The 70,204-nt window shown below is 55.5% G+C and overlaps 1 protein-coding gene across 2 annotated transcripts; it reads right to left on the bottom strand.

Annotated features, from left to right (window-relative positions):
- Positions 1-14,840: 14,840 nt before the first annotated feature.
- HTRA3 (HtrA serine peptidase 3) lies at positions 14,841-45,743 on the bottom strand. 2 transcript variants are annotated; one of them, XM_055326658.1, is made up of 9 exons: positions 45,314-45,736; positions 35,084-35,183; positions 31,959-32,181; positions 28,954-29,148; positions 28,289-28,321; positions 26,811-26,925; positions 19,196-19,244; positions 17,302-17,397; positions 14,841-15,976 (listed from the first exon to the last, which is right to left on the bottom strand). In XM_055326658.1, the coding sequence occupies exons 1-9, from the start codon at positions 45,696-45,698 to the stop codon at positions 15,811-15,813; spliced, it is 1,362 nt and encodes a 453-aa protein (XP_055182633.1). In that variant the 5' UTR covers positions 45,699-45,736; the 3' UTR covers positions 14,841-15,810. The 2 variants fall into 2 exon arrangements, with proteins under 2 accessions (XP_055182633.1, XP_055182634.1); XM_055326659.1 differs by lacking the exons at positions 14,841-15,976; positions 17,302-17,397; positions 19,196-19,244 and adding an exon at positions 24,768-26,008 and having other exon boundaries at positions 45,314-45,743.
- Between the last annotated feature and the right edge of the window lie 24,461 nt (positions 45,744-70,204).

Consider the following 70,204-nt stretch of genomic DNA (forward strand, 5'->3'; position numbering starts at 1 on the left):
GCTCAGTCTCTTGGAAGAGACAGGCAGGTAGAGTGACAGTAGGGAAGGAGCAAGGAGGCTCCCCCCAACCAGGTCTGGATGGCTTCCCAGAAGAGGCAACATTTGGAGACAGGGAAGCATGCTCAGACAGCAGGCCCATGGAGGCCAGAAGGCAGGGTAGTATATGCTCTCCCCACACTCTCAGCCAAGGCTCCATCCTGAGCCCCAAACCTGCTGCTGGCCGTGCAGAGTATTGGCCTCAGCAGCCACCTTTCCAAAACCTATTTTTAGATCCAATTCTGCTCTAAATGCAAACACATTGTCAAGATAGTGGCCAACTTGGGTCCCATCCATGAACAGGCCCTCTCCGAGACACCAAAATAGAAAAAGGCTCTATTTGTGGATGACATGGACTGTTGGCAGAGGTGTTGACTCCCAGCGGATGGAGGCCAGATTATGGCCCAGCCCTTGGATGACCCGACACGTCAATGCTTCCTACCCAAATACAGTATAAAAATGCATGCAGAAGCACGTTAATCTTGTAAGAAGGCAACTTTATACTGGGGCAGACGAGGGTGCCAGCAGACCTCAGGGAGAGAGAGTACAAATCCTACTTGCTCGAAGTGAGTGTGCTTGAGAGAGTCTTTTGTTGTTATCATTACTTCTCTAAGTTAGCCATTGGGTGGGAGCTGGGAGGACCTCTTGGACCACCTTAGTGATACAGAGACTGTATCAGCCCCAGCTTGCTTACTGCAGGCTCACCGTGGACAGGGGCTAGGCTAGATACGTCCCTGTGTCTCATCTTAATCTATATAACCAACCCATGATGCATGCACAGTTATCCCATTCCATAGATGAGAAAATTGAGGCTTGGAGAGGATAAGTTATTCGCTTTACCAGCTAGTAGGTAGGACTTTGGATTTGATTTTAGGTCTGTTGAACCACAAAGATCTTGGATTTAATTTCTCCAAGACATTGTTTCTCTGTCTTGCAGAACTTCTTCCTCCTGTTCATCTCTAAAGCCTAGCTCAAATGTCACCTCCTTGGAAGCATGCCTTGCCCGCCAGGCCAGGTTGGGTGCTTTCTCAGCAGGAATCCTACTGAGTCAACATTCCTGTTGGACTGGGAGTCCCTGGGGACAAGGACTCTGTGATCCTCCCTGCTATCTCTTGAACTCAGCCCCGACAGCTCTCACTCATGGGAGGTCTGAGAATGCAACGAATGAAGCTTTTCTTTTCCAAGCTTTTCTTGGCTGAGAAACTGAGGCCCAGTGAGCAGGATGGTGTTGGTCAGAGGGACCTGGATTTAATTTATATGCTACCACTTTTTAGACATTTGATGTGAAGCCTTGGTCTCTTGCGTGTGTTTGGGGCTGATGGCGATGCTCTCATCAGGGGCTGGTGTGTGCATCAAACTAAGGGGAGGAATCTCACGCCTGGCGTACAGCTGGTGCATGGTCAGCCTCCATGGATGATTGTGTTCATTGATGTGAAAAACCAGGCTCCAATTCCACACGCGCCAGGGGAATTCGGACTGTCTTATTTTATCTACATAAAATACCAATGTGCCAGGGTGAAGAGGAGATTCTTTTTTCATTTTTAAAAATTGGGATAAAATATATACATAAAGTTTAACATTCTAACCATTAAAATATCTTATTGTGGTAAAATACACATAACATAAAATTGCCCATCTAAACTATATTTTTAAGTGTCTGGGTCATTCACAGTGTTGTGCAGCCACCCCATCCTCCATTCCCAGAGCCCTTTCCATCTTCCCCAGCTGGAACTCTGTCCCCATGAAGCTCTAACTCCCCATTCCTCCCCCTGCCACTCCCTGGTGCCCCCATCTACTTTCTACCTCTGTGGACTTGACTCTTTTTTTTTAATAAATTAATTTTTTATTGGTGTTCAATTTACCAACATACAGAATAACACCCAATGCTCATCCCGTCAAGTGCCCCCCTCAGTGCCCGTCACCCATTCACCCCCACCCCCCGCCCTCCTCCCCTTCCACCACCCCTAGTTCATTTCCCAGAGTTAGGAGTCTTTATGTTCTGTCTCCCTTTCTGATATTTCCCACACATTTCTTCTCCCTTCCCTTCTATTCCCTTTCACTATTATTCATATTCCCCAAATGAATGAGAACATACACTGTTTGTCCTTCTCCGATTGACTTACTTCACTCAGCATAATACCCTCTAGTTCCATCCACGTTGAAGCAAATAGTGGGTATTTGTCGTTTCTAATGGCTGAGTAATATTCCATTGTATACATAGACCACATCTTCTTTATCCATTCATCTTTCGATGGACACCGAGGCTCCTTCCACAGTTTGGCTATTGTGGACATTGCTGCTAGAAACCTCGGGATGCAGGTGTCCTGGCGTTTCATTGCATCTGTATCTTTGGGGTAAATGCCCAGCAGTGCAATTGCTGGGTCTTAGGGCAGTTCTATTTTTAACTCTTTGAGGAACCTCCACACAGTTTTCCAGAGTGGCTGCACCAGTTCACATTCCCACCAATAGTGTAAGAGGGTTCCCTTTTCTCCGCATCCTCTCCAACATTTGTGGTTTCCTGCCTTGTTAATTTTCCCCATTCTCACTGGTGTGAGGTGGTATCTCATTGTGGTTTTGATTTGTATTTCCCTGATGGCAAGTGATGCAGAGCATTTTCTCATGTGCACGTTGGCCATGTCTATGTCTTCCTCTGTGAGATTTCTGGTCATGTCTTTTGCCCATTTCATGATTGGATTGTTTGTTTCTTTGGTGTTGAGTTTAAGAAGTTCTTTATAGATCTTGGAAACTAGCCCTTTATCTGATATGTCATTTGCAAACATCTTCTCCCATTCTGTAGGTTGTCTTTGAGTTTTGTTGACTGTATCTTTGCTGTGCAAAAGCTTCTTATCTTGATGAAGTCCCAATAGTTCATTTTTGCTTTTGTCTCTTTTGCCTTCGTGGATGTATCTTGCAAGAAGTTACTGTGGCTGAGTTCAGAAAGGGTGTTGCCTGTGTTCTCCTCTAGGATTTTGATGGAATCTTGTCTCACATTTAGATCTTTCATCATTTGATTCTGCTGGGGCCCTCCTATAAGTAGAATGACACAACATTTGTCCTTCTGTGACTGAGTCATTTCCCTTAGCATAATGTCCTCCAGGTTCATCTATGTGGTAGCAGGTGTCAGAATGTCACAGAGGTCCTGCCCTGTGAGCTCCTGCCCCGTGAGCACCTGCCCTGTGAGCATGTGCACTCTTGAGTTGCATGCCCTGAGCATGTGGAGACCCATTGCAGGCAATTCTGTGCACACAGATTCACACACATGCACACCCATATCTATGCAGTAGGTATGGGTGTCTATGTGAAGGGATGCACAGACCTGGACAGAGGGTGGATGAGCCAAAAGCTGCTGGGGGCACCAGACACAAGAGATGTTCAAGCACCAGTGGATATGAAGCAACAGCAAGATAATTGCATTTGCTAGAGTTTTTCTTCCAACTGTGTGTGGAAGCAGCGTGCTGTCGTGGTGTCTGCAGAGCCTGGAGGTGAGGTTCTACATACCCTCCACAGAGGGCCAGCCAGCAAGCGTTCCACACTCTGCCCACCATTTATAGCTTCCACCAGTGCTTCCTCCTCCCAATACCAAAGACAAAGAGAGGATCATAAAGCCTCTAGAGAGAAAAGACCACTTACCACGGAGGAGTGGCACCAATACTGAGCCCACACATCTGTCACAGCAGCAAAGTGATGACCAGTGTGCTGCTAGAAATCAAGACAGTGGCTGCCTGTGGTGCATGGGGAGAGTTTCATGTATTCAAAGGAGAATGATGCTACAGTGTATCAGGGCTGGGAGAAACGTTCACAGTTTAGTTATATTTTCTATTCTGTACTGTGCACTTGAATTAATTTCATTATTAATTTTTTTCGTATTCAAAATATCAACAAAGCAAAAAGATTTTATGGGATACCCGGGTTGCTCAGTGGTTGAGCTTCTGCCTTCAGCTAAGGGTGTGATCTCGGGGTCCTGGGATTGAGTCTCACATCAGGCTCCCTGCATGGAGCCTGCTTCCCCCTCTGCCTGTGTCTCTGCCTCTCTCTCTCTGTGTCTTTCATGAATAAATAAATAAAATCTTTTTAAAAAAAGCAAAAAGATTTTAAAACATGTTTTAAGGGGTGCCAAATTCTAACCTCCTACAGCATCTCATGCATCTGCCTGTCCTGGGGATGTGTCCCTATGCCGCCAGTTCTCTGGGTACCCATTCGCATGGCCTCCTCATGATCATCCCGGAGTGCGTGGATAGTGTCTCACTGCAGGTGCTGCCTGCTGTTCTGCTCAAGCGCTGCCCTCTGTGCTCACCCAGCACATGCCGCCAGAGCCACCCTTAGCCAGTAACAGTGGGGGCTGGATGATAGTCACCCAGCTCCCAGTCCCCTCAGGTGGACAGTGCTGCATGGCTCACACTGTCTCCCAAAGGTGTCATGTCAGTGACAGGCTCACCATCCTTTGGCTTCCTCTCTTTCCCTATCTGAACTCTCCACTAAGTACAGGGCTTCTAGGGTCACCTCTCAAATAGAGCACTCACCCCTATGTCCTTACCTCTGGGGACCCAGCCTCAGCCCTGCATGTGTAAATGCTTGCATTTGGGTGTCCCCTCAACCCTCACCTCCTGCCAGCTCTTCTTGTCACCATTCCACCATATGTATTATTTCTTTTTTTTAAAAAAAGATTTTATTTATTTATTCATAGACAGAGAGAGAGAGAGAGAGAGAGAGAGAGACAGGCAGAGGGAGAAGCAGACTCCATGCAGGGAGCCCGATGTGGGACTCGATCCCAGGTCTCCAGGATCAGACCCTGGGCTGAAGGTGGCGCTAAACCGCCGAGCCACCTGGGCTGCCCCATATGTATTATTTCTGCACACCTATTCCTCAAGGACAATAATTTCAATTCTGTTATCTGACAAGTTTGTCATTGCTATTAAGAACAAGCAGAAAAAGGAGACAGAACTCAGAGGTACAGCCGATGGCAGGGTGGAGGTAGAGAGGGCTTGCAGGGAAGCTGTGGGAGAGCTTGAGGAGGCTGAGAAGCTGCAGGTGATCTGGGTTCTGGGGCTGCAGGGTCTTCCAGGTAAGCTGAGAGAACCTGACAGTTACCGCGGTGCCCTCGGTGGGCACAGGCCCAGGGAGGGATGCCCCACTGTGGGATGAATTTGCCCACAGAGCCCCAAGCACTGGAGTTGTGCATTGCCTCAGGGACCCAGGTGGGCCTGAAGCAGGGCTGAGGAGGGCTGTATCAGAGGGTCACAGAGGAGCAAGCGCAGAGGAAGCCCTGGTCTCTGTGTTACCAGCCGCAGAGCAGGTGAGCTGGGAGTAAGGCAGACATAAAGGACTGGGTTTGTAAAGACTCTGTTTCTCAGTGACACTGTGATTTAGGTCACGGACATTCTATTTATCTAGAAGGTGGTCTTTACTGTTTCATTTCAGTGAATGCAAAATACACAAAGGGCCTGTGTGTCCCCCTTGACTGGAAAGGCCTCTAGTTTGCTAAGCTCCTATTTTGTCAGGAGGTTTTCATGGAGCTCAGCCCTTGCAGGTGGGGAGGAAGCTGTGTGTGGGCCATTCTCCAAATGTGCAAGTATGCTGGTCAGTGGTGGGGAAGCTGCCATGCTTAAGCTCTACCACCGAGATTCAGGCATCCCTTTGCTGCCTGAAGGAATGCTGTCCCCATGGCTACATGAAGGCCAAGAGGTCAGCTGAAGGAGGAGAGGGGGGAAGAGCTTAGTCCATTTGGAAAGTTTTGTTTCAGAGCCAGAAGTGGGACTGGTGGTCTACAGTGTGCTCTGTGAGCTGGACCCTGGGACCTCTCAATGTGTTTCATCACCCTCTGGTTAACCCACCTCTAGATAGTGCCCCTCAAATACAAGGTCAGAGTAGACTTGTCTACCTATGGCTGTATTTGCTGGGAAGCAGTGGTAAAACTTCTAGAGGATCAGAAGGCTTTTCCTAATTCCACCAGGACACACTCAGGCTGGAGGGAACGGTCAAGTGGATGTTGTGACAACTCTGGGACACGCATTACAGCCTCCATCTGCTGAGGCTCAGAGAGTTTACCACACTTGACAGAACCAAGATTTGCAACCATAGGTGAGCTTCCCTCAGTAAAGGAGGGGGGGAACCTCAGTAAAGAAATCTAGAAATTGGGATCCCTGGGTGGTGCAGCGGTCTGGCGCCTGCCTTTGTCCCAGGGCGCGATCCTGGAGACCCGGGATCGAATCCCATGTCGGGCTCCCGGTGCATGGAGCCTGCTCCTCCCTCTGCCTGTGTCTCTGCCTCTCTCTCTCTCTCTCTCTGTGTGACTATCATAAATAAATAAAAATTTATAAAAAAAATAAATCTAGAAATACAACTAAAGACATTTTTATCCAAGGTATTGGACCCAGGTGTGCCTCTGCTCCCCTCCTGTCTCTTAGTCCCAGTGAAATGACAGTAGGGAGGTACAGAGTGAAGCAGTTTAAAAAGCTGTTTGGGCCTGAGCAGTGACCACAAACAGGTGGAAGATTCTAACAAGTTTCTGGGAGACAAATCTCTCCTGGGAGCAGAGGGGTCACAGCTGAGAGAACTGGCCAAAGGAGACCCAGGGTGCCAGGAGAGCCACCTGGGTTTGCAGAGAAGAGGGAAAGGAAGTGAAGGGATGGAGGCTTGCTTGCTGGTGAGCTGACCTGGTGGCAGAGGAAACTGCCCATCTCTGCAAATGCAAGATCGGGTCTCCAAGGGCAGGGTGGCATTCCAGAGGAAGGCCTCTTTACTTTGTCAGTGAAATGAGGATCCCAGATGCCCCATCCTGCATACCCTCAGTGATGCCTGCCAGGAGATACAGCATCTAGGACCCACAGATCATGGCCCACTTCTCTCTCAGCAGAGAAACCTGCACAGCTACCATGCACTTCCACTAATTAACCAAGTCCCTAAGTCACTTGTTCTGGCAGACAAACAAGGAGCAGCTGATATTAGAGGAGAAGCAGCAGCAGCCAGAGGACGGAATGAGGTGGAGAAGCAGAGCTGACTTCAAAGAAAATGGAGCTCATTCTGTTTTCAGACAGATTGACTTAAAAATATAGGAATTACTATCCTGGAGAGATTTGGCATCCATAGAACAAGAATTGGTTACTAAAAAATAAAAGAAAAATAAAAGAGGCAATCTGAGAACAAGAAAGAATTTATGGAAAAGTTACAGAGAATAAATTGAAGGGAAAAGTCAAGGAAATCTTCCTGAGTTTAGAAATGGAGAACAGGGGTAATAAGAGAGGTAACAACTAATAATTTATTTTGAGTGCCAGGCACTGTGTAAAGTGTTTTAATTATTTAATCCCCAGGTGGGAATTATGATTATCTCCCTTTTACAATGAGAAAACTGAGGAATGAGAAGTCACCTGGCCATGGCAGCCCAGCTAGAAAGTTGTAAAGTGAAAATTCAGATGCAGGTTGTCTGGTTCCAGGGTCTGCACTCCACAGTGTGCAGTATCACTTAAAAGGAGTTCCAGGAAAAACAACTTGGGTGATCCCGCGAAAGCTGTGTCGCAAGGAAGTTATACCTTCCAGTGTGTATATTGAAAAAAGGAGGAAGGTCGATTAAACCCAACAAGGAAAGTGGAAGAAATAATAAGGGTAAGAGCAGAAATGAATGAAATAGGAAACAAAACAAGTACACAACGGAAAGGATCAACAAAACCAAATGGTGTTTTTTTTTTTTTTTTGAGTAATAAAATTTACAACCTCCTGGCAAGACTAAGTAAGAAAGAAAGAAAGAAGACACAACCAGTGATGTCAAGAGTAAAAATGGAGTGGGGCACCTGGGTGGCACAGTGGGTTAAGCATCTGTCTTTGGCTCAGGTCATGATCTCATCATGGCCCTGGGATCAAGTCCTGCATTAGGCTTCCTGCTCAGCAGGGAGTCTGGTTCTCTCTCTCTCTCTCTCTCTCTCTCTCTCTCTCTCTCCCTCTGCCCTCTCCATTGCTCCTTCTCTCTCTCTCTCTCTCAAATAAATAAATAAAATCTTTTTAAAAGTGGGGACATAAGTGTAGAAACTGAAGACATTCAAGAAATAAAAAGAGGAAGGGCGCCTGGCTGGATCAGTTGGTGAAGTGTGCAACTCTTGATCTCAGGGTTGTGAGTTTGAGCCCCATGTTTGGGAGATTACTAAAATAAATAAATAAATAAATAAATAAATAAATAAATAAATAAATAAATAAATAAAACTTAAAAAATAAATAAAAAGAGGTAATTATGAATACTTTTAGGCTAATATTCTGAAAATTTGGATGAAATGAAAACATTCCCAGGGAAATACAACTCATCTAAGCTGATGCATGAAGAAATAGAAAATCAAACTAGTCTTGTAGCTATTAAAGAAATTGAACCCATTTTTTAAGCCTTCCCACAAACAAAACTCCAAGAATAGATGCCTATTCTTAAATTCTATCACCATTTAGGAGAGAAATGCCAATCTTACACCAGTTTTCCCAGAGAGGAGAAAAGGAGTAGAAATTGCCCAAGTCATATTATTATGAGGCTGTTTTAGGAGCAAAATCCTATGTGAACCCTTGGAAAAAGGGAGATTGCAAACCTGGTGCACTTATGAACACAAAAGTCTCAAGCAAAATATTAGCAAGAATATAAAAAAGGATAAGACATCATAATAAAATTAGATTTTGTCCGGTAATTCAAAATTGGTAAAATATTTAAAAATCAATGCATTTCCCTATATTAACAGAATAGGGGAGGAATAATTTAATCATGTTAGTAGAAGCAGAAAAGACTTTGTTAACATCAGTATTCATGCATAATAAAAGCCCTTAGCAAACTAGGAATAAAAGGGAACTTTCTTAAGCTGACAAAGGGCAACTACAACAAAACTACAGCAAACATTATCCTGAGGGTGAAATGTTGAAAGATTTCCCTTTGAGATCAGGAACAAGATTAAGATGCCCATTCTCATTATTTCTGCATGACATTGAATAAGAGGTTTAGCCAGTGCAGTAGAGCAAGAAGAAGTAAAAGGTATTAGGATTGAAAGGAAAGAAATAAAATTCATTATTTATATGTGATGTGATTGAATATACAGGAAATCCAAAGTAATCAATTGTGAGAATTAACAAGTGATTTTTGCAAGATTGTTGTCTACAGGCCAGTATAAAACATGATGAAAAATAAGAAAAAATCTTAAAAACCGGTTGATATATCAGCAAAGGTTCAGAAATTAAAACAAAAATCAAAGGATACCATTTAAAATATCAAATGTAAACTATTTACACAGAACAGAAAACTATACATCATTTGGAGAAATTAATGAAAATGCAAATAAGTGGGCGAACACCCAAGTTCATGTATTCAAAGCCTGAATATCATAAATGTCACTTCTCTCAGAGCTGACCTATAGATTCATCACCTTTCTAACCAAATTCACAAGGGGTGGAACTTGGTAAATTTATTCTAAAACATATGCAGAAAAACAAAGAATCAAGGATACTTAAGCACTTTTGGGACAAGTATAGGAGGGTGGCTTTACTGCACTGGATAACAAACTATGTCATAAAGCTGAAATAACTAGGATAGGCTGGTGTTGGGGCAAGGGCACAGAAAGAGCAATAGGGCAAAAGGGGTCCAGAGACAGACCTACATGCATATGGGAGCTTGGTTTATGGCAAAGGAGGAAAAGGATGTATCTTTCCAATAAATGGCTTACGGGACAATTAGCTATCCATCTATCCACATGCAGCAAATGAAACGTGACCTCTCCGGTGCTCCACATACAGAAGTCATCTGGTGTAAAACGTAAGATAATCAAGTGTCGGGAACCTAACAGGAAGATAGGGACCTACGGGGCGGCAAGACACTTTCTAGGTCAGACATGAAGACACGAGCTATAAAGGAGAAGATTGGTAAATTGGGCTATTAAAACCAACCTTTCTGTTCATCAAGGGACACCATTTGGAGAGTGAAATGTAAGCCACAGAGAGGAAGAAGGTATTTCCAGCGCATATAAAACAGAAGAGAGCTCATGTCTGTGGTATGCAAGAGAACTACCCAGCGACGAGGAGAAGGCGGATCAGGAGATTAACTGGCCAGACTTGAAAGCTACACACAAGGAAGGATGCCCAGACAGCCGATGAGCGTTTGAAAAGTCGCCCGACCTCCGAGGGGTCATGGATTTGCAAACTGAAATCAAGAGCCACTGCTCTGGGCCCACAGAACGCCTCCAATTCAAGGCTGGCCACACACCTTGCGACAAATTAGTAAAACCACTTTGGAAAGCTTGTGTTTCTACCAAAACGGAATATGCAGACACCCAGTGACCTGGGAGCTTCCCTCGCAGGAACACACCCAACGGAGACGCTCACACAAGTCACTGGAGATGCGCTCAGAGATGTGCACGCCCGCACGGCGGCCACAGCCCCACACCAGAGCCCCTCGAGTGTCTGTAACGGGAGACGGGATGGACACGGGCGGGAGGCTACACGGGGTGAAGATCAACTCACCACCGCTGCGCGCAGCAGCATGGGTGACTCTCACAAGCATACTGTCAGCCCAGAAGCCGGACCCAAGTGAGCGCGGCTATGAGAGTCCATTTACAGCAGTTAGAGAGGCAGGCAAAGCCCAGCTTGTGCGGAGCGATGCACGCCCAGGTGGTAGAGCCACGGAGGAGCGGGAGGGGTGCTTACCACCAGGGGGTTCTCGGGAGCCTCTGGGGGGGCGAGGCAGCGCGGGGGTCGTCAGCGCTCTGGCTCTCGACTTGGCAGGTGGTGATGTGTTCGCTTTCTGAGAGTACAGATGACCCTTGAACGACATGGATTTGAACTACGAGGGTCCGCTTAGACGCGGATTTTCTTCCATAGATACTGTAAACGTGCTTTCTCTTCCTTTTGATTTTCTCAGTAACATTTTTTTCTCTAGCTTATTTTATTATCCAGTACATGATACATGCAATATACAAAATACATGATAATCAGTATTTTTTGTTATTGGTAAGGCTTCTGGTCAACAGTGGACTATTAGTAGTTATGTTTCAGGGAGTCAAAAGTTAAATGTGGATTTTGGCTGTGTGGGGGGTCAGTGCCTCTAATGCCTGTGATGTCCAAGGGCCAACTGTACATTCAAGTGTTAGGTCTGGGCACTTTTCTGTATGTGTGTCACACTTCATGATAAAAATGATTTAGGAAAAATGAAAACGTTTCAAGCATGTCAGCTCTTCACTCACCACCCACCCCTGTACTTCTTTGTGAAAACATTTACTGGAGAAAACATTTTAACCAAAAGGAAAAACAAATTTATAAAAGAGGAAGAAATTGAATCCAGGAAAAGTAGGTGTAACCCTAATGTGCTGAGTGAAATGTCCACAAGGGTGCATCACGCCAAAAATTGGTGCAATCGAGAGCGGAACAGTTTCACGGATGTGTTTGTGTACACACTCACATTTGTGCAGTGCACATTCATGTGTACCATGTGTACATGTATGCCTGTTCCATGTACACACTTGTGTATGACATGAGTGCACACATATCCATGCCATGTGCATGCTCACCTGTGCCGTGTGTACATGCGTGCCCATCACGTCCTTATTACATTGACCTGGCCAGGGTTGGGAGGGGCTGGGATGTGGGTCTGGGAGGATTGATGGAGGTGGGCTGGGGCACCCTACAGCTAGCTGGCCACCCCTGACCTAGTCTCCTCTGGAGCTGAGAAGCTAGAGGGCAGCCATCTGGGGCAGGGAGGTGCCTGAGGTGTGTGACCACTGTGTGAGGACACCAGAGCCAGTGTCAATGCACTAACGTCAAAGTGTGGGCAGGTCTGGTTTCTCCTGGAGGCTCCAGGGGACAGCTGTTCCTTCCAGCTTCTAGAACCTTCCTGTGGCACAGCCCCTTCCTCACATCCCCGCAGCCTCTGCTTCTGTCCCTACATCTTCCACTCTGACCCTCCTGCCTCCTTCTGGTCAGGACCTTGTGACCCCAGGGGCTGCCCAGATCATCCAGGATAACCTTCTGTGTCAGGAGCCTTCACTTGACCATGGCCATGAGGTCTCTTTGGCCATGTGTGTGATGTCCTGATTCCGGGGTTGTGATGCAGATGATTGGAGGGAGCAAGGCAGGCACAAGGGAGCCTGGGCAGCGTTCAGGTGGATGGAGCAGCTTGCACAAGGCAAAGGCTGGAAGAAGCAAGTGGAGCAGAGGGAGAGAGTACAGAGATGGACCAAAAAACCTGAAGAATGTGGACCAAGAGCAGGGCAGCGGGGATCAGGTGTGTCCACATCGACCCAGGGCTGGGGCAGGTGTCGGCAGGAAGGCCCCCAGCCCTGGTGTCCCCAGGCACCACTCAAGCCTCAACAGGTGCCCCGCTGTTTTTCCTGGCAGCTGACCCTTTCCAGAGCTTACATCTTTGGTGATCTGTATTCTGGATCCGCTAATCCTCTTGGGTGTGGGGAGGGGCCCTGGAAGGAGGAAGACGCTGTGCCCCCCGGGATCTGCCCCTCCTGGAGAACCTGGCCCAGCCCCACGCGCTCAGGCGGTGGATGTTTGTTCTGCTGCAGCTGTAGCCGCAGCTGTCTGCTCCAACCCAGCCCTGGTCCCCCGGAGGCCAGCCGTGAGCTCACGTGTGACCCCAAATCCTACTCTCAAGGCCGAAGTTCCCACCTCTGCCCAATGGGGCGCTTGGAGCCAGGGACCTGCAATGCTCCTCCCGGTCCTGTCCTTCCCGGACCCCAGGTGTTTACAAGGGCCCCCAGGCTGGAACAGGGTGCTTCTCTCCTAGGGTGCTGCCCTTGTCAGCGCCCCGTTTATAGCTCCCAGGTCAGATAGTGGAGGGGTGGGCTGCAAACCCAGCCACTGGGGGTTGCCTCAGGGGCCTGGAGGTTGCATAATAGCTCTCAGCAGCTGGCAGGCTCTGGAAAAGTTGTTTTTCACAGGGTGCAGCTGGAGGAGCATTGGGGAAGTCAGCTCCTCACAGCTGAGGGCGGGGGTGGGGTGGGGGTGCAGGCTGGGTGGCTGGCGGACAGAGGGCTTGAACGCCACAGAGCCCACTCCCACCACTGCAGCCCCCTGGGGTCAGGCGAGGGCTCCTTCCTCCCCAGGGAGTGGCAAGCACAGGCCAAGCGTAGAGCTGAAGTCCCCAACACGGCCCAGCCAGAAAGGGGCAAAGCCAAGACCGCAGCTCAGGCCGGGCTGACTCCCAAGCTCGGAGACCCCCACTTCCCAGCAGGATGACCTGAGGTGGGGGCGGATGGCCCTGGTCATCCCGGGGGCCGGTGGCAGAGAGTGAGAGGATGCCAAGTGACATTCTGGAGCACTGTTGGGGCCAGACCCTGAGTCAGGAGCCTCTACATGACATTTAACTCCATGTTGGCTGCAGCAAAGCAGGTGCCTTCTGGCCGAGCCCCGGGTCTCTCTTGGCAGTGGCCACCCCCTTGCTGTGCCCTGCCTCTGTCCCCTTCCTTTCACCCTCTCCAGACTCAAGGGTTTTGGGGTGCAGTGGTGGGGAAGGGGTGATGCTGTCTGGCTGCCATGGGTGCTCCTGGGAGGCCGTGTTCAGGGAGTTTGGTCTATCCAAGGCCCAGACCTTGGGACAAAGTCCCTGAAATGTTCAAGATCCCCCACCACCTTTGAGGTGTCCTGCAGCTGCAAGGGACAGTCCTGGGCTGGCCGTTGGCGGTCGCTTGAGTGTCCGTGGCTGTCTGCCCTTGGCCTGAGGGTTTTCTCCAGCTCAGCCTCATGCAGGGCAGCCTGGGCACCAGGACTTGTTTCCCGCAGAGCAGACCCAGGGCCCCCGTGTGGCCTGGGTGTGGGGAGCGGTGCTCAGTACACGTGGTAATCAGAGCCCAAGGATTGCAAAACCGGGGTGTTGAAGCAGATCACGGCGTCCTCACTCACAGCTGCTTGTGATAGTTTCTGGTCCTTTCCCAGGGTGGGTGCCAGGTGCTCTTTGGTCTGATTCTCTCCATCTAGCTGGCTGGCCACAGTGCACAGCCAGCTGCATCCAGCATCACCAATGCCTGGTGTGCCTGTCTCATGAGTCCCTTTAGGTACCAGCCAGAATTCCCACGGCGGCTACGGCCACAGCCACCTGGGGCCATCTTCTAAAAGGGCCCCATGGTGGGCTTATTTAAATCTGGACCTGTCGAGCCTCAGGATCTCAGAGCCTGGAAGGGCTTGAAGTCCTGCAGTTGTTCACTCCTCCCTAGGGAGAAGGTGTCCAGCAGTTACACAGCCGCCCAGAGGCCAGCTGGGCAAGCCCTGCCGCCCTGCAAGGCTGGGACCAGGGGGGTCCAGAACCCAGGCCTGGGCCCTTCCCTCTCAGATCAGCTGGGCACCCAGCTTGCTCACCTCACCCTGGGGCCCCCCGCTTATTACTCGGGGGGCCTGCCCTGGGCAACTCATGGCTCTATACCCTGCTCAGAGCCCCCCAGCCCCTGCCCCTGCTGCATCCCTGGGCAATCTGCTTTGTCTCTTCCTGCCTTGTTTCCCCATCACTGGCGGGTCTGAAGCAAGGTGATGTGGAGCAGATACAGAGAAGCTTTAGGACTGGCACACACTAGCCTGGCTCAGCTGGGCTCACAGTAAGCCAGGTACCCTTCCAAGTGCTCCACCCCCTGGCCTCGGGGACAGTTGTATCGGTGTTCCTCTCGCACCTGGGTTGAGGACAAGGCAGGGGCAGGGAGACGTCTTGCCTGAGACCACAGACTAGGAGCAAGTGGGGAGCCGGCCCTATGCCCCAGGGCCTGGGGTGGGTCCCAGGCCTTCGGCTGACTGGAAAATCAGCTCCAGATCCAAGAGAAGCTGTGGCTGGCGGGGGTGGGCTACCCTGAGTACCCGCAGGCTGAGGACCATGTGCTTGTAAACTTTAATTTCCATACAGTAGAGAAACATACAGTACAAGCATACGGGGGAATCCACTGTACAGCGAAGCTCACAAATACACCTCGACACATAACGCGCGCTCCCCAGCCGCTCTGGTGGGTGATTCCAGGAGTCGACCGCCCCTTGCAGAACAGCACAGGGGAGGCGAAGCTGGCTCAGTCCTCGTCACCCTTCCCCCTGTCAGGGGGCTTCCTCTGCCTCCTGCCCCATGGGCACCTTCAGGAGGACAGGTGGCCTTCCAGAGGGTGTCAGGCACTCTGCTCCTGGCCAGGCTCTCTCCCGCCTGGGAAGCCACAGGGCTTGGATGAGAAGCCAGGGTACCCTCGGGACCAATCTGGGCCAGGTCCCCACACTTGACTCCCAAAGGGAGTCAGACACGGCCACCCTCCAGGGCCTCCAGGCTGGCGGAGCAACAGCCCAGGTCATTCAATGTGGTGGACACTGTGGTGTCTGGTGCAGGGGATGAGAGGCCTTTCTCGGGGAGGACAGGCTCGGGAACTGACCTGAGCAGGTGAGTGGGAGGGGAGATGGGGTAGGAGCAGCCTGGGCATTCAGACAGAGTTGGACAGGTGTAAAGGCAGGGGCGTAGAAGGGAGGGTGGGAGCTGTGCGGGAACTCCAGAGGAGTGTTCCAGATATCCTGGGCACTTGGAAGGTGGCCTTCAGGAGCATCTGTACAAGGGAGGCATCCAGCTGTCCCCATGGCACGATCACATAGAAGTCAACCTTCCTGAGGCTGAGGTGGGTCCCTGGCCAAGCCCTGCCTGCGGCTCTGGTCCTGGACGGCCAGGAGGAGGCCACTGGCTCTGCTGAGGACCATCTGTGGTCCTTCGTCCTGACCCCGTGGGAGGCCGTGGCTCTGGGTGCCACCTCTCAGCTGGCACCCGTCCCAGGCTGCAGGCTCTGGCACTCGGCAATGTGGGGAGGGGCCCCACCCTCACAGAACCACCTCCGGAGAGATGCTGAACAGGATGTCATCATTCCCCCGCCGCACCTCCAGCAGCAGAGGGGACTCTGTCAGGACAGCCTCCTGCAGCTCACTTGAGTCCGCCAGAGGGCGCCCGTTGACCTTGACGATGATGTCGCCATCTTGGATGCCCCCTCTGCCAATGGAGAGACACCCAGTTACTGCACGTTCCCCCCACCCCCGGGGCCCAGACCCTGCTTGGTGGACAATCAGGTGAACAGAAGCAGTTTAAGAAAAATCATTTCAACCAGTAAGAACAGTGTCCTGACTCCAAGGTTCCTACACCAGGTGGAAACCAATGTCCTACAATGGCTTGTGTTTTGTGAGCTGGGTTCTTCTCTATATCACGAGGGCCTGGGTTCAAGTTCTGGGTGCAATTCTTTTAGCTGGGCTGCCACAGGTCAGACACTTGGCCCCTTTGAGCCTCAGTTTCCACATCTGCAGTCCTACGTGGGAACACACCTGCAGATTTCGAGGTCCAGGCTGCAGTGAGGGCTAACAGATTAGGTAGCCTCGGTCAGCAGCAGCCACCCTTGCTACTGATCCCATCACTCTGGCTCTTGAGGCGGCCTGCCTGTGGCCACTCCTGGTAACTGCTGAAACCCTCAGTTTGGTGGTAATTCTTTGGTTTCATGGATCTATGTTCCAACAACTTCTATTGCAGGCCAGCTGTGGACTGAGCCCATGCGCTACAGGGTCCACAACTTCCTGCACAGCCGCTGAAGCAGCACAGCACAGAAAACAGGAAGAGAGGTCCTGTTTGGCTGAAGGGGCCCTGTGGGGCTGGAGGCCTGCCTGTCTGGCTCCCCTCCATTCCACACCCTGCCCTTGTCCCTCACAGACCCCATGTGCATGACCTCCAGCTCCAGGGATTACCATTTAGACCACTGACTGGATGCAGCCCACCCACCATACTGACTGGTGATCTGTGGCAAAGGAGGGAAGGGGCTTGCTCAGATCCCTTCTGGGCCCTCCATGGGCCATACAAGCATGTGGTACCTGCACTACACTAGTTGCCTTGGCTCCTGGTGTTGCAGATAGTCAATATTTTTCTGGTACTTAGAGTAGGCCCAATTGTGTCCATTTTGTAGATGAGGCAGTAGGCCTAGGAAGACCCAGGTGGGCCCAGCAGGCTGGTGGGAGGTAGGCTGGATTGGGGTTTGAGCTCTGAGGGGTCTCCACTACTCTGTCTCTCCTGACCCAAAGGAAAGGACATGCCCAGCCATGGAAGGGCAGTGCCAATGCTCTACGGGGTACCTCATCTCTCCAGCCTGCCCCTGGCTTAGATGATAGGCTAGAATGCCACCTGCCACTTCCATGCCATGCCATGTGCCAGGAGCTCAAGGTTATGCAAGGTCGCTGAAGTGGGCCCACCCTAGGCCTCGTGCCCACCCAACTCCACCCTCCAGGATGTCTGCTTCCCTCCAGTCTGGCTTCCCTGCTTCCCGTAGTACAGCCTACCTCTGAGAAGGTGAGTTTGGAACAACCTCTTGCACATAAATTCCACTGCTGACTGATGGGAAGTCTGGATTGCTGGCCTTTAGTTCTTCCACCAAACTGAAAAGGTAGTTCCACCATTAATGCATTTCTTCTGAGCCTCTAAACTGACTCCTTGGCAGAAAGCTGCCCCCACCGTTCCCCACCACCTGGGCCAGAAGAGGCATCTCCTTTAAATCTCGGCACTGCTCTGTCCCACCACTGACCACTCCGGGTTGTCACTGGTTCTTCTCAGTGTCCCCCACTCGACATGGGCTCCTCAAGAGAAAGTTTACTGAAGATGGATGGTTAGAAGTGTAGACAGGGGAAGGTGATGGATAGTTGGGAGGGTGGGCAGGACGAGGTATGAGAGGAAGGAAGGAAAGGTAGAAGGATGGATGAGAAAATGGATGGATGGAAGGAATGATGAATAAACAGATAGATGAAAGATGACCAATGAGTGAGTCATGGACTGGATAGACAGAAGACTGGACAGGTGGTGTGATAGATGGAAAGAAGGATGGTATGATGGAGGGATGTGTGATGGATAGATGGAGGGATGGTGTGATGGATGGATGGACGGTGTGAAAGATTGATGGAATGATGATGGATGGATGAATTGTGGATGGATAGATGGATGGATGGATGGATGGATGAATGGATGGATGGATGTGTGATGGATGAATAGATAGATGGGTAGTGTGACAGACTGATCAAAGGATGATGTGATGGATGGGCAAATGGTGTGATGGATGGGTGGATGAAAGAGAGAAAGAAAGAACACATTTAGATAAATTGGTATATTGGTCTTGAATACAAATGGCTTCCAGATTTAATCCCTAGATTAACAGTTGATGAACTGGGAAGAATGATCATTTTAGAGGCTGCATAGGTTTGAGGGTATAGTCAGTTGAGCATGCTTTAGTTCTCCCCAGAGCCCTCAATGCAGTGACCTCCTTCTTCAAATTCTTGGACTTGACTTTGTATATTTTTCTCTCTCTGCTTCCCTTCTTTCCCTCCCTCTCTCCTTTTCCTTACCCACTGCACCCTTTATTTCACTATCAGTGTTTTGGCCACCTACTCTGCTGCATATGTGGTGATTGGAACACAGTTCTCACTCCCAAGGAGCTCAGGTTCAAAGTTGAGGGGACAGGGCACAAACAGGCAATTCTAGCCCATGAGACCAGTGTAATGCTTGGAAGGGAAGCACAGGTTTGCAGGGAGTAGAGGTGGTACTCCTCCCACTTGAGTGGCATGTGGAATAGAACAGTGCCTCCCAAAAATTCATGCCCACTCAGAACCTTAGAATGTGACTTTGTTTAGAAATAGGGTCTCTAAAGATCTCATTGGTTAAGGATCTCTAGATAGGGTCACCTTGACTTAGGATGGGACCTAAATCCAAGGACTGGTGCTTTTATAAGAGAAAGGGGGATATTTGGACACAGATACACAGAGGAGGCCACTTGAGGATAGAGGTAGAGATTGGGGTGATGTGGCTGCAACCTAAGAAATACCTGGAGCCCTGAGAAGCAGGGGAGGACTCTCTCCACAGAACCTTCAGTGGGAGCACAGACTTGCTGACATCCTGATTTTGGACTACTGGCATTCAGAATTGCCAAAGAATGGATTCCTATTGTCTTAAGGCACCAAGTTTGTGGTAATTTGTGAGTCCTCAGGGGGCTGAAGGAACCCATTAGACAAAGGAGGAAAAGGCATTGCAGGCAGAGGGTTGGCCTAAGCAGAGACTTGCGAGTCTGACTCTGTCTGGCCCGGTGGAACACTTGCAGGTGGCTGAGCACACCTGGGCAAGGTCTGGGAGGAGAGCTGAGGTGAGGGATGAAGATGGAGGGACAGCAGGGCTGCATCCTCAGACACTCACCTAGGTGTGATGGTCCGCATCCGTATGCCAATGAAACGCTTCTTCCAGTCTGAGAACAAAACATTATAGGACTCTGTTAGAGCTGTTATGAAAGACTCTGCCCTCCCTGAGGCACCGGGTGGGAGCCAAATTCCTCCCAGGAGCAGAAAGCAACAGGATCCATCCCATGTGCTCACAGGCCTAGAGTTGCCTCTCTCCTCCAGGCTGCCATTGAGGTGTTGGGAGATGTCCTGTCTAGTCTAGTGACTTCATGCCCATCCTTGCCCTCAGGTCCCATGCAACCACATCAGCCCCCACAACTTCTCTGCTGCTGATCCCCACACCCAAACCCCAGTGGCCAATGGGGCTCTCCTCTCCAGCCTCCATCTTGCAGGTTCCCTAAACTTTCCTGTTCAGATCTGAACTTGTTACCTTCTCTTGTTTTCCCCATAAAGCATAACATTAGCCAGTAATGCCTAGTGAGCACTAGCCATGTGCCAGGACCTCCAGTTGAAGACTTAAACACACACAACTTGCTAAGGCAGCAGCTCTATCTATCCCCTTGGCTGCACCAACCTGTGACTTAGAAGGTATCTTAGCCCTAGAAGTAACATTTACTTATTTTGAATCACAAAACAAGTCTCAGTACAATCAAAATGTTATATCATAAAAACATGCTCTCTGACAACAATGAAATTAAGGTAGAAATCGCTAATAGGAGATTATCTAGAAGATTTCCAATAATTTTTTTAAAGATTTTATTTATTAATTCATGAGAGACACACAGAGAGAGGCAGACATAGGCAGAGGCAGAAGCAGGCTCCTCGCAGGGAGCCCAATGCAGGACTCCACCCCGGACCCCAGAATCATGCCCTGAGCTGAAGGCAGACACTCAACCACTGAGTCACCCGGGCATCCCGATTTCCAATAATTTAAAAACTAAACAACACACTTCTGAATAAACCATCTTTAAAGTAGAAATCAAAAGGAAATTAGAAACTATTTAAAACTACATAAAAAAGGGGAAATGACCTATTGACATTTGTGAGGTACAGGTGAAGTAGTACATGGAGGAAATTAATAATACCAGAGTGCGAATATCACAGAATAAGAAAGGTCTCACATCACTGATCTCAGCTTTTACCTTAAGAACCAGAAAGAGAAGAGCAAATGAAACCCAATGTAAGCAGAAGAAAGGGAATAATAAAGACTAGAAATTAGTGCGATAGAAAACCCAAATTTAATAGAGAATACATGAGCAACAGCTTATTCTTGGAGATCAACAAAATTGATAAGCTTTCAGCTAGACTGATCAGCCAAAAGAAGAAAAAAGAAAAAGACAAGACAATTATCCATATCCGGATCAGGCATGGGAGAGGTGACATCACCACAGATCCTACAGTATTGGAAAGGTAGTAAGATGTAATTAATGAATAACTGGATGTCAACCCATCGGACAACTCAGATACAATGCACACATTTCTTAAAGTTTCTAAACTACTTGATCCCACTCAAGAAGAAGCAGATAATCACAGTAGCCCCACCTCTATTTTGAACTTAAAAATCTTCCCACAAAGAAAACTTCAGGCCCAGATGGTCCCACAGGAGAATTCTACTAATGTTTAGGAAATAAATAGTATCCTCTCTGTACAAACTCTCTAGAACATTGAAAATGAGTGAATACTTCTGTGATGTTGTGATTTTATAATAAGAAATACATTTCCATTTCCGTTTATGGTTCCCAGAACATGGCCCCTAAAACTTCTGTAATTCCCAGTGACAAGGGCTCTTTTGCTGTCAGCCCCTGAAGCCTCACAGTGATAAATGTGAGATTGGTATCTTCTGTTACTCACACCATAAACCCCTTTCAGCCACTCCTGAGTGTATGTTTTGGAGGTGATTTTGAGAAGCCCCTAATGATGGGGCTGGTTGCTAGGAAATCTATGATGTAATCAGGTGGTCAAACTTTCAACCCCAACCTCCACTCCACCTCTGGGGAGAGGTGAAGAGCTGGAAGTGGAAATAATTGGCAGTGGCTGAACCAATCATGGTTCATGGCTTTACTACATAGTAAAGGCTCCATACAACCCCAAGAGGGCAGGTCAGAGAGCTTTTAGGTTGGTGAATGTGTAGGTGCTCTGCATCCTTTCCCAGACCTGTCTCGTGTATCTCTCCTATTGTTGTTCTTGAATTAATCTTCTTTATTTACACACAAACTGGTCATCTAGTAAGTAAACTGTTTTCCTGAGCTCTGTGAGTTCCTCCAGCAAATGATTAAACCCAACGAGGGAGCCAGCCAGTGGGTCAGAAGCACAGGTGACATCCTGGACTTGTGATTGGCATCTGAAATCGGGGACAGTCTTGTGCGACCTTAACCATGGCTTCTGACACTATCTTCAGGTAGCCAGTGTCAGACTTGGGTGAAATGGTAGGACAGCCAACTGGTACAGGGAAGCCCCTAACATTTGGTCAACAGGTGTCAAAAGTAAAGCAGTCTTGGGATCCCTGGGTGGCTCAGCGGTTTGGCGCCTGCCTTTGGCCCAGGGCTTGATCCTGGAGTCCTGGGATCGAGTCCCACGTTGGGCTCCCGGCATGGAGCGTGCTTCTCCCTCTGCCTGTGTCTCTGCCTCTCTCTCTCTCTCTCTATGTATATCATGAATAAATAAATAAATAAATAAATAAATCTCAAAAAAAGCAAAGCAGTCTTGTAGCAGAGAACTAAAGACAAAAAAGTGTTCTTCCTAAACAACTTCCCAACTATCATCCTGATACCAAAATCGGGAGGGAGAAAACTAGACCAACATCCCTCATGAAGACAGCTGCAAAAAACCTTTAGACATTTCCAAGAAATGAAATCCAACAATATATACAAAGAATAATACATCACGATTGAAGGAGCTTTATGCCAGGAATGTAAGGATGGTATGACATTCAAAAATCAACCAATGCAATTTACCACATTAACAGACTAAGGGAAACCATCATCTCAAAAGGTGCAGAAAAAGTGTTTGATAAAATCTTCTAACATCTGTTCCTAATAGAAACTACAAATAGAAGGGAACTTTTTCCATCCAATGAAGGACACCTACAAGCACATCCTACTTGTTGGTGAGAGACTAGAGACTTCTCCCCAAGGGCAGAAACAACGAATGCCAGGACATCCATTCTCAACACTTATATTCGATATCGTATGGAGACTCCAGCTAGGCAAGAACAAAAGAAAAAGTATCCAGGCTGGAAAGAAAGAAGCAAAACCATCTCTGTGCACAGACTACAGAATCATCTGTGATGGAGCCCACAAAAATTCCTACCAGCACAAGCTGTCAAGGTCACGGGATCTCTTACGATGAAACAACATACGAAAATCAACTTTATTTGTATATTGTAGTAACAAGCAATTGGAAATTGAAATTTAAAACAATTGCAATAATTGACATTGGAATCGGGGGTTGGCAAGCTGATTCTAAAATCCATATGGAAATGCAAAGGATATGGAAAAACCAGGATGGCTTTGGAGATGGGACACAGTGGGACGGCTGGTGTCACCTGACCTGAAGACACTGCAGAGCTGCAATAATCGGGACAGAGTGAAGCTGGCATAGATGGACAGACAGACAGATAAGCCAGAGAGGATGGGCTCATTTTATTTTCAACAAAGGAGCAAATGTAGTTCAGTGGGGAAAAAGACAGTGCTAGAAAAACTGACTATCCAAAGCAGAAAGAAAAAAAAGAACTTTGATTCATACTCGGCACTCTTTAAACAAATTAACTCAAAATGCATCATTGTCCTAACTTGAAGGCCTCAGAAAGTAAACTGCTGGGAGATGTAGAAGTAAATTTTCCTGACTTTGGTGAGCCCAGATTTCTTGGATACAACTTCACATGCATGATCCATTAAAAAAAAAACTGGTAAATGAGACTTCATAAAAATTTATAAAACATCCACTCTTTGAAGGTGAAGTCAGGAAAATGAAAAGTTAAGCAGCAGGAAGAGACATTGGCATCTCGTTTCCCCAACAAAGACTCCCATCCAGGATGCATCCAGACCCCTCTCAAAACCTAGTAAGAACATAAAATAACCCAACTTTTTAAAGTGGGCAAAATACCTAAACTGACATTTCTGCACAGAGGATGGATGGTTGGGAATGGGTGGCTCTGAGTGATGTGAGGCCAGGATGGTGAGGAGAGGCTCACAGCTCTGCTGGGCCCATGGCTTTGGTCTTTACCTCCAGCAGGTGCAGCCTGGGGACGCTTTCCAACAGAGGGGCCCATGGTCTGCCCTGTGTTTTGAAAGGACCTCTGGGTGTGGAAGGGTCTGTGGGGACAAGGGCAGCTGAGCATCCCAGTATGGCGCTCTGAGATGGGGCCAAGCTGGCTATGGGAATCTGGGAATCACTCCCTAGATGGCATTACAATCCATAGACGGGGCCAGGTCCTCAGAGGACAGGAGGGAAGCCCTAGCAGAAGCCTCGGCCCTGCGTCCTGCTCCTGCACGGAGCCGGCTCTCCGTCAGCTTCTCAGAACCCCAAGGTCATGCTTCAAAACAGGAAGGGGACTGAGCTTCCCGTGCTTGTGCGTGAACAGTGCCCTGGCCGGGCAGATGTGCAGCCCTGCCACCCATAAGGCAGGGGCCTGCTCGTTAGAGTCCTTGGTTGGAAGCCCACTGCCCACCGCCCCAGAGCCAGCAGGCCCAGCCCAATGTGGGGCTGGTGCAGGGGGGACGTACTGAGTCTCTAGGTCAGCAGACACCCTTGTGTCTCCTCCTTCACCGGGAGGTCACCCAGATGCGGAGGGTCCCATGCGCTGGGAACAAGGAGGTCGGCTGGAGGTCCTGCCGGAGTGCTCCTTCAAAGCCGGGCAGCTTCCCCTAAACTGCATGCACACTAACACCACTGGACCGGGTTCGCTGTGTGGAACAGGAATTTCACAAGAAAACCAGGCAGAAAGCAGCTCACACTGGCAGTTTCTTGGGCATCAGGGCTGATCCCTGATCTGCCCCTGAACCCCATCCCAGGAAATGCCCCTCCGCCTTGCTCATACTTTGTACCCCGCCTTCCAAGCCCCGTTGGCTCCAAGTTCAAAACTGACCAAGACCCAACCACTCCTCATCCTGCAGCTGCCGTCCCCCCGCCCCCCCAGGCTGCCAGGAGCATTTCCTGTGGTGGACTCCCTACTGGTCCCTCCAGCCGCCCACCCGCCCCAGGCCCCCTCTGCATCCCCTCTCCTGCCCCCCATGGGTCTCCCTACTCTGCCCTCGTAGGACATACTGGAGCTCCTGTGGCCCAGTGTCCCCGCTGGAATGAAAGCTCAGGGCTGCACGCGTGTTTGGCTCCCGACCCACGGGACCCCAGGCTCCGCGCAGGAATGATGTTCACTGTGGTTCCCTCTGCTCCCAGACCTGCTCTGCAGCCCTGACGCCGCTGAGTCCTGGTCCTAGCCACTGCGCTGGCAGAGAGCCGAGCTCAGGCTTTGGGGACACTACAGCCTCGGGCATCTTGAAGGAGGGACAGTGGGCTCCCCAGCACGGGTCCTGCCCACCTCTCCCCTGCCTCCCGCTGCCCCCTCCTGCTCTACTGGGGAAGCACTCCGGCACGCAGGTGTCCCCGGTCTGCCTGGGACCTCGTGGCCAGGGAATGTGCACTCTAGGGTCTTCTTGCCAGAACCTCTGGCGCCTCCCTGCAGCACGGGGCCACAGAGACATCCCCCACCCCCGGGGGCAGGAGACGAGTACCAAGTCCACTCCCCAGGCTGGATGTGACCACTGGCTCCCATAGTTCACAGAGGGGCAGATATCCATAACCACCTGGCCCCACTGACCCAAACACTCCTGGGGTACACTCTAGTGCTAAGGCTAGCTGAACCCCCAAACTCCTGGGGCCTGACACTGAGGCTCCCTTGGACCAGCATGGTGGCTCCTCTTCCCCTAAGAGACCCCAGAGGCCTCTGCGCCCCACACCCTAGACAGGAACAAGAAACGCACCTTCACATCTCCTTGGTTTAAGGATGGTCTGTTTTAAAGAACTTTGGATTAACTGGTTAAGTATTTTGATAATTTTATTAAGAAAGAAAAAAGCAGGAGTGAACACCAATCAATTTCAGAAGGGCTTTAAATTATAGATTCGGTCATCCAGCTAGGATTGATTGGGCTCTTTGATTCATCCACGTGTCCTGAGGGAGGTGACAGCTCTGGGGACAGGGAATGAGTGTTTCCCAGGGGGTCCGGGGTGAGGTGAGCACTGACAGGGACAGTCTCTGTACAATAAAGGAATGAACCCTGGTGGCCCCTGTTGGTTCTCATCTGAGAGAGGAGAGGAAGAGAGAAGCCAGAAGCAAGAGGACGCTATCATCCGCTTCCCAACAGTCACCTAACAGCTCAACCTGTGCAAAATGCAGATCCATCAACTTCCAGGAAGGTAGCCAAAGTCCAAGGCACCCTTGGAGCAGGAGGGAGGGTAATTATACTAGAAAAGCTCAGTTATTAGAGAAAGCATCAAGACTATGACAGGTATGAAGGCGCAACCCTGGCTTGAGTTCTGAGCTTCCTGGCAGGCAAGGAGAAAAGATGTGGTGTTAAATGGTCCCCAACCCATCCAACAGAAGAAGCCTTCAGCTTCTTTAGGGAAGACTGGCTCTGCCCTGGCTCCTGGCCATCTTCACATGAGGGACACCGATGAACCCAATGGAGTCCTTCCTCAACAGTGGTTCTTCACGTGACCAGTCCTCATGGCACTGGTCTTGGCCACACGGGGCTCCATGTGCTTGGCTGATGGGATCGTGGAGGACAGGGCCAGCATGAAGAAGCCCCATGCTCTCAATGAACTGCTGGTGAGGGGGCTGGGAGGAGACATGGAAACAATTTAAAGGTGTGAGTGGTGGGGCTGAGGCAGATCTGGGCGTCGGCCAGGTGGGCACAGGAGACAAAATGGCAGGAGGGAGACATTCACTGGTTCACTGGGCTAAATGAAAGGCAGGAAGGTGGAGGCCACCAGGAAGCTCCCAAGATCAGGAGCCATATGATCCTCCCTCGGAAAGCAGCTGTGACCAACTTTAAGAGAGTGATGGGCCCTCACTGGGGAGAGTCACCCGTGCCTGGCCAAGGCCTCCACCAGGTGGATGCTCATGGCCATCCAGCAGTGGGAGAAGGCCTGGGTACCCCTGCGTGGGGTGCTGAGAGGAAGATGCCTTCCAGGGATCAGGGGCTTGGGCTCTGCTCCCCAGGGTACAGGCTCCCCTCTGGGACAGTCTGCATGACCTCAGGCTAGACGCAGGAGTGCTCAGGGATGAGCACATGGGAGGTAGGGAGGATGGGGGAGAAAGGGTGGATAGGTAGGCAGAGGGGTAGATAAAAGGGCAGATGGGTAGATGGCGGGTGGGTGGATGAGTGGATGGAAGGGTGGGTGGGTGGATGGAAAGGAGGAGGGAAGGGAAGAGGAAGGATGGGGGCGGGGGAGGAAGGGAGGGAAGGACACACTACCAGTTCTGTCTGCAGCCACCCAGAGAAGTGGAGCCTGGGGGGCGGAAACTGCTGGAGGTTGGAGGTGAGTGGGGGACCCCCAGCCAGAAGGGGAGCGCGTGTAGGAAAGCAGGGGGCCCCCTGCCCGTCCCCTCCCTCAGCAGTCCTGGGGCAGCGCCGCACCTTTGACGTGCTTGTCCTGGAACTCTGTGAGGAAGCGCGTGATGCGATCCGAGGGGATGGCGAAGGAGATGCCGGCTGCCACCTTAAGCGTGTTGATGCCGATGACCTCGCCATCCTGGGCAGGGCAGTCAGAGGGGCATCACTGGGGAGGGGGGCCTCAGCACCCTGTCTGCACCTGCCCCGAACGGGGCTTCCAGGGCCCACCTGGCTGGTACTGCCTCTTGCTGGGAGGCTCCTGGGGCATCTGGAAGCCATCCTGGGAGGCCCTTCGGGGTTCGCCTCCCACTCCTCCCTCCACACCTGGTCCCCTCTCTCCCTCTGCTCCTTAGGCGGTGCCCACTGAGGAGGAGCACACCTCCACCTCCACAGCATCCCAAGAGGCTAGAGCCCAGACAGGGGGCGATGATGCCTATGGGCCTGGGGCCTCTCTCCCTTCCTCCTAGAAGTAGGGCTAGGGGTGTGAGGCCAGGGCAGCTTCCCAGTGCCCCCCCTCCATCCCCTGGGACTTGGCCTCCCGCCCTGCCCCTGCCCTGCACCCCTTCAAGGCTACAGCATGGATCAGCAGACACCTTGTTCTTGACACCCTCGGGAAGGTGCTCCTCCCTGCAGCCCAGCACGCACCCCTGCTTTTCTGGCCTCCAGCATAAAGCCCACCTGCACAGCTTTCATGAACACCCATGCTGTGGCCTCCCGTCCTGCTGAACAGCTGCAGGGCTGCTCAGGGGGTGGGGGGGCAGGGTGAAGCTCCCTCTGACCCCTCCTGCTCATGTGGCGCCTTCTCCTTGGACTTTCTCCTGCGTGTCTCCTAAGCCTCAAACCCTTAGTCTCCACAGCCCAGATTAGACACTCCCACCTCCAGGCAGCCCTCCCTGCCTGTATTTCTCCAGCGTCCCCTCACTGTTCCTCACATCACACTTGGGCGTGCTTGGGTCTGACACACTGTGGCATGGATGGGAGCTCCCCGGGGTGGGGATGGCAGCCGGCAATTCAGGGCCCAGGAGCTGAACTGATTTCTGAACTGAACTCCTGGTTTATTCTATAAATTTCTCCTGGTATGAGAAGGAGTCCCACTCTGGGGCCCAGGACAGATGTGGGGGAGTGGTGACTGAGAGAACTGGGACAGAACGAGGATGTCCCCTCTCCTCCCATGTAAATGCAAGGATGGGGGCCCAGAGCAGTGACCAGCCCTGACCTGTGTCTCCCCTGCCCCCCTCCCCCGTCCTTGCTGGGCATGTGGTCCTTGTCTGGCTGCTGTTCTGGGTCATCCTTATTCCTCTGACAATGCAGTATCTCTAGGGGGGGACGGAGGCCCAGGGCAGCTGGTGCCTGGGGCCATGTCCTCCTTCCGGGCCTTTAGCCCAGCTATTGCGTGTGAAGCTTCAAGGTCCATCTTTGGGGTTGTATCCCGCCTCCAGGCTGTATGGCCACGGGAGCAGAGCCCCAGAGCACTAGAGGGCCCTACACTTGGGGACACTTACCAGGTTCACCAGGGGTCCCCCGGAGTTCCCGTACTGCAAGCAGAGGACATGCAACGTTAGGGGAGCCCTGAGCCCTGCCAGAGGGCTCCTGAAGCTCTGTCTTCCCACCCTCGTTCCAACCAGCACAGAAACGGATAATCAAATCTCACTCCCAACAGCATCTCGAAAGGCCTCACTGCACCCATTCCACAGGTGAGAGAGCTGAGGCCCCAGAGGCCAAGCGCACGGCTGTTTGGTGACCAATGCTCCCCGCACAGACCTCATAGGCTCCCCCCAATGCGACCCATGGCTCGGTTCTATCCCACCCGCCTCCAGGGCTCTCTACAAAGGCTAACACTTCCAGAAGAGTCCAGGTCATGGCAAACCCAGAGAGGTGGGCATGCTGGGCTGGGGCAGAGTGCTCTGTAAGCAGGAAAGGTGCCATGTGCTACAGTGATGAAACCAACAGTGCCCAGAAGAGGGGGTGACTCGGGCAGAGGTTCTCTGCGTCTCTGAAGAGCTTTCCCAGGTCAGGGCAGCAGCTTCTAACCCCCAGGGAGGTCCTGGCACCCAGGTGCAGAAGTCACAGGGATCCAGAGCTCTATTTAGCATAAAGAAGGAAACTTCTAGCAAGTGGATGTGTTGAGTGATGGGGTGAGCCCGCCTGAGGCCCCACGAGCACTCACGTTGATGATGGCATCCGTCTGGATGTAGTCCATGTCCGAGTCCCGGAGGCCCAGCTCCTTGCCGTCCCGCTGGGCCGTACTGACGATGCCCGTGGTCACCGTGTTCTGCAGGGCGAAGGGGCTGCCGATGGCCACCACAAACTCGCCGGGCCGCAGGTCTGCCGAGTGTCCCAGCAGCAGCGCCGGCAGCTTTTTCTGGAGGGGGGACAAGGAAAGGGAGGCTCAGCTGTCTGCCTTTGGTGGGACGGGAGCCAGATGGAGGCCAGCCCCCAGCAGGGTGGTCCCAGCAAGGCAGGAGCAGCTGGATAGAGCCGTCAGGGGTCAAGGCCAAGGCAAGTCGCCAACTCAGACAGAGGCCAGACCGGCCTCCAGCTGACCCACAGTAGGAGAGACCCAGGCTGGAGTCCTCAGAACAGAGGCTCAGCTGCCCTGTGACTGACCACAGGGTTCCCCAGGCGGCTGCAGGGGCTGCATACAGGGAGGATGCCTGGAGGATCCAGCCGAGCATGGCCTCTGAGGTCATGAGCCCAGTGGTTCCATGGTCACAGGTCCCTCTGAAATCTGCTGGAGCTCTGAATACCTTCCAAAATGCATCACACACAAGGTGATGCATGTGACCTAGAGACCTGCTAGAAGCCTGGAGCCCAGGTGGAGACCCTGGAACTCTTGATCCAGCTCAACCTCACCTCTCAGTAGAGACACAGGGAAACTGAGAGCAACAGAGTGACTTAGCCAAGCTCTGCCATCACTCCTCATGCACTGAGACACCTGCCCACGCTATTTCCATGTGACGCTAGACTTCATGTCGACTTGGCAGCTAGACTGGGAGCTCTGGGAGCTGGCTGTGTTGGGTCTGCCTCCATGTTCCGGAAGCTGCAGGGAGCATGCTCAGAGCAGGTGTTCCTGAGCGCTGGCTAGGGTGCTGAGTGCATGTGCCAGCATCCACAAAATTGAGGGGAGCCGAGCCTCTCTCACCAGCACCCCCATGAATTTGGGGATTTGGTGTCATATGACTTGTGTCAGATGCCACCTGTGGGGTGGCCAGATGAGGGGCACTTCCTCTGCAGGCTCCTGGGGGTCCACCATGACCCACAGACACAAAGCTCTAGAAGAAGGTGCTGGTGACCGTCGTGCTCCGATGACACAAACTTCCCTCTAGCTCTGACAAGGACCCCACACCTTCCACCCTGACTGCTGATGCCATCTGGTGGGACGGCAGGGGGGTCTGGCACAGAGGGTCCCAGGTGGAGGAGCCAGGCCCACGCACCTGGACGTGAGGACCCACAGGAATGACGCTTACATCTCTGGCTGGTCACAGAGGGAGGGATAGCACCACCTGGCCTCGGGGACGCTCTTCCTCACCATGCCCCAGCCACTCGGGGCAGCAGCCTCTCCCCAAAGCTGGGGGAGCTGCCACACGCAGGACTCAGGGGCTCAGAGGCAGCGCCTGCGTCAAGGAGAAGCAGTGGGTGCTGATCCGGCCAGCAGGCACTAGGGCCTTACCAGGGCACCAGGGCCTTACTAACTCCACCAGCATCTGTGGCCATCAATGGCTGCCAGGGTGTGCCCCATCCTAGGGTTTTGCCACAGGTCCTGGAACAGGAGAGACCCAGTGGCAGCCGGGCCTGGGGTCCAGTCTGGGTCCACATTGCCATGTGGGTGTCATCGGCGGGGGCTGCACACTGGTCCTAGGGCTACATCCACCTGCTGCCTGTTCTATAAATAAAGTTTTATTGCAACACAGCCATGCGTTCTTATCCCCTGTGGCTGCTGCAGAGCTGAGAGGTGTCCACAGTGCTCAACAGGCCCCACAAGCCTGGAAGCATTTACTTCCTGGAGCCTCACCACCAAAGCTGCCAACCCCTGCCCTTGAGCACACCCCCGGTGCTCCCAGCCTGAGCAGCCTCATCTTTGGGATGGAGGTGACACCCCGGGCTCGGTAACTACCATCAAGGGGTCAAATGTGGGGAGGGAGGCAGACCGGGTGGCTGAGCGGTTTAGCGCTGACTTCGGCCCAGGGTGTGATCCTGGGGGCCTGAGATCAAGTCCTGAGTCGGGCTCCCTGCATGGAGCCTGCTTCTCCCTTTGCCTGTGTCCCTGCCTCTCTCTGTGTCTCTCATGAATAAATAAATAAAATCTTAACAAAAAAAAAAAACCAAAAACGTGGGAGGGGTCCACACTAGGGTAACTCTCTTCTCCCTTGATCGTGTAGGAAGGAGCCTCCTCACACAGACTCATGATCACCAAAACTATTCAACTTATATTGAGAAAGAGCAGAACCAGATTCAGAATCACCAGGTCAAGCCAGACTCACCAGCACAGACAGCCCCAGGGTCACCGACCTCATGGCAGGGGTGGCCAGCAGTGGCCCTCACCGAGCCTTGTAACCATGACAGTGGACAAGCCCTGCCCCGGGTCTGCAGGATACTGGGCAGCGGCCTCACCTCTCTTAGCCTGTTTCCCCTTGGATGCTGACACCCTGTCTGCCAAGGTCTGTGGGGCACAGACGGTACCAGCCTGTGGCAGGGCCCCTGGACACGGCCACTAGCAGTGATGGGGGATGACACAGCCCTGCTGTGGGCTCCAAGGCCAGCTTGGCATATGCAACCAGGGACACTCCATGTTCCGGAAGCTGCAGGGAGCATGCTCAGAGCAGGTGTTCCTGAGCGCTGGAGGGACGAGGGGATATGTCCCAATGCTCCCACAGCCCTGTCAGCTCCACAGGGATGGTTGCATGTCCTGGAGTGGGCCTGGGAGGGACCCTGGGAGTGTCCCTGGGCCGTGAAGGACCTCCATGCAGGCCCGGCTGGTGGATGGCTGCCCAGCTCTGCTTGCAGCTGGCAGCTCAGGGAAGCACAGGGCAGGGGTCTGGAGAACCCAGTTCTAGTCCGACCTGACCTGTGACCGCCTGGGAGCAAACTGCCGGGCGCCCCAGGCCTTAGTTCCTCCAAATGCCCCACAGGGAGGTTGGGCTGATGCTGTTCTGGGCCCCCCCGGCCACTCACTTTGGGGTGGATCTTGATGGTGGCAATGTCCGACTTCTTGTCGATGTCCTTGATGGTGGCCTCATAGGTGTCACCATTCTGCAGCTGCACCTTGAGCTGCTGCCGGCCTGAGACGGCATTGGTGCTGGACACCACGTGAGCGTTGGTGACGATCAGGCCGGCCTCTGACATGATGAAGCCCGAGCCACTGGACAGGGGCACGTTACGGCCAAACAGCGGGTGTCTGCGGGGAGGGGAGCACAGGAGGGCGGTCAGGATGGGCAGGGGCCTGGATGTGGGGGCCTGGACACGGGGCTTGGATGCAGAGTCGGCCACAGCCATGCACCAGCTGGCGAGAAGCAGAGCCCAGTGTGGGGTTTGGAGTCCCCTGGGCCCGGGGCCAACCCCAGCTCTGCCACCTTCAGCTGTGGCCTTGGCCAGGTCACTTACGCCTGGACCCGTTTCACAGCCAGATCGAGGGGACGACCATCTGTGACCTGCAACCTTCCGGGAAGAGACGGGAGGCCCTAGCACGTCAGGCCTGCCAGGACCGGCAGACACTCGCTGCCAGACAGCTCAGCGCTGGAGCCAGACAGGCCGGGACTCTAATCTCAGGCCTGTCCTACTTATTATCTGCCTGGCTGTGGGCGGGCCTCAGTCTCCCCAGCTAGGAAATGGGATCCCTGCCCTGCTGAGTGTGATGCCTGGTATCTAACGCGCCTGGAGGCAGGAAGTCACTCAATAAACCTGGCTGCTGTCGGCATGAGGGACAACGCATTAATGTGCATGTAGCGTCCGCTGGGGCTGACCCACAGCTGGCCCTCAGGGGGGCTGGCTTCCCTAAGGGGGGCGTATCTGACTACTCAGGGAGATCATAGCCCGGGGGCAGGGGTGTGCTCCCCTCTCCCCCATCAGGTCCCTCCCCTCTGGCAGCTGCCCAGAGCCCCGGATGGTGTGACAGGCAGGGCCGGTGGCAGGCTCTGTTCCACAAATTCTGCACCAGGTGCCGTCCTTCCGAGGACTCAGGGCTGGGAGCACTGGACAGTGCCGGGCGGCATGCACCATGTCAGACACGGGCAGACCCTGGGCCTCAGCGTCCATCTCCGTAAATGGGATCAAACGGCCAGAGGTCAGAATTCACTGATGTAAGAAGAAGCCCAAGCCTCAGCAGAGCCCACAGGGCCCACGGCCCATGGCCAGAACGCCGGGGAGGCAGGACACAGCTCAGGACCCTCCCTGGGATCCCAAGGGGTGTGGACGGTGTGAGTACTCAGTGCCTGGGCCGCCCCCAGAGATGAGGGAGAAAGGGTACCGGAAGGGGCCTGGAACCATGCAGGAGGGAAGAGAACAGGAGGGTGGGCACGTCTCAGGGAAGCGAGGGAGTGCAGAAGGCTGCCTCGCGGGCAGGACCAGGACGAGGGCTAACGAACGTCACGAGTGCTCTGAGCCAGACACGAGGTGATGTGATGCCCACAACCACTGCACACAGTAGTAGTAGCAGTAGTTTACAGGCGTAGACAGTGGTCCAGGATGTGAACTGCTCGTCTGGGTCAGGCAGCCTGGCCACTCGGCCCCAAGGGTGACCGCAGCTTCCGCTTCCACCCCTGCCAGCACCCATGGTGGGATCTGGTGCGTGTCTGCAGGAGGGGCCCGAGGCAGCCGGCGGCCTCCTCCCTCAGGTCAGGGGTCACAGTGGAGGCTCTCAGGCTTGATGAGCATCTCATCTGTGTCTGAGATCTCGCCCGCCTGGCCTCGCCCACCCGCCCACTAGGACATCGGTCTCCAAGGGGACTGCAGCCTGCCCAGCCTGGGCTGCAGTCAACAATTAGCTGGCCCAGAGCCTGATGCCTGGAGCCCTCTAGAAAGACATTGGCCAGTCTGAGCCACCGGCAAGGCCAGAGACCTGCCACTTAGCGTGTCCAGTTGTAATTTCCTCAATGACATGTCTCAGGGTCTGGAGCCTACAGAAAGGGCAGTAAGGGGTCAGCTTTGGGGCCTGAGGACCTGGGGTCAAAGCCCGATTCAGTGGCTCTGTGAGCTTGGAGAAGCTCCCTGGCCTCTGCTCCAACCCTGGAAATGGGAATATCAGAGCCTAGCATGTGGGGTTCGGCCCTGAGTGTGGGCAGAAAGGGCCTCGGGAGCAGCGTGCCAGCCAGTGCTGAGGGATGGACCACCCGGTCCTGACTCAGGGTGAGTCCTTTGGCAGCCAGCCCCCAACTCCACGAGGTGGGCACTCACCAGGGCTGTTTAGAGGAATGCAGGCAAAGCAGCCAACATGGCTCAGAGTGCACAGTGGGTCCAAGGGCCCTGCTCATCTGATGGGGAGCTTGAGCCAGTGGTTGCTGGTCCCATGGAGCACTGTCAGGGGTGAACACTGTCCCTGCCCTCCAGAGATGGGCATGACCATGACCCATGGGCATGTCATGACCCCATGACAAGGGCTCCCACTGGGCAAGCTCCACGCCTGTGAACAGGGAGCGCAATGCTGGGGCTGGGAATTGGTGTGAGCAATTCCGCCATGGGCCACCTGGTACCCTGGGGCTCGGGGTTGGCACACTTGTGCTGGCCGGCCTCCACGCCCCTGGGGAACACACTGTGAGGACGGGCAAGCCCCGGCGCCCTGGCCCCAGGCCTTGCGCTGAGCATCCACTCCATCGCCCGTGGGCCGGGCTCCCTCTGTTCTCCAGCAGCGTGGAGTGGGGGTTCAGACCCTGCGTGCCTCATCTGGGCAGCTTGGTGCCCCCCTCCACACACAGTGGCCGAGAGGTTAAGTCAGATTTTTAACTTAAGACATCACGCTGCCAACGTCTTCTCTTTGGGGTGTATGGGTCAACCTGGGAGGAGACCCCAGGGTTCTGCTGACAATCAGCCTTCAGGCAGCGGTGCTTCCCAGAACCAGCTCCTGCAGCCCCCATGATACCAGAGTTGCCCCCGCCCTCACCCCGGCACACCTGCTTAGCAAACCTGCAGCCCAGCTGGTGCAACTGGGTGCCCACTCCCCTCAGCGAGGAGACGCCCCCCCACCCAAGGGCACACGTGGTGGAGGTGTCTGGGGGGGTCTATCTGACCCCACGTGCGCTTACTTGGCTTCTCCTGCCCCACCCTGCTACTAGAATGGGGGGAAAGCCTGGCAGGGGCTCACGCACCTCAAGAAGAGCTCTATGTGGACCACGGCTGGCGCGATCTTCTCCACCACGTCAGCGATGAAGTTGAACTTGTACCGCGGGCTGGTCAGCTGGTGGAGACCTACACTGGCAGGAAGAACCAGGTGCATCAGGAGGAGCCAGACATGGCCCGTGGCGCCCCAATCTCCCACCCAGGAGGAAGCCCCACCAGGGAGGGACCCCACCGGGCCCTGAGCCCTGCAGGGATGCTCCACACTCAGCAGTAGGGTGACACCCGGACATCTGTGAGGGGGCTTCTTCACCCCAAGAACGGCTAAGGCGGAGCTTCCTCACGTTACTTCATTGGACGCCACCAGGCAGGCCAGGAGGTCAGAGGAGGTTAGGACACCTGCCCTCAGCTGCAAGCAGCAACCTGACATTTAAGAGAGATCTGGGCCAGTCCCCCAGACCTTGCTTTTTCTCATATATACATCTGTGCCCTGGCATGAGGTGACAGCCCCTGCCCCTGCCCGCTCTGGCCTGTCCCTCCAGCCCCTGGGCTAGAGCAGCGACTAGGCAAGAGACCAGCAAAGCTCCTGGCTGGCCTGCCCAAGCTGCCCCATTTGGCCATAGTGTGACCCCCTCCTGGGCCTCACGGGACTCCGGATGTCTGAGTCGCCAGGGCCCCCCATCCTACTTGGCCAAGCCCCAGTCTGACTTGCCAGGCGGTTCACGAACTCCCCTGGAACCTTCGCCGGCTCGGATTTCTGCTGCTGTCAGCAGTGGGGGCTGCTGCCTGCCAGGACCGCAGGCCTGAGGGATGTGGGTGGCACGGGGCCCACACCCCTTTGGTCTCCCTGCTCGGGCATGTGCCGAGGTCGCCCAGGTCCCCGCCAGAGACTGGGGCTACCTGGAACTGATGCTGCCCCCATGCTGCTTGTAAGCCATCCCCGAATGAGCGTAGGGTTGGGAGTGACGCATGCTGCCTAGCAGGGCACTTCCAGCTGTGTGGCTTTAGGCAAATCACTCGCCCTCACTGGGTCTCGACTCCTAGTCTGAAAATGAGACTGAAGATGTCCCCTGACCTGTTGGAACTGGGCGTGGATGTGACTTGCAGATGCGAAGCTCCCTGCCCAGGGGAGCCCACCATGCACCCCAGCACCTGCTGTTGGTGAGCAAATAGGGCTCGGCCTGCAAAGTCTAGTTTTGCAGCTGAGATTCCTCTGGATCTGAGAGGTGACGGAGCATCAGGATCTAGTGAAAATCTGGTTTTCCATTTAGTCCAGAGGGACAGGAGGCATCATGGTGAGTGCAGCCACCATGGGTGCCCAAAAACATCTGTGGGCAAATCAGGCCCCACTCATATTCCCAACTAATCTCCCCACATTCAGGAGGCCACCAGGGTGGGGGTCATGGCCTCCCTCTCAAAGGCAGGGAGAGTGTGTGGCTCAGAGATGAATCCTCCTGCCCGAAGGTGCTTATCTAGTTGGAGAAGGCTCGAGCTGGGGGCTCTCATCCTTAGGGGCTGCTCACCTAACTCCAGTGGCTCCCTAATGCCCCGACTGTCCGACTGTCCAATACACCTGAGCTGGGACGCAGGGTCGGGGGAGAGGCTCCAAGGTCAGGTGTGGAGAGGAGACTCCACCCATCAATTCTGCGATTGGTGGCTGCCTCCCAGCCAGGCAGCCGGTGCTGGACCCGGGGGGCTCAGGCCACTGTGGTCAGCTCGAATCAAAGGCGGCCTGTCTGGAGTGGCCAGAGCCTGGCTGGAGACGTGGCCTATTGCTGGGCACCGCAAGGCCTCTCGCCCATCAAACTGCAGGTGGCCAGGGGCTACCCTGCCTGGGAGCCCTCATCCCGGTGGCAACACCCTTGGCAGGGTGGGGCCTGAGGTTTAGAGCTCACAAAACAAGGGCCCCGGGGCCGGGCCCACTCGGCCTCCACGCATCTACTTCCATGCAGGATTGCTAACCGTCCCCAAACTCTGCAGGTGAAACTGCCAGTCAGCTGTGGAGGCTAAGCCCAGCTCTGTCCTCCCCAGCCCAAGGCCCCTGGGAACCCACATCCCCGGGCATAACTCAAATCCCACCTCTTCTAGGCAGACACCGCCACCCCCCGCAGGCTTCTTCCAGCCGGAATGCTTCTCTCCCTCCTGGGGATTCCCAGCATAACGTCTTGCCCATGGTACTCGCTCTCATGCGGGCTGTATTCAATCCATGCATGCTGAGTGCCTCTGCGTGCACCCTTTGCCATGTACAGGCAAGTGACCAGCCAGGCACAGCACAGGGTGACAGGGGATAGGGCAGAGGGAAGTCCAGGGAGGCCTCCACCCAGGTCCCAAGTACGTCAGAGCCTGAGTCCTTCTGGACCCAGGGCCTGGGGCACCCTCTGGGCCCTGCCAGGCCCTGTCCCTTTAAGCAGACCATCCGTGGTGGGTGGTGGGGAGGGGGTGGTGGGGCGGGGCAGGGCCTGTTTCCTGGTCCTCCTCCCTACACACCGATGAATCACCCCATGAATCAGTGGGAAGGGAGGACTCGGTTCCCACCGCTTCTTTCCACATGAAAACCTCGGGCCCCACGGCTGGAAAGCAGATTCTGTTTATTTGGGGTTTTGACAACCCCCGCCCCCACCCGGTCCTCCAGCCAAAGTTCTGAAGTCAACAGTCAATCCCGACCAGATTCAGCTGTTAGCGTTTTGTTGTGTTTTGTTTTCAAAAATAAACTGTAACCCACAGGCCTTGGAAGTCTGAGTCGGGAGGAATGTGACACAGAGCCAAGCAATCAAGGCCAGGTGTCCCACGGCGCCTCGCAGGAGACGAAGGGGTACGGCCAGGATGGGAGCAACCGGGACCAGCGTCCCTCCGTCCGTCCCCAGGGCCAGAGCCTGGGCTTCCGGGCTCCGCCCCAACATCCTCGAGTGGCAGAGCTTCCAGGAGGGCTCAGGGACGGTGGCAGAGCCTGAGAGAGGACTCATGATGGGCCACCTTGGGTGGTCGTAACACCATGGAACAGATGGGGAGACCAAGGCCCAGAGTGGGGAAGCGACCACCCCAGACTGCTGCTACACAGGTTGTAGACTGCACAAGTCCATTATCAACAAAGATCACACTGTGACTGGCCTCCCTTGGAGTTGTGCAGTACGCAGCCTGTCCAACCGTGTGTATTACCCCTCCAGCACATAATGGGCAGTCAGGACTGAGACCCAGTTCTATTCCTCTGAGGTCATTGCCTTTATTTTTTCCAAAGAAGCCCCCATCTGTCACCCAGTGGTTAGCTATGAGCCGGGATGAAAGGGCCATCAGCAGATGACCACAAAGCCCCAGGCTGTGCCCATCTGTCCATAACGCTAAACACAGCCTGCAGAGCATCTGAGGATGGGGTGTCCGGGTTCCACCCACACCTTCAGGTTCACTGACTGCCCCTCTTCCCCCAGTACCCCCAGCTCCCGTACCCTCTGGCACGAATGCCCCTTCCCTCATCCTTAAAGCCCAGGCCAGCACACCTCCTCTGGGGAGCCTGCGCTGACTCAGCAGGCTCAGTGACCACTCTCACCCCTGTGGGTCCCCTCATGGCCCCTCATAACCCCTCCCAAGGCACATCCCCCTGATGGCCACCATGGCCTGGGCTCTCCCAGTCCACAGCACGGAGCAGAGAGAGAATGGTTGGATGAGCAAGGGGGTGTGTGAATGCTCTGCAGGGACAAATGCACCGTCTGGGGGCCCCTGCATGGCCCCCAGGCCCCACTCACTCTTCAGGGGCAGGTTTTGAAGCCCCAGGAGCCGCCCCCCAGGTCTAATTAGATCCTAGAACAGTTCCCTGTGTTTCTCTTGCTCTTGAAAACTTGCCTGTCCCTAAGCGACTGTCTCACCCTGAGCCAGGAACAGGGGCTTCCCAGGGGCATGACAGCGCTGCTGTCTGTAGCCCTCAGGCTCCAGGCTCCTGTCAGGGGAGTGTAGGGCCCATCCCCCATGGGTCCTGCCCAGAAGCCACCATATGTTGGGCTCCGGGTATTTATGAGCCTTATGACCTCTCAAAGCCGTCCTATGAAGCTGGATCTGTGTCCATTTCACAGGCCAGGAGAACACCCACCCAGGGCCCAGAACCAGGGATGCTGACCCCAGGCACTTCCTCAGCTCCGGGCTGGTCCTCAGCCCGTGACTGGCTGTCCTGCCCGGGGGCGCCCAGCTTGGCCAGTCTTTGGCCTGGGGTCACTGTGGCTCCTCTACTGAGCCAGCCTCAGGAGGAGGAGGCTCTGACACAGCTTGTCCGTTCTTTGTCAGAGGGGCACCGCAGGCAGGCAGGACTCTGGGTGGCCACGGAAGCCAAGGTATGGTCAGCGGAACTCCCTTGGGCACATGGCAGCCTGTCCACAAACACGGCCTTCCAGCACCTTCCCTTCCTCCACTATCTCTCCTCTCTCCAAATTCCATCTATTCCAGAAACACCCACTGGGTGGTACTTAGGTCTGTTTACACTGAAGCCCGTTAGCCTTTACACCGTGCAAAGCACATTAAATTCCTCACCTCACTGCCTGTCCAGTGGCCCAGCGAGAAGGGTACCATTTTGCAGATGAAGCTGCAGTGCAGAGCTTAGGAGGCTTGCAGGTGGAGTGGCTGCGACTCACCCCTGAGCGGCTGGACGTGGAGAACAGAACTCAGTTTCAGTTCTGTTTCTGCCCATCATGTGCCACAGGGGCTAAAGCATACAGTTGGGCAGGTTGTGCGCTGCAGATTTCCAAGGGTTCACAGCCACCCCCGCCCCGCACTAGACCTGGTGTTCGGTTTAGGGCACCCATACATATGTCCTGGTCACATCTTCGCTGCGCTGAGGACAAGGGATCTGTGACTTTATTCTCTTTCTTACCTGCTTATGTAACATACTTATCAAAATCAAGCAGGAAAGCCACTTCCTCAAGGCACTGGAGGTGTGCCCAGCGTGCAGAGCAGCAGATGCAAAATCAGGAGACCTGGGCTTGGGCAGAGCTGTCCCTCCTCACCTGGGGTAGGTCCCTGCCTCTGCTAGCTTTTTCTCATAAAGGGCCTAATGTGTGTGTAAGGCTGTGGCAGCCTGAAGCACAAGCCTGATGTCTCACCTTGACCCTGGTAAGTCTGGTGGCTTTTCTCCCTCAAAGTGAGGCCCAGGAGGCAATCAGACCCTTGGGCAGGACAAGCCGCTCACTTAGCCAGGTGCCCGCCGTGGACACGCAGTTGCCGTAGCTCATCAGCCAGTCTCTTGCCACAGAACTCACACCCTCGACGCCAAGGCGCCCCCCATACCTAACCTGAACTCACCACCTTGCTTCTCCAAACCTGCTTCTCCAGGCGCCCTGCCTCCAGGAAAGGCCCTGCCATCCCTCCGCCCTGACAGCCGCCTGACACCCTGCCCCCTGTCAGAGATCCTCAGGCCCTCAGCTGTCACCCTAGCTCAGGCCTCATCAGCTCTCCCCACCCAGGACACTGGCCTCCCACTAGCTGGGCCCCTGCAGCCGTTCTGTACACCTGCTACCCATAAACTTTTGGTGGTTCTCCACCTCCTGACGATGGGTCACCTCCCGGCTCCTCCGTCTGACACCAGCCTATGCTCAGTGATTCCCATCAGACTTCTCTGCACTGGGGCTCTGTGTCCACCTCTAAATGGCTGTCTATATGCCACCTCCTCCAGGAAGCCCTTCTTAATCTACCCCTTTCCCCATTCTGGTGGTGGCGTCTCCCTCACCTGGGTGCCACACATAGTCCTCTGTCCCTCACAATATGGGATCGGGGATTTCACAGGGGCCTGCTAACGGCGGCGAAGCCAGGCAGGAAGAGGAGGCCAGGTCACACCAACCCTGCAGGCGGCATTAGAAGTCCGTGCTTGCTTGGTCTTGAAGGCAGTGGGAGCCATGGCTGGGCTTTCAGCAGGGAGATCCAAGTCTTACAACACCCCCTCGGGCCGCCCTGTGGGGGTTCACGGCAAGGGGAGGAGTCTGAGTAGGCGGCCCCCAGGGGTTGCTGTGGGACCCCCGCCACACCTCCAGGCTGAGGTCAGGAGCAGAGGGTGGGGGCGCCCCTGAGGCCCCGGCCTGGTCCGGAAGGACAGCTGCACAGCGCCCTGGTCTCTGCTCCCCTCTCGAGACTGGCCAGAGGCCGTAGCTGGCCTCTGCTGTCCAGCGTGTGGGCAGGGGGTGGACGGGAAACGTCATCCCGCCCGGGCCCCGGGGCTGAGTTCCAAGACATGCGCAGGAAGCCGCTGAGGGGATTAAAACTCAAACACCGACCAAAGCCCTTAAATAAATAAAACAGGAAGAGACACTGTCGGAACCTGCACCCCGCTTGCGCAATCAACGCGGATTATTAAATGCCACGTTGTAACCTGCCCTTGGGCTCTAAGTTTTATATTAATTGTGTGTGCGCAGGCCTATTTGTCTGCAGTTGTGGGCAGAGAAGTTTGGGGGGGGGGTCGCAGGGCTCTGGTTGGTTGAAAACAGAAGCCTCCTCTCCCTACAGACACGATGACTACCTTCATCGCCGTGTCTACTATCCCACGGACGGGCACTTATCTGCACCAGGCAGTGGGCAGATGGGCAGATGCAAAGCTCCTGGAAAGGTAGTAAGCTCCCTTCACTAGGGGTGTGCAAGCAGGGTCGGGGTGCTTATGGGGGATTCACAGATGATCTGTCCATTCCACAATATCTACTACATGGTGGGTGATGGAGCAGGCCTGGCAGGGAATCGGGGCCAGACCCCTGCCCTGTGAGGCTCAGAGCCAGTAAGATGGAGAAACGGCAGATAAGGCTGATCACACAGGTGAAGGGAGGGGGTCTGGAGGGCCCTTGGGGTGTGCTCATGAGTCTGAGCAAGGGGTGGCCTAGGTGTCGTGGTCAGGGAAGGCAGCTCGGGGAGGGGGGTGGCACATCCAGGCCCAGACAGATGAGGACATGGTTACATGAAGGTGAAGGAATGGGCACCTGGGGCAGCCGGCACAGCATGTGCAAAGGCCCTGAGGTGGGGGGAAGAGAAGGCTGGGCTGCAGCACAGAGGATGAGGTGGTGCTGCGGGGTGGGAGGGGACCAGGTGGGCCCAGTGGGTCAAAGTGCTTGGGGGCTGCTGAGGGAGGCCCCACCAGTGACGGGCACCATGGATTTATCAAGGTTACTGTGGCCGCTGCATGGAGAAGTGAGCTGAGGGAGGATGAGGGAGGTGGAGGCCAGTGGTGCTGGGACAAGTAGGAACAATGGTGGCTGAGGGGCAGGTTCTAGGTGGAGCTGAAGACCCACCTGTGGGTGGGAGGACAAGGTGATACGAGGACCACAGCCAGCAGAAACACAGAGCTCCAGCCCAGGGAAGAGCCAGGCACTGAAGACTGGACCTGGTCGCCAGCGCCTGGCACCTGAAGGCCGGTTAAGGTGAGGGCAGAGCTGGCAAGAATTGTGTGCAGGAAAGCTTGGGATGGGCAGCACCTCGCCTGCTGCTATGTGTGGACATCACGCAGCCCAGTGGAGCCGGGGACCCTGGTCTGACCCAGATGCCAGACCTCGAGGACCCTGCTGTCCCTGCCTGCAGAAGAAGCCTGGGGCCCTGACATCGCAGCTTTCAAAGCCAGCCAGGGCGGGGTGGGTGAGGGGACAGGGGGCGGGGGCTGGCCTGGTTCGGTCACTTCCTGGCCAAGTGACCTCAGACCAATGCCTTGACCGCTCCCTGCCTCACCGAGCGCATCTGTGGTGTAAGAGGGAGCAGAGGCAGATGAGAGCGCTAGCCAGAGACCCTGGCTCAGCAAGTATTCTGTAGGGACTGGATTTTGCAGGTGGAACTGGCCGGACCCTGGATGTTTGAGGTCCCTGTGCATGGGGTGATGGTGATGGCACAGGGCCCAGGAGCAAGGGCGGGGCCACACAGATTAATGTGCACAGCGTGCTGGACCCCAGCCCCGTGCACCCTCCCCGCGGCATGGAGGCCGCGCCCGCAGCCCCCTTTACGGTCCCTGCTCCCTCCCAAGGCCCCTGCCCCTTGGGCTCTGGGATCCTGTGCCTGCAAGGCTGCTCCTCCAGCCTCTGCTTTGCCCCCGTCCCTCCTGACCCCCCCATCCTTTGCCGGGAGAGCTCCGGCTCACCTTCCACAGCTCAGCACCGAGGCTGACCTGGCCAGATAAAACAGAAGTGGTCCAGTGGTCCTCACGGGGACAGCAACCCGTGAACTAATACATGGTCTACCGACGGCTCAGGGGGCCACGTGCCCGCACGCCCTGGCCCATCAATCCCTGCCACGGTTCTCCCGGCAGCTCTACTGTCAGCCCCACGCTCGTTACAGAGAGGAAACCGGGTCAGCAGCTCGTCGAAGCCCTAGCCCAGGACCCCCACACTGCAGCCCCCGCCTGCCTGCTGAGTGCCCTCTGCACCTGTCAGGGCTCCTCCCCTCTTCCCCCCCCCCCACTTGTCTCCCTGACCAACTGTGGAGTTTCTCCAGGGCACAGGCAGGGTGTGGCCCATCACAGTGCCCTTGTCACAGGTCCAGGGCCAGCTGGACACACAGGGAAGGTACCGAACGTGGACTCCCTCAGTCAAGAAATGAGGGTTTCAAAATGCTTGGACTGCCCCGGACCCTGGAGCCTTAGTCTAATAGTGCCCCCCGCATGGCGGAATCAGGATTGGGGGGCCCCCATGGACATAGCCAAAATATAATGGGTGGGTGCCAGTGTCACCCCAGCCCGCTGTCTCTGGGGGCCATTGGCATGGCTTGCGGAGGGCCTGTCAATGCCAATGTCCATGTCCAAGACTCCGTGTGGCACTATGCTCTCATCCCTTGCTCTTCTGGGCACAACCTAAACACAAGCCTGACTGAATCACCCTCCCCTCCCTTAAAGCCCTTCACTGGCTCCCCTAAATAATCATATCGAATCCTACATGGTCTTCCCAGACTGGGCTCCCCAGAACCCCGAGGTGCCAGGAGGAGGTCATACATGTTTTGCCAGGAAAGAAGAGGTCTTTGCTGAAATTCTCTTGGAAAATCCTGGGATTTATGATTTTTGTGTGTGGGTTTTTTTTTTCTCTCTCTCTGCAGGTTGCTCAGAATGTCTGATAGACTCAAAGGTAGTGTGAATCACCACTGCATGGACACTGTTTATTTTCCTAAGCTTTTTGGGCCATGAGATACTTATTTTCAGAATACCAGATGCAACCTGGGAAGTCTGGCCTGCAGGATGAAGTCTAAGCCATTGGCGAGACACTTATGGCCACTTGTGACCCATGCCTGACAGCCCACCCAGTCCTGGGTGTCACACACACACACATACACCCACATCCCACTACACGCCAGCTCCTCCGGGCTACGTGTTCTCGCTGGTGCAGCTCATCCTATGCAGTTCGGCCTCCATGTGGTGGCTCCTGCCATCTGCTCTTCCCAGAGAACCATTCCTGACCACTACCTAGAAGACTTGTCCTCCCTCCTCTGTCGAGACTCCTCATCCCCAAAGGCTTCCCAGCAGCCCAGGCAGTTATGCTCCTCACGGTGCTCCCAGGGCCTGCCAAGCCCGCCTGGTGGTCAGCGTCTCCCCCCAGCGGCTGTAAACTGAGGGCACACGCAGGGCTCCACTCATCTCCGTGAAATTGGGGCTCAGTGCCCAGCACATGGTGACCGCAAGCACCTACTGAACCGACGCCCGAGGCTGCCTTCCTAAGAAGCGCCCTAAACAGATGAAGGGATGGCAGGGTTTCCTAGCATTTTCTTCCATGCACAGGGTCAAGTTGTGTGGCAAGAAGCAGTCCTGGGCCAGCTCTGGTTGCGGGAGGCTGTCCTAGGGTTTGGAGGGACAAAGGAATTCCCTGTCTCAGCAGCCTGTCCCAGGAGGCCCCATGCCCGCAGAGACCCCACATGCTTGCTCACCATTCCCAAACAGCCCTCTGGAGACATGCACTCTAAGTGCAGCTAAGAAGAAGGAAAACTGGGTATCACTCAAGAGAACCTCCGTTCTGGGTGAGTTTTATGGCCAGGAAAGATTGCGCCCGGGCAGAGCCGGAATACAGGAGCAGCAGAAACGACACACGAGGCAGGTACGTACGCTCTGGTGAGGCCAGAGAGAAAGAGAAGCGAAGAGCCAGTGGGCTCGTTTCACTTTGAACTACTTCCGTGGCTTTGCGCCTCAGTTTCCCCACCCAGAAGACCAGGGCTCCGGTTGGATGATTTCTAAGAGGCCTGCCGGCCTGCCCACCTGCCCGGCCGGCGTGGCCTTGCAAGCCCCTCTGCGGCCCTGCGCCCCCACGTCGCGGGAGGTGCCTTCCCTCCCCAGGCCGAGCGCTTACCCGATGGGCAGGCGCCCTTCTGCAGCGGGCGCACCGGCGTCCCCGAGAGCTCCAGCGCGCGCCGGCTGGCCGCCTGCAGCGCGCACACGTTGGCGTAGGTGTGCCCGTCGGTGCCGCACACGGCGTGCGCCCAGCGGCAGCGGCACGCGCCCCGCGCGCACTCCAGGCTCTCCCCGCACGGCGAGTCCAGCGGCCGGCCGCACGGCTCGCCCTCGCCGGCCGCGCACACCAGGCAGCAGTTGCACAGGTCGGGCACGTAGCCGCCGGGGCAGCGTGGGCTCGGGCACCGGGACACGTCGCAGCGCGCGGGGCACGGCGCGGCCGGGGGCTCTCGGGCCAGCGCCAGGGCGGCCAGCGCGGCCAGCAGCAGCGCGCGCGCCGGCATAGCGGCGGGGAGGGCGGCGGGCGGCGGCGCGGGGGGCCGGCCGGGGAGCCGCGGGGACGCCGAGGCCGGGAGGGGCCGGGCGGGGGCCGGGCGGCGGCCGCCTGCGCAGGGGACGGGGCTGGGCGCGCGGCCACACGCGCCGGTGGCTCAGGCGGGCGGGCCGCGGGGCCGCGGGGGCATGCCGCGCTCGGGCTCGGAGCGGAGAGGCGCCGCTCCTCCTGGGCCGACGCTCCGCGCGCCCGGGCCCCGCCGCGCTTAAAGGCGCGCGCGGCCCGCCCTCCCTGGAAGGGGCGGCCCGGCCCCGCAGCCAGCCCCGCCCCCGCTGCCGCCTGCCCGCCCGGCCTTCCGGCGGGACCCAGCCCGACCAGCGCCGCCGACCGGCCGGCCGGCCTGCCTGCCTGCCTGCCTGCCTGCCTGCCTGCCTGCCTGGGCTGGGAGACGGCGCCGGGATCCCGGACGGGGATCCTGCTCCTCCTCCCCTGCGCATCCCCCTGCTCTTCCTCCCTGGGCGCATCCCCCTGCTCCTCCTCCCCAGCACACCCTGCCGCTCCTCCTCCCTGGCGCATCCCCCTGCTCCTCCTCCCCAGTGCATCCCCCTGCTCCTCCCCTGCTCCTCCTCCCAGCACCCCTACGCTCCTCCTCCCCAGCGCATCCCCCTGCTCCTCCTCCCCGGCACACCCTGCCGCTCCTCCTCCCCGGCGCATCCCCCTGCTCTTCCTCCCTGGGCGCATCCCCCTGCTCCTCCTCCCCAGCGCATCCCCCCTCCTCCTCCCCAGCACACCCTGCCGCTCCTCCTCCCCGGCGCATCCCCCTGCTCCTCCTTCCCAGCGCATCCCCCTGCTCCTCCTCCCCGGCGCATCCCCCTGCTCCTCCTCCCCAGCACACCCTCCCGCTCCTCCTCCCCAGCACACCCTGCCGCTCCTCCTCCCCAGCGCATCCCCCTGCTCCTCCTCCCCGGCGCATCCCCCTGCTCCTCCTTCCCAGCGCATCCCCCCTCCTCCTCCCCAGCACACCCTGCCGCTCCTCCTCCCCGGCGCACCCTGCCGCTCCTCCTCCCCGGCGCATCCCCCTGCTCCTCCTCCCCGGCGCATCCCCCTGCTCCTCCTTCCCAGCGCATCCCCCCTCCTCCCCAGCACACCCTGCCGCTCCTCCTCCCCAGCGCACCCTGCCGCTCCTCCTCCCCGGCGCATCCCCCTGCTCCTCCTCCCCGGCGCATCCCCCTGCTCCTCCTTCCCAGCGCATCCCCCCTCCTCCCCAGCACACCCTGCCGCTCCTCCTCCCCGGCGCATCCCCCTGCTCCTCCTTCCCAGCGCATCCCCCTGCTCCTCCTCCCCAGCACACCCTCCCGCTCCTCCTCCCCAGCACATCCCCCATGCTTCTCCCATCACATACCCCTGCTCCTCCTCCCCAGCGCATCCCCCCTCCTCCTACCCATCGCATCCCCTCCTCCTCCCAGCACATACCCCTGCTCCTTCTCCCCATCACATACCCCTGCTCTTCCTCCCCAGCACATCCCCCCTGCTCCTCCTCCCCATCACATACCCCTCCTCCTCCTCCCTATCACATACCCCTGCTCTGCTCCTCCCCAGCACATCTCCCTGCTCCTCCTCCCCATCACACCCTCCCACTCCTTCCCATCACATACCCCTACTCCTTCTCCCCAGTGAGCTGCCCTCCCCCAGCCCAGGATTCAAAGGGGACTCACACCTGGATCCCCACCTCTACTGGAGAGAGACCTTCAGGAAGCACCTGCCTATGAGCGGAATTCCCTCCTCTGTCTTTATAGCTTGGAGGTGTGATGGTCTGTCTGAGGTGTCTGACACAGTTCTGTCCCCCTGGGGGTCCCAGTCCCTAGGGACCCTGGGAGTCGTCTACAACTGTGACTCAGTTTCCCCTGCACAGAAGGGCAATGAAGAGCCACTTTGCTCCCTCACAGGATTGCTGGGAGGACCCCACAGAGGAGATGGGCTATGCAGCAAAGGGCCTGGGGCCTGGGAGAGGACACACCAGGAGCTGGTCACCACCTGGTCAGAGGCTCTGGAAGCAAAAGTAAATCAGAGTGGTGACTCATTGGGCAGGAGAAAACACACGTGTGCAAACCTTGGGACTGGAGATCCTTGTCCTGTTTGTGTGGTGAGCCCCTCTGGCCACCTGGTGAAGTCAGGGAAGGCTGGCTTGCAGAACGATGCTTTTTAAAAATGCATGAAACAAACTGCACAGCGTATACGGTGCTACTGGAATACAGGTATTAAGTCTATAGAAAAACAAATCCGTGTCTGTGATCTATACACAGGCTTCTTTGTGAGTGTGTGAAATAACATCATCTGGCCAGTGGCAGGGTCATCAGCCAGGATTTCCAAGCGGCTGAGCAGAAGGGTACTTGGGGTGCCTGCAGCAGCCAGCAGGGCGTGAAATGCCCGTGACTTCTCTTGAGCCCACTTCCCCACTGAAGGAAACACTGCCCTTCGGGGGAGGCGTTGGTGAAAATAAGGATGCTTGTTCCTGTGCAGGTTATGGACACCCAGTTTAGGAACTTCCACCCGCAGCTGGGAGAGGCAGCAGGGAGAAGAGGGTGGGTCCCATCCCTGAGGCCCTGGGGTCCTGGGAGGACTGGGCACTACTGATGGATCAGAAGGGGGGTGGCCATGCCAGACAGGTGTGTTGGAGAAAGTGGCTCCAACTGAGAAGGACGCAGGGCCAAGATTCTGGGGGACCCTGGGCATGAGCATCCACGGAATCTGGGAGAGACAGTGGCCATGAACATGGATGTGAAGGACTACAAGGCAGTGGGCTGTGAAGGGAGGTTGGGCTTTCCCTTCTAAAAGAACAATACGACATATATTTCTACCTCAGAAAAACTGGGAATGTGTTTTGTCTTGAAGATGTGGAGCATTCCAGGGGTTGGGGACCCCAGGACTAGACTGGGCTGGGCTGTCCCCATCCCTGGTCGGGTCTCCTGGTTTGCATGTCCTGCAGGGTGGACTCACACCTCAGGGGTAGAAGGCTGACCCTCGTGATGGGGGCATCACGACCCAGAGTGCACCCTCTGGGGGCCCACGTCCCACCGCAGCCACCCATGTCTCGGGGCAGTATGTTCGTGTGCCTGCATTCCGCAGGGTCCAGGGAGCAGAGACCTCAGGGAGGGAGGGCCAAGAGCTCATTTCTTTTCACCCTTTTGTCTACAGGTGGGGAAACGGAGTCTCAGAGAGGTTCCCCATCTGCACCCTGGAGGCGGGGTGGCTGCCGCTGCAGAGGAGAGCTGTACAGCAACCCTCTGTAGCTTTCGACTGACAGCAACTGTGGCTCCTGGGGCCCCGCGATGCTGCCCCACATACAGCATTTGGCTCAGTGTTCAGGGCGCCTAGGAGGCCGGGATTATGTTCCTTAGGGGAGGCTCCAGAGGGTCAGGTCACAGCGTGTGGCAGGCTGGGACACCGCTGGCTTGGGCCCTTCCGCCAGTCAGGTCCAGGCTCTTCCCCGGAGGCCACACTGCCCCCAAAGGCCACCTGTGACCTTTACAGCCGCCTCCACAGGGGATCTCTATCTATGCCTTGTGCAGAGGGGGAAACAGGCCCAGAGCAAAAGGACGCATACAAGCTTCTCTGCCTCACTTGGACGCCGGGGTGTGGTCCCTGGGGTCGTCTTGTTCCCCCCTGCCGTGGGCGGGCTGGGCTCCTGAGGCTGCGGAGAGCGCGGGCTGGCCGGAGCCCAGAGTGCTGGGCAGGCCAACAGGGAGTGCATTTCCAAGATGTCAGGGGCAGCCTGGGGGTGGGGTGGAGTGGGGGGACACGGCGGGAGCAGCACCCCCTGCTGCCCTACTGCTGCTGCTCCTTCCTGCCTCCGTGGCTCCACAGACCAGCACATCCCCAGCAGCGTCCCCGCGCCTCTTTGCCCAGGATCTGAGTCTCTCCCAGAGCCCTGCCCTTCTGTAGGTGCATGTGCCTTGGAAGAGGGGGCACGTTGAGGAGCGGTGGGAAGGGGGTCCTGCTGCCATCAGGACCTACGGGGGTCGGGGGACGGGAGGCTCGTCACCCTCAGCCGGAGCTTCTGGCCTAGGCTCTGCGGGCATGCCCGGGCACCCTGCCAGGCCTCCCTGCTACACTCTCGCCGGCCACTAGGACTTGTCCCGCAAGTGCTGGGGGGCGATTTTGTCTGGGTAAATGTATCATTCATTCATGTATATTTACTCCCCGTAGCTGCCCCGTGTTTAAGACTCTTTACAAACAGAAAAGATAAAAAGGAGAAGAGAGAAACAGAGCAAAGCAAAAAAAAAAAAAGGGGGGGGGTGTAGAAAAATAATGGAAAGCCAGAGGTGAGGTTGATAGATGAATTCCTACCATGAGATGATTTTTTTTAGTGCGTGTCTGTAAATGTGGCTCTGGGCTTCCCAGTAGTCAGGGCAAATAGGGGAAACATTGAAGTCCATGTGATGAGACAAGCCCATTGCTCCACAGCAGCCTGGCTTTTCTCACCACTGAGAGGAGGGGAGGCTTCCCCAGGGGGCCTCAGAAAGAAGATGCAGCCGGTGTCCTGACAGCACCCTCCACAGCGCGTCCTAGATGGCTCCCCATAAAATATTCCTTGGTGGGGACCAGAGGCAAGAGGACCCAGGCTTCCACAAGAAGCTCCAGTGGTCAGCGGGTGTGACTTGGACTTTCTGGGGGGGCAGGGGGCAGGGAAGCAGCTGCTTCGGTGGTAGTGCTCGAGCTTGGCAGAAAGTCCCAGAAGCTCATCGGGAGCAGGGGCTCAGATGCTGAAGTTGGTGAGAGTCTCCCCACCCACTCACTCATGAGCACGCCCGCTGCACACCTGGCCTCCCTGGTGACCCACGACCACAGGCGAAGAACTCCATGAACCTTTGTTCAACAAATGGGCTGGGGTCAGCCCACGTGACATGGGGCACACAGCACAGCAGGGCAAGAAGGTTCTAGAAGAAGGGAGAGGATCTGTGGGGAACCATATGCCGAAGGCCCCAGATGCCACCATGGGACCTTCTAACAGATGGAGCCCAAAGACTGAGGTGGGTCAGCACCTGCCGGGGAACATGGGCATCACACTGGCCAGCCCAGAGCAGCTGGTGGCAGGTGCCCCTGGCCCGCCCTCTGCCTTATGTGTGCGCTCATGGCAAGTGCCTTCTGGGGGACACCCCAACATCCTCTGGCAGAGGAGATGCTCTCCAAGTGACTCTGGGCCTTGCGCCCATTGGGGGGCGGCTCTGGCTGTGAACAGTGACCTTGCTCCGGGTTATGATATGACCACCATCTAGGTCATGCCTGACCTGGCTCCAGATGGCAGCCCCGGGCCCAGAGGGGACAGTGTCTCATTTCCCCAGGGCTGATGCACACTGGGCGTTGGACAGTGTTATCTACACGGATCGGAATGGAATTGAGTGCATCCAGGCTGGACCTGGGCTAGGTGGGGGTCGGCCTCCCCCTGGGGCACCCGCGTCTCTCACCTCTACCTCTGCATAGAGGTGGATGGCGGCGCTGGGCCCTGGTCCTCGGGCCGAACCATCCAAACTCCGGACAGGCTTTACCTTGTCACCTGACCCTTGTCCAGGCCCAGGCTTCACATCGGATGAGGTCATAGTTATGTCACTTGGGGACCTCGAGGACCATCCCTGGCCACACCTTGGCCTGCGATAAGACTCAGCAGCTCACATCAGTGGGTGACTCAGAGGGTGGGGTGGTGAGGGGGCAGTGACGTGGTCACATCTGTCTGCAGCCCCCTCCCCTTGGCACTCACTGTACTGGCAAGCAGTGGGTCCCTCTGGGAGGGACACTTCCCTCCTGACCCCTGCCTGGCTTCCTTCTTCCAGCTGTCCCACGTGGGGCCCCGGCCTCAACGGGGAGAGGGAGCGAGAGCCACAGCAGCCAGCACCTGGTACTGCTCTCGGGAACCCTGAAACATCAGTGCCATCATGGTCCTGTTTGGTGGGTGCGGCAGCCAAGGCACAGAGAGGTAGAGTAACATGTTCAAGGTCACACAGCCGGCCTGAGCAGGGCAAAGATCCGGACCCAGGCTGTCTGGCTCCAGAGCACATGCCCTCAGCCATGGGCTGTGCTGTCAGGGCAGCTGCGCCCTGATACGTGGATGATGCTGGGACAGAAGGATGCTTGGGGGCTTGGCAGGGCTGTTCCAGCACCCGGGGGGACGGGAGACCTTCTGTGAGTGCCATTCGACAGGTGCTCTGACAGCTAGTTTGTGATCAGGCATCAGGGCTGGCCTGATCTAGGGGCTCCTGATGTCCTGAGGCCCATGTGGACTGTGCTCCCGTGGTGCTGGTTGGTGCAGGACCAGGCGCCCTCCTCTGGGGTGGGGGTGGGGGGCTTTCCCCAGCAGCCAGGTGAAAGGCTCAGTGTATCTTCTTGGCTCCAGTCGGTGGTTGTCACATCCACCTCCGACCCCGTCATGGAGGCAGCGGAGTCGGGAGCTGCGTCCAGTCCAGCTCTGATCGCCTCTTGGGCTCCTTTTCCAGCAGGACGATGGTCCCCACTGGCAGGAAGGTAGGTCTCAGAGACTGACTGGAAGAAGCCGCACGGTGACTGGCACCAGCTCGTGGGCATCCTGACAGGGCCAGCCAGCCTCCGTTCACACACCTCTGATGACAGGGAGCTCACTACCCATCAAAGCAGTGCCTTCAGTTGCTAGAACGTTCTTCCTTTGAGATAAATTCTGCTCCTGTAATTCTCACCTTTGGACTCTGCTTAGACCCAGAAGGCTGTAGAGGATATATCAGTCCCCTCATCTACAAAAGCAGGCTGTACGCATCTGGGGCTTGTCCCCGGTTGTTTCTTCTCTAGGCATTTGCTGTGTGACCTGGGGCTCCAGTTTGCTATCTACCGGAGGTGAGAAGCCTTCCTCCTGGGGCTCCCAAGGGCCAAAGGAGGAGGTGGGCGGGTGCTAGGATGTTCCCCCCAAATTCTTACCCCACCCCCCGGTATGCACATTCTGTATAATTCCCTTCCTCTTGAGTGTGGGTGGGCCTGACCTAATCAGGAGAACCCTTAATAGGGACTGAGCCCTTCCTGACGTCAGAGGCTTGAAGTGTGGAGAGAGGTTGGATGTGTGGGGGGCCCCGAGGGGGCCATGGGGCCAGGACCTGGGGCGATGTCTTGGAGCTGAGCATCCCGCAGCTGACAGCCAGCCAGGAAATGGGAACCTCAGTCCTATACCCACAAGGAAGTGAGTTCTGCCAATGCCCCGAAGGACCTGAAGACACCCCCTGGCTGAGCCTCCTGTCAGGGGAGCCATTGGCCGACACTCTGTGAGACCCTGCATGAGGACCGGCCAGAATGTGCCACCTCGGCCCACGGAGACATGAGATGCTCAGTGGGTGTTGTTTTAAGCCAGTGGGTTTATGATAATTTGTGACACAGCACAGAAAACAAATATAAATAATAGTGAAAGGGAATAAAGGGGAAATGAGAAAAAATAAGTGGGAAATATCAGAAAGGGAGACAGAACATGAAGACTCCTAACTCTGGAAAACGAACTAGGGGTGGTGGAAGGGGAGGAGGGCAGGGGGTGGGGGTGAATGGGTGACGGGCACTGAGGGGGCACTTGACGGGATGAGCACTGGGTGTTATTCTGTATGTTGGCAAATTGAACACCAATAAAAAATAAATTTATTATTAAAAAAAAGAAACATGGGGCACGGGGTGCGGGTGAGTGGGTGTCTGGTAACCCCGAGGGCATGGGGGGCAATGCCTTGGCAAGGGTGGGGCGAGGCCTGAAGAGGGGGAGGGACCCCACTGCTGTCGGGCTGGTCGGCTGCCCCCAGCTCTGCTCTCTCTCAGGCGTTTCCTTAAATTCTGGGAACAGTGCCACAGGGGGTGCCAGTTATACCTGTTTCTTAGGTGCAGAAAACAGCTCAGAGAGTTCAAGTGGCTTTCCCAAGGCCACTAAGCCCCTGGATGATGGACTTGGGTCAAGAAACCAGTTGGGTCTGACCCCAAAATCCATGCGCTTCTCAGCACTTCACTTCTGCTAATACCCATTTTACAGAAGGAGAACCGAGGCCCAGGAAGGGCAGGTGGTTTGCTAAGACAGCCGGGCTCATGGACAGGGCCCCTTGACTGAGTTCCACGTAGCAGCCTCACCCAAACCCTCACCCAAATCTCCAACGGAGCTGCTACTACTGATATGCTCATTTCACCCTGTAAGAGAGCTGGGCACAGAGAGGTTCCGTGACTTGCCCAAGGTCACACAGCAACGAGCCACAGAATCAGGATTAGAACCCAGGCAGTGGGGCTTGGGCCTCTTGTGCAAAAGCTGGTTTGGGACTAGCTGACGCAGAGGCTCAGTCAGGAGAGCTGAGCAAGACGGGCAGGGGAGGGGTCTGGCCCACTGAAATGATGGTGAGCTCAGCCTGCCCGGACAGCAGGGCTTGGTCTCCTCCTAAGACAACAGGCCTCAGCTTTGACTGCCTGCAGCCTGGGCTCTTCTTGGAAACTGCCCCGCCCCGGCCCCGCCCGACGGAGGAGCTGGACGTGACCCCTCCTCTGGGAGGGTGCGTCCTGTCTGCTCCGTCTCAGGACGGCCAGCCCCACCCACTCAGCTGGCGGCCCGTGCAGCTGTCCTGGAGGCTGCTGGCCTCCGCCGCCCTCAGAGGAGCTGCCAGCCCTCCAGCCCCTGAGGCCCTTCCCGTCCTCGTAGGAGTTGGGGAGGCTGGGTCCTGCTATGAAACGGTCACTCTGGCTCCCTAAGGCCTGGGCCACCTTGTCAGGAAGGATGGACAGGGGTCTGGAGTCCCCTTCCCTTTGTCCCTGGGCCAAGCTGCTCTTCCTGTACCCTGGGCTTTGTCCTCAGGGTCCCAGGGCCTGCTGTGCCTCAGATCCGAGGGCAAGGAGGGTGCTGACGCCCATGTGGGGCACCTGTCAAAACTTTCACCCTGGGGCGGGACATAGGCACCCTCCAGGACACCTCCACCCCAGTGGTCCTAGGACCAACCATTTCTGGGCACCTACCATGTTCCCATATGTCCCTGTGGAGGGTCTCCTACCATTCCCATGTCACAGAGAAGAGGTTTAGAAAGGTTAAGTGACTCGCCCAAGGTCACACAGCGGGCCCTGCTTTGGGGGGTGGCGTGGGCTGGACTATGGAAGGTGTCCAGTTGGGGGCTGGGGTCATGTGGTCTCAGAGAGCCAGCACTGGAGGCCGACCAAGTGTCGTCCCAGTGGGCTTGCTCACCTCCAGGGATGGGACCCCTCTCACACACCTGCCAGGGCAGCCCTGCCTGCATTGTTGCGCCAACCTCTCCTCTGTTCAGAGCACCCCACACCCCATGGTGCCCTTGCCTGGCTGGGCTCCGCACAGCAACCTGGCTTCTCAGCCTTGACCGTGGGCAGACCCCCCAGTGCCCACCCTGCCCTGGTGTCAGGCTCTGGATGCAGATCTGGTGTCTTTCTACAACTCCCCATTTTTCTGATGGACAGGCACCAAGTTTCTGAGTTTCCTGAAACTCAGTCCCATTTGAGGGTAAGCCCCGATTGGCCCAACCCATTGGCATGTCCCACCCCCTTCCACAGTGATTGATTCAGGGGTGGGCCCTCTAACCATTGAGAGTCAATTCCCCTCAAGGAGCTGGTTGATGGAGCTGTGGGGAGGAGCCTACTTTCCTTGATTCTGGTCTTTTTCTTTCCTTGGTTGGGAGAATCAGACCAGCAGCATCTGATGACCTCGAGGGGAATGTCTGCCTTGGAATGAAACCTCATGAGAAGGGGAACTGAGAGAAGGAGAGAAGACAAGCAGGTTGGGAGCCTGGATCATGCCATGCCTGAAGCTGCACTCTGTTCTCAGTCAACTGAGCCAGTAAAGTCCTATGACATTGAAATCAGCAGAGTTGGGTTTCCTGTGGTTACCTGCAACTGAGATTGTCGTGCAGAAGCTGTGCCCACTCAGAGTATGTTTACCCAACAGTAAACATAGATGGGGACCACTCAGCCGAGTGCCTACACAAGGTCTCCACTTTACAGGGAGGACCTGAGGCTCAGAGCAGGGAGCAGCTCCCCCAAGGCCCAGGGCTAGGGCTGAAACTCTGGTTTGTCCCACCTGGAGGCTGTGTGGTTCCCCCTCCCCGGGTGGCCCCTCCCCAGCACTGTGTGTGCCTGGAGCCCAGAGCCTGGCCTCGCCGGCCACCTGGAACTGGGAGCGTCGGGCTGCAGGCGAGAGGCCGGTGGAGGCCTGGGCATGGCTGACGCCTGGTTGTCGGGCGGGGTGGGTGTTTTCCTCTAGGAGCTTGATGACTTCAGTGCCTCCCTTGGGATCTGCGGGCCCCTTCTGGGGATTTCTGTGTGTGGCGTGAGGGAGGGATCTGGCTGTACTCAACTGCTCTGGGATGTCCCGTTGTCCCAGCACCACCTGCCAAAGGGCCTGTCCTCTTCCCCTTGAATGAATGGTCTCGGCGACCTACCCTCTCCCCAGGCGGATTTGTGCTCCAACCCTCCACCAGCCTGCTCACGCATCCCTCTGCCCCAGTCCTGATACTGACTCGACTTTCTGGGTGGCAGTCCTCACCCACTCTGCCCACCCTTCTGCAGGCAGTTCAGATCCTAGCGATCAAGAAGTCTTTGCAATTAAGCTCCTCTTCTCCCATTTCTTTATCTGTCTGTCTGTCTGTCTGTCTCTGTCACGGTCATTTGGTAAACCCAACCCCTTGCTGTCTCACCCCATGGCTGTGGGCTGAGGACTACCCCGGGGATGGTCGCCCTGTTGCATCACCCCAGTGTGCTCATCCCCTGGACTCTGCTCTCTCAGGAGATGACCCTGCCGCCCTCTCATTCACGACACAGGGACTCACGCCAAAGGTGACCTCATTATACCTCCAGCTTTCCTTGCTGTGCTAGAACTTTCCTTTCATTTTTTAAAAATATTTTATTTATTTATTCATGAAAGACACAGAGAGAGAGGCAGAGACACAGGCAGAGGGAGAAGCAGGCTCCCTACAGGGAGCCCAATGCAGGACTTGATCCCAGGACTCTGAGACCATGCCCTGAGCTAAAGGCAGATGCTCAACCACTGAGCCACCCAGGCATCCGTAGAATTTTCCTTTTAGACACCAATCCTGCCTGACACCCCCCTGAAGTGTAGCTGCAAACATTCTCTACATCTGACTTCCCACCAGCTTTGCACAGCTTGGCACTGTCCTTGGATCGCTTCACACCCTGGCCCTGCTGTGCACCTGCACTGCCGCTTCCCCCCACCCCAACCACAAAGCAAGGGTCCCCAGCTCCGAGCCAAGGCCGTCCTCCCACTGCATTTCTCCCCAGCGATGCCACCTTCTTCCATGTTTACGGGATTCTTATTTTGAGATTATTATAGACTTCAAGAAAAGTTGCAAGAATAACTCAAAGAATACCATACACCTGCTCCTGATTCCCCAAATGCTTCTGCCTCTCTCCATCACACACATTTTCTTCTGGACTGTTCAAGGGTGAGTTGCAGACACGTTGTCCCTTTACATCTAAATTCCTCTCTGGGCAGGTCCCAAGAACACCCTGCCTACAGATCCATGGCACAATGACCAGAGTCAGACTCGGTCTGCTTGAGGGGAACCAGACCAAGACGGGGTGAGGCACGCTGAGCCCCTTCTGAGAGCCTGAGGTCAGACTGGAAGCCAGCCCAGGAAGGACGTAGGGATCCAGGAAGAGTCCAGCCTTTCTGCGACTGTGGCCACCACGGAGGAGGCCGACTCATTATCGGCTCTGCATTCAAGGCTTACGGAGGCAGACGGAGGTGCAGCCCCGGACAGGATACAGGTCCAGAGTGGGATTCCCTTCCCAGGCCCAGGCAGAGACTGCCCCACCCACCAGCACTTGGTGTAGTTCCAGTGTCCCACCCCTGCAAGGGGCAGATGGATGGGCCAGGAGGGAACAGCCAGAGGTGACTCTGTGGCTGGAGTGTCGACAGGGGGGCTCGGATCAAGGATGCCAGGCTCTGGTGGGACCTCTGATTTGATTCTAAGTGCAATGGGGCCACTGTGGGGTTGGCGAGCAAGCTGTGCGTCCATGAGGTTGGCACTGGCTGCAGGTAGGGGACGGCAAGGCCAGAGCCAGGATAGGATTATGTCCACAGTGGACACAGCGCCTCTGCGGCCCTTGGGGTGGCCGGTACGAGGCCCCTTTAGCCTTCACTGCTCCCGTGTGGCTGTGTTCCACGGAAACCCCTCCAGACAAATCACACATGCAGCACAGGAACCAAGGGGCCCGTGGCATGCTCCCCCCCACCCCCCACCCCTGCATGCGGCCGGGACCCTGTAATTATCCTGCGCCGCGGGCAGGAAGGTTCAGCCACTAGCCGCCGCAGTTCCCTGCCCGAGGGAGGCCTGGCAGTGTCACCCCCGGCCCAGCCCTGGCTTTGGGCAGACGCAGGGTTCCCGCCCCTGCCCTGGGCCACAGCCAGCTCAGTGACCTCACCCTGGAGGCATGTCCCCTTCTGCACTCCTGCCAGTGGGCCTGTGCAAGGCTACCCCCCACCCCGTCTCTGCCCCCAGAAGATGGAAGGGACATGTCCATCTTCTGCGTTTTTCCACTGCAGCCGGGACCGTGAACTGGCCCCACTGTGAACCTGAAGCCTTATTTTGCTGACGCTTACTGGAAGGAAGTGTCTGGAGGCCTGAGAGCTGATGCCCTGTCTCCCTGTCTCCCCTGAGGCCGCAGGACAAAGTGAGACCGAAGCCCAGGGTGGGGGGTCTGTGTGGTCTCCTCACTCCTGGAGGAATGGGTGGCTGTCGCAGAGATGAGGGTGAGCAGAAGGAGTGAGGGGAGTCCGCCTCCCTCGTGACACAATCACTGCTCCTTTCGTGTGTGTGTGTGTGTGTGTGTGTGTGTGTGTGTGTGGCGAGGACACTCAGATCCGCTCTCTGCCATGTGCAAGTGTAGGACCGTGTGGTCATCTCAGCCACCGTGCTGTGCGTTGGGGCCCCAGGGTGCATCCAGCTCCGCACCAAGGTTCCCGCTCTTGGACCGGCATCTCCCCGCACACCCCCTTCCAGCCCTGGCAGCCTCTGCTCTGGACTCTCTTTCCATGAGCTCCGGGTTTTTAGATTCCACGCGTGAGTGAGGAATCTTTATGCACCGTGACGCCATCCAGGCCCCTTCGTGGTGTTGCAAGCGGCAGGATTTTGTTCTTTCTCGTGGCTGAATGACACTCCCTCCTCTGCACGCACGTGTCGTCAGCCACTCAGCCCTCCATGGACACCTGGGCCGTTTCTGTGCGTTGGCTGCTGTGACTGGTGCCACCGTGAATGTGGGGAGCAGATGACTCCTCCGTATCCTGTCTGCCTTCCCCTTGGATCTATACCCGGAAGAGGGAACACAGGGTAGCTCTATTTTTAGCTCTCTGAGGAGCCCGCATCCTGTGCTCGGTGGGGGCTGCAGGGGTTTGCGCTCCCACCAGCCGTGCAGGAGGCACCTGTTGCGTCTCGTCTTTGATGCTAGCCCTTCTGACAGGTGTGATATAAGAGCTCACCGTGGTTCTGACTTGCACTTCCTGGGGAATAATGATGTCGAGCATCTTTTCATGTGCCAGTGTGCCGGTCACTTGTTTGTATTTTTTGGGAGTCGTATGAGTTCCTTTTATATTTTGGGTATAAATGTCCTATCAGATAAACGGCTGGCAAATCTCTTCTCCCACACTGTAGGCTGCCTTTCGTTCTGTTGATGGTTTCCACGTTTTCCCCTTTGTGTCATCTCATCAGGGGAAGACAGTGGCTTTGTTGTCATTTAGAGGCTTGAGTGTGCGTGGATGCCCAGCAGCCACGAGCGTGGCCTGTGCTGGTTGTTAAATAATTCTCTGCTCTGTGAGGCTGGACCGGGGCTCCACATATGGGGCTCTGAGGTTCTGAATCTCAGGAGGCAATGGGACAATGTGTGGAATTTTGTTTATTTATTTATTTTTTTTAGTAGAGAGAGAGGGGTGGGGAGGGGCAGAGGGAGGGAATTTCAAGCAGACTCCACGGCCAGCGTGGTGCCTGACGCAGGGCTCTATCTCGTGACCCTGAGATTGTGAGCTGAGCTGAAATCAAGAGTCGGGCGCTTAACCGTCTGAGCCACCCAGGTATCCCATCGACTGTGGAATTTTGAAGGAAAAGTGTCGCCTCCCCCAAGAATTTCATCCCAAGCAAGTGTCTCTTAGTGTGTGAAGGAAACACACAGGTGTTTTTAAATCTTTGAGAGGTCAGGAAATGTGCCCCCATCTCCTCCCCCGCCCCAGAAAGGCCACGTAGAGATGAACTCCTGTTGCCTCAGAGGTGATTCACATCATCTGTTTAACAATCGGGGGGTTGTGGCGTGAAGGCCAGGCAGCAGGTTCGAAGGTGGTGAATCACGGAGTCGGGCAAAGTAATTAGGCATTGCTTGCAGAATAATAACAAGTGTCAACATTATTCCTAAGGGCAAAGATCTATAATTCATTCATTCAGCAAAGAATAAACATCGCAGAGCTGCAGCAGGCAGTGGTGGGCCTTGGGTGGGTGGACAGAGCCAAGTCCCTGCTCTGTGGGGCAAGGAATAAATGGGTGAGCATAACAGGTGTCTGGCGGTATGACAGGGCTGGGGGACATGAGCCAACTGGGCGGGGTGGGGTGGGGTGGTGGGGGGTGGGGGGCAGTGCCACAATTGCTCTGATGTTGAGATAGCCAGGAAGGCCTCACCAGGAGGGGACATTCAGCACTGACCCGAAGGAGGTGAGGGAGAGAGGGGCCCTGTGGTTGTGGACAGGAGGGCTCCAGACAGTGGGAAGAGCATGTGCAAAGGCCCTGAGGCAGGGCATTGTCTGGGGTGCTCTAGAACCCAGCAAGTGAGGGGAGAGCTATTGGAATGAGATGAATGAAGGGTGGTTGTGGGGTCACAGGGGTCTCAGGGCTGTGAGGGGGTTGAGAGTCTCCAAGGGGTCTGAGCAGGGGACTGACACCATCTGGCTTCTATGGAGGAGGTTGAGGCAGAGGCCAGGAGGCCAGTTAAGAGTGGTCACAGTGACACAGGGCTCAGGCAGGTGCAAGTGGCCTCGAGGTGGTGGGCTCTGGATCTGCTCTGAAGCCATGGGTGACGGAGAATGTGGGGAGCCCAGGCTGACCATGAGATTCTGTGCCCGAGCGCTGGAAGCCTCGAGCAGCCGTTCCTGAGAGAGAGAGGAGCACCCCTGCAGGAGGGGCTCGGTGGGGCTCCGTAGGGCTCGGTGCGAAGCTCAGGCGTCCGGCTGCAGAAGTCTGTTGCCATCCAGGTGGAGGAGCTGAGTCAGGCAGGTGGCAGGTGGGTCTGGGGTGGAGGGTATGTTGGAGCAGGCGTGCCACCAGGAATCCTGGGTGCAGAGGTGCTGTTGGAGTCCATGGGACTGGAGGAGCTTGCCCAGCGAGGCAGTGTAGACGGAGACCACAGGATGCCCACGGAACATGTAGGGGTGGAGAGAAGAGACTTTCCTGCCGTCTTGCTCTAAAAAGGAGCGGCAGCAGGGGTACTGGTGCAGAATTAGGAGAAGAGTAAACCAATAGCACACTTGAGCCTGAATCTTCAGGTTATGTTAAGATGCAGGGAGGGAGTCAGGTGATTGGCGGGAGGTGTGCAGGAGTCGCTGTGGGCTCTTGGGGAGCAGGACAGGGCCTGGAGGGCACAGAGCTGAGGAGGTGCATGGAAGCCCACACCAGACGCCACAGGGAAAGATGAAGATTTGGAAATGACACACGTGCTATGCATCCAGTGTTGCACATATGCACATAATGGTTTCTGAAAAGTAACGTTTGAAGTTTCCACTTCTCGGGAGACGATTTGTGATTTTAATGTTCTTTTTTTTTAAGCAGTTTTCTGTACAAGACATATTTACCAATGACTTCTGTAGTCAACATATATATCTTAAATTTCCTTTTAAAAAAGTCCTTACGGGATCCCTGGGTGGCGCAGTGGTTTGGCGCCTGCCTTTGGCCCAGGGCGCGATCCTGGAGACCTGGGATCGAGTCCCACGTCGGGCTTCCGGTGCATGGAGCCTGCTTCTCCCTCTGCCTGTGTCTCTGCCTCTCTCTCTCTCTGTGACTATCATAAATAAATAAAAATTTAAAAAAAAATTTAAAAAAAATAAAAAATAAAAATAAAAAAGTCCTTACATCCTCATGTAAGGAAATGAGTTGGGCCTGGACCTCACACCATACCCAAACATTGGCTCAAAATGGATCAAAGGTCTAAAGATAAGACTCTAACACTTTTGGAAGAACAATTAGGGAAAAGCTCCATGATGTTAGATTTGGTGATGATTTGTCAGACACGACATCAAGGACATAGGCCTGCATCAAAATGAAAACTCTTGTGCAAGGCACAGTCAGCTGAGCGGAGAGGCGACCGTAGCTCACAAGGAAGCACCTGCCCGGAGTATGTCTGTCAAGGAGCCAATGTCCAGAGTGCACGGAAAGCTTGACAGTTCAACAACAACCAGAAACAATTTTAAAGTGGGCAGAGGACCAGAGTGGAAATGTCTCCGAGGAAGACAGACAGATGGCCAACGACACGTGAAGCGATGCTCCACAGCCCTCATCCTCCGGGAAGCGCAAATAGAAACCATGATGAGATGTCACCTGGGCCCTTTGGATGGCTGCTATTTATAATAGATAAATAACAGAGAACAAGCCTCGGTGAGGACGTGAGGGGTCGGAACCTCGCGCGCTGCGGGCGGGAGCTGGGAGCGCACAACGGTGCTGCCGCTGCTGGGAGACGGTGTGGCGCGTCCTCACAACCTTGGGCAGGATTGCCGTACATTTCGGCAATTCCACTTCTGGGGTAAACATCCCGAAGAAGTGAAAGCAGAGCCTCAGACGGAAATGCTCACGGCAGCCAAAACGTGGAAGCAACCCAAGGGACGACGGAACGCAGTGTGGCCCATCCGCACACTGGGACGTCATGCAGCCTGAAACAGGAAGGACGTTCTGACACGGGCCACCACGCGGATGAGCCTGGGGGACGTTCCGCTGAGCGAAGCAAGCTGGGCACGGAAGGATGGCTACTGCATGGTTCCACCTGCACGCTCTTCCTCGGGGGGTCAGATTCGCGGGGTCAGCGGGTGGGAGGTGGGGGTGGGGAGTTAGTGTCTCATGGGCACAGAGCTGTAGTTTGGGACAATGAAACAGCTCTGGAGTTGCTGTTGGTGACGGCGGCACGGTGGCACTGTAAACGCCACAGAACCACACACCTGAAAATTGTTCAAGGGTAAATTTTATGTCATATGCATTTTGCCATGATTTTAAGGACTCACAGCTCAGGACGCAGGACTAAGTGGTCCCAGGCTGTGACCACGGTCAGCCTCTGTCACCCCATTTCTGTGGCGTCCCTCTCCCCCAAAGGTTTTGGGAGGCCAGGTCCCACCTCGGGGTCCTCCCCATACTGTTCCTTCCACGTGGGACAACTTCCTTGTACTGGACACTGTTCCTACGGGCACAGTGCAACGTCCCGCCCTCCACCCACAGCTCCACCTTGGGGAGTCCAGGCAGGAAAATGTCCCTTCTTGGTTAGAGCGCAGGGTAGGGCCCGATACCAGCCTCCCTGGCCCTCCCTCTGGTGCTTGCTCTCGGGCATGCACCTGTTCCTGGAAGGGGTGCCCGCAGGAGGGTCTCAACTTTGCCAGGTGCCCAGAGCTGTGTTCTGTGTTCATCTGCGGCCACAGAGTCCACTGGAAGGATGGTGTTTTAAGCCCATGTTTCCATGAATGTGGCCCTCAGGGGGCTGCTCCCCAGCACAGCCCTTGACACCTGGGTATAGACACATGCTTCAAACACAGGTGATGGTGGTTTAGGGGCAGACACTGTGTAAGGAAAGCCATATGCAGTGGGTACTGTGCAAGGAGAGCCGAGTGGCCTCTTGAACCAAACCAAGTGAGCCTTCAGGGAAAGACCCCTGCCCATACACCCCTGGATGCAGCATGCTTGGGGTGTGCCCCTGTGCTGGGCGCCTTTCAGGGTGGGGGTGGGGAGAGCTGCACAGACAAACAGGGACAGATTCTCCTGCAAAGAAAGGCTGCTCACCACCGGCCCGCAGCTCCCAGGTGCTAATCCCAAGGAAAGAGTCAAGCCATGGACACTTCCCATGGTGCTTTCAGGATGCGGAACAATCAGGATGCCTTTCATGCTGCCGCCAGGCAGGCTGTCTGAGGAAGCAGCGTCCCTTGGGGCTCCTCCCAGGTCTACATGAAAGGGGACCACGTGCCTCCTAGAGTGGAGAGAGGTGACCACCCAGAAGGGCCGTATGATGCCATTGTTGTAAGAATTAGAAAGGATATGGGACTCCTGGGTGGTGCAGTGGTTGAGAGTCTGCCTTTGGCTCAGGGCATGATCCCGGGGTCTGGGATCAAGTCCCACATTGGGCTCCCCCGTAGGGAGCCTTCTTCTCCCTCTGCCTGTGTCTCTGCCTCTTTATGTTTCTCATGAATAAATAAATAAAATCTTTAAAAAAAAGAATTAGAAAGGATGTATGTCTGCCTGTCTCTTCTCTCGAGGTCTGGAAGGAAATTCTCCAAAATTCTCAAGGGTGGGTCTCTGGGTGATTCTTCCTTTAAGGATTGCCTTTCTCTGCATAGACACGTATGAAGGGTAGAACTGTTAATAGTTACTTGAGAGCAATGTGTGTGTGTGCATTTGTGTGCATGTGTGTATGCATGTGCAATGCAGGCATGAGTGTGTGTGTACCTGTCTATACTCGTGTGTGCATGTGTATGCATGTACAACACATATGTGAGTGTGCATGCATACCTGTGTGCACTCGTGTGTGCATACATAATGCATGTGCAATGCAGGTGTGAGTACCTGTGTGCACGTGTGTGTGAATGTGCAGTCGAGGCATAAGTGTGCATGCATGCCTGTGTGCATGTATGTGTGCATTGTGCGAATGTTGCACTGTCTGGGTGTGTGTCAGTGTCTACACTGCAGGCACTGTCTTTCCAGCAGACCGTCCTGGTCCCCAGGGCCATTCCCAGGGCCAAGCTGAGAGTTCTTCCCAGAGTTGCGGTCCTGGGATTCTTTCCAGAGGGCGGAAGGGGGACTGGCCACCTCCAGCTGGGCACAGGCGGGGGCCTGGGATGGTCAGAGGTCAGCGGTGATCTGCTTCCTGGAAGGCGGGAGGCCAGGGCCACCAACCAGCCTCGGGGAAGAAAACTTACTTTCCCATTTGTCTCCACAGGCCACTGTCGCAGAGCTTGCAGGGCCTGAGAAGCATCACCTCTATTATATAGATGGGGAAACTGAGGCCTAGGGCAAGTGTGACACAGGCCCGAATCACAGAGCAGGGGAGCAGCACCATGGAGCACAGATTCCTGGACTCAGAGGGTTGCCACCACCCCACCTGGCCTCTGGGGGCCTGCCCCCAGTCCCAGCTTTTCAGTCAAAACCCCAAGGGGTCCCTCATCCTTGGGACTGAATGCTGGTCACACAGAACCAGGTAGACATGAGCCCTGCCCTCAGGGAGACGGGGTCCAGGAACACTGAGTGAGCACCACTGCATACAGCCAGGACACCAAAGAGATGTCATTTCCAGTCCACATTCAGCCAAGTGTCTCCAAGTGTTGGAAGGTGTCCTGGAGACCACATGCCCTGTCGGGGCCACACTCCATCACACACCAGCTGTGAGCCTTGAGCAAATGATCTACCTGAGATGCCATTTCCTCACCCGTAAAGTGGAGGTGACAGTGCCAATCTTACCAGTGAGGCCCAGAGTGACCGGCAAGGGGTCTGTGCCGTGCTGCCCACCCAGGGTCCAGTGAACAGCAGCACAGCCTCCTGTCGGCTGCTCCCCAGAGGCCCCACCACCCCGTCCCTGTGCCCATCTTCTTCCGGCCACAGGACCCCCCAGGCCCATCCCCCACCCTGGGGACATGCCTGTGTGATCATGACACCGTGACTCCAGCCCAGCCCCCGGCCCTCAGGGCCAGGACGGGGGTTGGGGGAGGAGGGTCAGGCACTTCCCCACAACTAGAGGCTCCAGCCCACTCTGTCAACCTGCTTGTCAACCGTCTCTCTTGTCCTGTTTCTGGCTCTCTTTCAAGGTGGGAGAAATAACTATTATTTTTAGGCAACCCATTATTATTATTGTTGATTGCATCTAATTATAAAAGCTATACATTCTCATTGTGGATAATTCAGAAAGTCGCAAAGAGTACACAGAAATTTCTTTAAAGGCATCCCCTCAAGGTAGGTTAATTGGTTCGTGCACCTCCTGACCACCAGAACTTGTGGAGGTGAACTTATTTTGAAAATGTTTCTTTGCAGGTGTGATTACGTTAAAGATCTCAACGTGCCCTCATCCTGGATCTCCTGGGTGGGCCCTAAACCCAACGACAAGTGTCCTTATAAAAGACACACAGAGAAGGAGGCAGAGGCCGCATGACCACAGAGGTCAGATGGAGGGATGCCGAGGAGCTGGGAGAGGCTGGAAGGAGCCTCCCCTGGTGCCCCCGGAGGGACCCCCACCCCCACCTCGGTTTGGATTCCAGCCTCCAGTCTGAGAGAATGAGTTTCTCTGTTTTCAGCCACCCTGTTTGCGGTGATTTGTTACAGTGACCCGGGGAACTCAATCCTGACCCCGACCCCAGCAGTCAGGGGAGTCCTGTGGATGATGGGGTTACTGTCCTCTGGTTGTGAGTCCTGGAGTGTGTGGGTGCATGTGCATGCACGTGAGTGTGCCAGAGTGTGGGTGTGTTCACGGTACTGCTACACCTTACAGCATCTTCACTTTAAAAAAACATGATTTCGGGGCACCTACGTCACTTAATCATTTAAGTGTCCGACTCTTGATATCAGCTCAGGTCAGGATCGTGGGATTGGGCCCTGAGTCTGGCTCTGTGCTCAGCAGGGCGTCTGCCTGAGATTCTCTCTCTGTCTCCCCTTCCCTCTGCTCCTGCCCCTGCTCATGAACACACATTCTCTCTCTAAATAAATAATCTTTTAAAACAATCTTAAAAATAAGAACATGGTGGGGCATCTGGGTGGCTCAGTGGTCAAGCATCTGCCTTCAGCTCAGGTCATAATCCCAGGGTCCAGGGATCAAGTCCTGCGTTGGGCTCCCAGCATGGAGCCTGCTTCTCCCTCTGCCTGTGTCTCTGCCTCTCTCTCTCTCTCTCTCTCTGTGTGTGTCTCTCATGAATAAATAAATAGAATCTTTAAAAAAAAATAAAAACATGGTTTCATGAGAATTTTCTCACTTTATCAAATAATCTTTACAGAACTTACTTTTTCTCTGATCCCAAAGTATGTATTATAAAATTCCATGAAATTGGGAAGATACAAGAATAGGCACAGAAGGAAGAATGATTACGTTGGACCCTGCCGGCAAGGCCAGCCATCATGGGTGTCCTTCTGGGTGCGTGCGTGCGTCAGTGACGATGCTGTCAAGACACACACAACAGTGCAGCCACTCCAGGACGTGATCTGGCACTTTCTGTAAAAAACTGAACCAAACATAAGCATATGGCGCACCTGAGGAGGTCCTGGGCATTCATCCCAGAGCGGCGAAGACTGCGTCCCCACAGCAATCCATATGTTAATCATTCATAGAAGCTTTTCCCATAATAGCCCTGACTGGGAGCAGCCAAATGCGCGAGGTGAGAGGTCAGAGCCACCCCCGTGTCCCCAGGGCCATCCCATCCGAAGTGTGGAGACCACTTGCAACAAAGAGGGAGAAACTCTTGGTAAAGCACAGCAGCCTGGATCCCAGGGACATGCGGCAGAATCACGTCCTACATGATGCCACTTACACAACCTTCTGGGGGGTGACAGCATCATGGAGATGAGCATGGGTCCGTGGCTGCGGCCCTTGGACGGCGAGGAGGGTGTGCCTCGTCTCGGGGTGATGTCTTCACTGCAGTCATGCTCTCGTGAGTCCACACACGGCATACGATGATGGGATGGCTGAGCTTTGAGCCAGAGGGTGTCAGAGTTTGGGGGGCAGGCACCAAACACGCGCGCACCTCTGAGTTCTGGATGCACCTCAACTTCAGACTCTTGGCCTCCTCTGCACCTGGGGTGTGGTCATTTCCCTTCCTACTTGCTTGACTGGTAAACTGAGGCTGGGAGCAGGGAAGAGCCTCCCGCCCCGCCATGGCTGCTGTGAAGTCAGGGCCTGAAAGCCCCTGGCTGACAAACAGGAGCGGGTGAGACACAGGGATGTGGAAGGCACCTTTTACAAGTGTCTCTCCAGGGAAGTAGGGTGTGCTACAGCCTGGGGCACGCACCCTCGCTGTGCTGCCAGATGACCGCCGCGTCACCCAGGAGGTCAGGAAGCAGGGGGGGACCGTGGTGAGGCTGCCATGCTCCAACATGTAAGGCCTTAAGCTCCTCTGAAAGGGCGATGGCAATATGCCAACCTACCCAGTGGTTCCTGCGGCCACCTCGACACCCACGCCCCGGGCCGATGAGCAGGAGGTGCAGGAAGCAAACCCAGGAGGACCTCCCAGGAGGACCGCCCAGGCAGGGCCGGACCAGCCTGCGTCATTCCTGCTGCAGGATGAACCCCTGCTCACCGCCACCTCCTCTACTGAAGCTGGCAAGGGGCTCCCTGGCCTGAGGGTCCCCATGGTGTGGACACAACCATTGTCCTGGATGGCTCTTCTGGGGCTGCCCCGAGCAGATTCCCACAAACTGGGTGCTCACGACTACAGGAACGTGTGCTCTCCCAGTCTGGGAGCTGGGAGTCTTCCTCAAGGGCCTCCATGCCATTGAGGGGCGGGGTGGGGCTCGAGGGGTGGTCCTTCCCTGCCTCTGCCAACTCTTGGGGCTGCAGGTGTCCACCTGTCCTCCATCCCAACCCCTCTGCTTTCTCTCTGTCTCCTCTTCTGTCTCTCTAGGGACCAGTCTCTGGATTTAGAGCCCCCCTGGATGACCCAGGAGGATCTCACCTCCAGACCTGTACTAATTCCATTGGCAAGCATCCTATTTCTAGTAAGGTCACATTCTGAGGCTCTAGGCGGGTATGATTTGGGGGGATGCTATTCACCCCATTACCTGTCCTCATGCTCTTCCCAGGCTCCTGGAGTCCCAAGCTAGATTTTCAGCCTGCTGGCAAATAGCACCTGCTGTGAATTCCTTGAGCCCACATCCCACTGCAGGCCGAGGGCTCTCACGACAACCGAAGAGATAAACCATTAGTGAGCAAGCGAAGCGTCAAAACAGACACAGGTGATGGGGAGCTGGGGATCCGTGACTCAAAACATTCCCATTGGACGCTGTCACCATATCCTAGGGAGTGTGAGCCCCCTCTGCCAGCCTGCAGACCACCCCCAGGGTTACCATGGAAATGTCACCCCAGGGAGGGGGTGTTGGGAGCCTGGGAGGGCAGGCAGGAGGGGTCTGAGTTCTGCTCTTCTTTTCCCTTAGCCATGCAAAGGGGCTGTGGTCACACATGGTCTCTGCACATACTTTGTCCCGAAACAAAGAGCCAGGACCGCCCACCCCGAACGTGAGTGGGGTTCAGAGCAAGGATTTGAAGACGTGCATCTGTGCAGCACGTAGTTGACAAAAACAGCCTGGCTAAGTTCTCTGTAGCAAAAATCCAACAAATACTCACTTGGCTCATCCTCAGTGGAAAAGATACACAACAATAACTCATGGCAAATAATATGATCCCAGAAAGAGAAGCCTAAGGGGTTTTTGAGAAAAAGAACGTTTGTTTCAGTGTAGAAATGGTTCCTCCATATGGCTTCTAAGCTCTTCCCCAACCTTGAGGGACAGACCTGCCCCTCCACATTCCAGGGAAGCTGGGACCCTCCCCACCCCCAGCCCCTGGCAGGACTTCTGGCTGCGTCTGCATCTTCAGGGAGGGCTACTCCCTGCTCTGGAGCCACCTTCGTTCATGAGGTCTCACACACCTGCCCTCAGGCGCTCATTTGCTCCACAAACACCTGCTGAGCTTCTGAGCCCAGCACCGATCATGGCACAGATGGTGGATGAGACCCACTGCCGCCTGCAGGCGCTCACAGTGAGCCAGGGGGTGGGGAGGGTCCCAGCAGGTAAACAGTTGGCAACGACCTAGTGTGATGTGAGCTGCCTGGGGAGGTATAGAATGCCCGGTGAGGGGGAGGCCTTGTGGCCAGGGAAGGCTTCACAGAAGGGGCCTTTGACAGTGGGTCCTGCCAGCTGAATAGGAGCCTGCCAGGCAGAGGAGGGAGCACGTGCAAGGGGGCCGTGGGAGATAGATTTTTGCCCTGTGCATGTGGGTCATCCCCATCAAGACCTTCCCCAGTAAAAAGATAACAGTAACAGCACCATTTACTGAGGGCGTGTACTTTAAACACACACTCTCACAAAGCAGTAGCGGCAACCCCATTTTACAGATGGGGAAACCCAGACTCCAAGGAGTTGATGCCCATGACCAGGAGTTCTCACCTTCCAGGCCAAATGACCTTGGACACATCCTATCATGGCCCTGGGTCCCTCAAGTGCCCAGTGGGATTGTCAGAAGTGTCAGACAGGGGTACCTGGGGGGCTCAGTCAGTCGAGTGTCTGGCTCTTGGTTTCTGCTCAGGTCATGATCTCAGGGTCATGA

Source organism: Nyctereutes procyonoides, unplaced genomic scaffold (genome assembly GCF_905146905.1).
Source record: "Nyctereutes procyonoides isolate TBG_1078 unplaced genomic scaffold, NYPRO_anot_genome, whole genome shotgun sequence".
Lineage (NCBI taxonomy): Eukaryota > Metazoa > Chordata > Mammalia > Carnivora > Canidae > Nyctereutes > Nyctereutes procyonoides.

Coding starts and splice junctions, on each gene's coding strand:
- HTRA3 (XM_055326658.1), bottom strand. CDS start 45,698: ATGCCGGCGCGCGCGCTGCTGCTGGCCGCGCTGGCCGCCCTGGCGCTG. Junction 28,322..28,953: donor AGACGGATGCCATCATCAAC/GTGAGTGCTCGT, acceptor CTCTGCTTGCAG/TACGGGAACTCCGGGGGACC. Junction 19,245..26,810: donor CCAGGACAAGCACGTCAAAG/GTGCGGCGCTGC, acceptor TTTTGTTCTCAG/ACTGGAAGAAGCGTTTCATT.